Raw genomic sequence first — 72089 nt, 5'->3', positions numbered from 1 at the left:
CGTAGAGACCAGGCGCTGGAAATAATAGGAGGCTATTTGGCCCATTATGTCTGTGTCAACTCTTTGAATGATCATGCAATAGGGCTAACTTCCTGTCATCCTCAGATTTCTCTTTACCAATTTATTCCATTTGCTTTGAGTTGCTTCCTGCCTCTCCAGCCCTACAAACATTTATGCTCTTCCAGGTTTGGCATTTTGGATAACCCTAAACTGAACAGCTCCACCACTGCCAGCCTTGCTTCCAGCTGCCTTAAAGTCTGGAATTCTCTCCCTAAACGTCTCTGTCCCTCTATCTCCCTAAGAGATCTTTTAAGTCTAAGCTTCTGATCATTTGGACCAACATCTTCTTGTGGCTTCAGGCTAAATTTTGAGTGATAATACTCCTGTGAGACAATTGGAACATTTCAGCAGGTTAAAGGTGTTATGTACATAACAGGCTAATTCTGTTCGCTTTATAAATAATAAGCTTGTCACACAGGCACAAAGGGGTTGTGCAGTGTTGACTGAGCTTTGGTTTGACAATGTGTTTGCTATCACCATTCACCTCATGTTTCTCACAGTCCGTGTGCATCAATCATCTCAACGGCATCTGTCTTACTCTTGATCCATTCAAGTCCAATCAGATTTTCCGCATCAGTTTGCACTAGAGCTTTTCAGTCTCGTGCAGATGTCGAGCACATAGCTGGTGATTATCACAGACGCTCCCTCCTTGCTCACAAGCCTAAATTGGTGCAGTTGTAAAGATCCTGCTACCAATCATCCCTGAAAAAAGGTTCCCAAGTCCCACAATCACCTCCGTCTTGAATGGGACACCCCCTTATTTTTAAATTGCTACTTCCTTGTTGGAGATTCTCTCTCTCACACCTGTAATTCTCATATTTGGTTCTCTATGTGTGGAAATCTACATGTGGTGCAGGAGCATGTGTGTGTGTGTGTGTGTGTGTGTGTGTGTGTGTGTGTGTGTGTGTGTGACCACATCAGCTGTCATTGGTGGCTACAAACATATACACATGTGAATTAGGACACGACCAGGCCACTCTGCCCATCGAGTCTGCTCTACCATTTAGTAACTCCAACTCTGCATTCCCCTCTACCCATATTAACCTTTTACTTTCTTCCTTATCAAATATGTATCAACCTTTGCTTTGACAATTTTAAAGATCCTGCTACCAATGGCCCCTGAAAAATGGTTCCCAAGTCCCACAATCGCCTGATAGGTGGCATCACCTTTGCAATGAATGGGACACCTGGTTCTCCATGTGTGGAAATCTATCTGTGACTGTCTGACTTTTCCTCTGGATGCCCGGTTTCCTCCTGCACTCCAGGGATATGCTGGCTGGTATGTTAATTGGCCATTGTAAATTATCTTCTGCATACTTTATTGGGAGGTTTGGTATGTTACCAACGACTCTGGCGAATTTCTAAGATGTAGAGAGCATTCTGGCTGGTTGCATTTGTTGTTCGTCCATTGTTGTTGTCGATGAAGACCTCAACACCATTATGATGATGATGGTGTCGAGACTAGCGCACGATTTGGATTTAAGTGAGGGAGAGTTGTGCAGCGTCAGCCTCACTCTCTCTTCCCAATTCCCATCTGGATCCAGTGGCAAGACAAGAGTCGAGACGACTGCAGATGCGACTAGGCGCAGTGGATGATCAGGATGTCTTCTGTGTCGTGTCCTGCTCTACACGTTCCACAACGCTTGCAGAGACCACCTTCTTGATCGTTGGACCTTCCATTGGTCTCGTTCGCTCAATCCGCCGGAGTCTGTCTTCACATGCTGGGATAGGCAACTCCTTATCTCACCGAGGGTTCGAGACCCGTCGGCTACCCTCGCCTGGTTTAGCCGGCTTGTTGAAGCCGTTGCCCGGGGTGTGGCCGCTGTCGCATGCGAACAGCTACGGGGAGCCACAGGTGAGAGCTGAGTGTCAGGTGGGGACCAAAGGTGGACTAACCGCCTTGAAAAGGACGCGACATGTTCCCCCACCAGAGGTGTTAGCCCTCCCTGATACCCCATACACCCCAAATACACCCCTGGTTGCATTTACACCTGGTATGGAGCATCCACTGCATAGAATCGAACAAAAGATACCGCAGAGAGTTGTAGACCCGCCTATCTCCATCATGGGCACTAGCCTCTTCACCATCGAGGACATCTTCAAAAGGTGGTGCTTCAAGAAGCTGGCATCCATCATTAAAGACCCTCACCACACAGGTCATGCCCTCTGCTCATAAGTACCCTCAGGGAGGAGGTGCAGGAGCCTGTGGAGCTTTAGGAGCAGCTTCTTCCCTTCTGCTATCAGATTTTTGAACAGTCTGTGAACCCATGAACACTGTCCCGCTATTTTGCTCACTTTTTGCACTGTTCATTTATTTTGGTATATTTCTTACTGTAACGTAAAGCAATTTTATGTGTTGCATTGAACTGCTGATGCAAAAAATACAAATTTCAAGACATGCCAGTAGTAATAAAGCTGATTCTGATTCTAATCCTTGTGTAAATGTGTGTGATAGGAGACTCAGGTAATGGACATGTGAAGTAACAAGTGTGTGGGGAATAGGAATGATGGGACTACATTATACTAGCATAAACTGTATACTGTGGGGAATAATGAATGCTTTGGAAAAGGCCCAGTGGGAATGTATTGCAGTTTAATCCTCATTTCTGAAAATGTTTCCTTTTTTAACATTTATTATTTTCTTTTGAAACTATTACTGAATGTTCTCCCATTGCTGTCAGCTGCTGCATTTATATCACAACTCACTGAATGACAAAATGCTATAAATATGCGTCCTATGCCTGCTGCCAATGGAAATAGTTTCTCTTTGTGCATCAACTCTCCCTCCAGCCCCCAGTATTTGAAATCCCTTCACCCTCTGTCCAATGGGATCAAAATCAGTTTTCTCAGACCCTTCAGGGATATGTAATTCGGGAATAGTACCCGAGGAAGAGCCAATACAGCCCAGTCTTAAAGTGATTTCATAAGCTTGTAAAAGGGAGTATTATTTAGATCTTGATTCACAATTGGATGGAGGCTCAATTGTATTTGGCCATGGTTTGTAGAGTATACTTTAATGCATCTACAATCAAGAAACAGGCCATTTGGTCCATCAGAATGTTCTACTATTTCTGCTCCCTGTGTACCTTCTTCTGCATCTTTTTATCACCACATTCCCAAGATGACATGCAAAAAAAGTTTTGCTGGCAAGTGGTTTGCATCGATTCTTTAAAGCACACTCATAATAGAAAGATGCAAAATGATCAGCTTTACGACCAAATGAAGCAGTGTATGAGCTTTTATAGCCGAAGGGCAGTGAGACGTTTTATGCCAGCTTGGTGCCAGGTAGATGATTTCAAGAACATGAGGACGTTGGTTAATACGTTGTGAAGTCTTCACAGACTTGGTGTACACATCGGTATTTGGATGGCAAACAGTTATAATAACAATATTATTTAGAAATGAAGTTAGTTTATGATTTTCCTTTTAAAAGATTAGTATTAATAAATTTTGAACAGGTTTTCGAAAATGTTTCATTTATTTCAGACTGGCTCTGTTATATTTTTATTAATACTAAAACAATGAATACATGGAGATAAGGAACAGGGCCCATCCTTTTTCCATAAGAAAGGTCTATATAATTATTACTACTCATTCACTAATCAATGATAATCTCTGCTCAAGATTACCATGACATTTAAGAGATAGTTTTAGAAGATTATATTCAACTTGGGTATATGCTCACAAAAAGGTTCATCACCCCAGCCCTATTTCTTTGTGTCTCACGTGTTTATCCAGCTTCTCCATATCTACTGCATATCCATGATATTTATCTAAAATACTCCTTGTGGGATTGAGTTCCACACTCTCATAGTCAAGGATGCTTTTCCTGAATTCCATTGGACCTTCTGTTGGTGGCAATTTCATGCATTAGCCCTCTCCTCAGTTCCAATCTCTCATTACCAAAAACAGATGAAACCCCCTAGTCTCCTTGGCTGCGTAAGTCTAGGGAAAACACTCTCCGGTCCCGCCAAACTCATGAGATTGAGATGGCTCTTCTGCCCCAAACCTGGGTTTGAGTGGATGCTGTGAAATTTGCTACCTTGTTACAAGTTAGTGCCACAAAATAACAGACCGCATATGATTAAAAGATTGTATTTATGAATCTTAATTTAAGGGTTAGTAAAGAAAAACAAAAAGAAAAGTGCCCATTCTAATTAAACAGTCAAATATGCACAGGTTGGAGCTCATCAGTGGATAAGCTGTCTCCAGAGACAGAGACAGAAAGATCTAGAAAGGGAGGGAGGTGTCGGAAATGGACCAGGTAAACTTGAGGGCAGGGTGAAAGTTGGAGGCAAAGTTAATAACCACTGATGTCTACTATAAGCCTACTGACTCTCACAGCTATCTGGACTATTCCTCTTCTCACCCTGTCTCTTGCAAAAACGCCATCCCCTTCTCGCATTTCCTCCGTCGCATCTGCTCTCAGGATGAGGCTTTTCATTCTAGGACGAGGGAGATGTCTTCATTTTTTAAAGAAAGGGGCTTCCCTTCCTCCACTATCAACTCTGCTCTTAAACGCATCTCCCCCATTTCACGTACATCTGCTCTCACTCCATCCTCCCGCCACCCCACTAGGAATAGGGTTCCCCTGGTCCTCACCTACCACCCCACCAGCCTCCGGGTCCAACATATTATTGTCCATAACTTCCGCCACCTCCAACGGGATCCCACCACTAAGCACATCTTTCCCTCCCCCCTTCTCTCTGCATTCCGCAGGGATCGCTCCCTACACAACTCCCTTGTCCATTCGTCCTCCCCATCCCTCCCCACTGATCTCCCTCGTGGCACTTATCCGTGTAAGCGGAACAAGTGCTACACATGCCCTTACACTTCCTCCCTTACCACCATTCAGGGCCTCAAACAGTCCTTCCAGGTGAGGCAACACTTCACCTGTGAGTCGACTGGGGTGATATACTGCGTCCGGTGCTCCTGATGTGGCCTTTTATATATTGGCGAGACCCGACGCAGACTGGGAGACCGCTTTGCTGAACATCTACGCTCTGTCCGCCAGAGAAAGCAGGATCTCCCAGTAGCCACACATTTTAATTCCACATCCCATTCCCATTCTGACATGTCTATCCACGGCCTCCTCTACTGTAAAGGTGAAGCCACACTCAGGTTGGAGGAACAACACCTTATATTCCGTCTGGGTAGCCTCCAACCTGATGGCATGAACATCGACTTCTCTAACTTCCACTAGGCCCCACCTCCCCCTCGTAACCCATCTGTTACTTATTTTTATGCACACATTCTTTCTCTCACTCTCCTTTTTCTCCCTCTGTCCCTCTGAATATACCTCTTGTCCATCCTCTGGGTCCCCCCCCCCCCCTTATCTTTCTTCCCGGACCTCCTGTCCCATGATCCTCTCGTATCCCCTTTTGCCAATCACCTGTCCAGCTCTTGGCTCTATCCCTCCCCCTCCTGTCTTCTCCTATCATTTCGGATCTCCCCCTCCCCCTCCAACTTTCAAATCCCTTACTCACTCTTCCTTCAGTTAGTCCTGACGAAGGGTCTCGGCCTGAAACGTCGACTGCACCTCTTCCTAGAGGTGCTGCCTGGCCTGCTGCGTTCACCAGCAACTTTGATGTGTGTTGCTTGAATTTCCAGCGTCTGCAGAATTCCTGTTGTTTGCTTCTTGAGAGGTCAGAAAGCATTCAGATTGGATTTAGCCTGCGTGCAATTACTGTCAGGGTTCCCAGACCTTGTCACTTAGACCATTTTCCTTTGACGATGAAACATCAGCCAAGATTCCAAAAATGGAGTTGGAAGTAGGATAAGATAACAGTGAAGAATTGATGAATGTCTTGGTGCTATCTCCTGCACCCTTGTGGAACTCATTAATTTTATCAACTAGATGACTATATTGGAGTTGCTTCCATCGCCTCGTGCACAACTTGTCAACTTTATCAACTAAGTGCCACTGTATTTGGTGCTGTTGCAGTATCCTTGTGGAGCCCACTAATTTCAATGACTTTGTACTGCCAGGATCCTAAACTCTTGATTTCTTTCCCTTAGGCTTTACGATTTACTTGTCCCCTCGAAACCATATTTCTGCTCATCTGGTCTAAAGTCTGCTTTGGGCAAATGGTGTCGGAAATAAGCCTTACTGCTATGAATGCTTTTCCAGTGCCCTTATCAAGCAGGTATCTAAAGATGTGTAGCTTCCTCACCATTCCCTCTGGTCCCCTTTCCCAATGCAGTTGATCTTCCAAGGAGCCTGTTACGCCCTGACTTCTTCCCACCAAAGATTCCCTCTGTCCACTGACACCCCTCTGCGCTGAAATTCACTTTCACTTAGAGACCCAAGTTGTTTCTAGATTCTAGAAGTTGGAATTCACTCTGTTCACTTCATTCATGTTTTCCTGTACTTAGCTTTAACTATATTCAGCCCAATGGTGTCAACGGCAAAGCCTCCCCTTCGTATAATTGGTGCAGGTTGTGAGCAGTCACGGGCCCATCACTGATCCCTGTGCATTAATCTTCCCCACTATTTGCCAAACCACGATCATGCTCCAAACCCCTCTCCAGCTCAACCCTGAGCGTGGGCTTGTGAATCAAAGCCAGCCCAGCAAAGAAAGATAGGGTGGTGAAAACTGCTGTCATCTGATTGATAAAATTAGCAATAAATCTAAATTTACAAACTCAATAGGTCATACAGTTCCCAGAGGGAAAATTAAAGTAGTGAATGTAAATAGTATTAAATCCCATCTGTGAAGACTTGCTGAGAAGCATTTAGCAATCTTGAATTTCTCAGTGGTATAACATACACTTGATCTTATAGAGTCATTTAGTTTTAGAGCCGTAAAGCACAGAAACAGGCCATTTGGCCCACTGTGCCCAGGCTAGCCATCCGATACTTATCTCCATTTAAACCAATTTTCCAGCACTCAGCGCATAGTTTTTGATGCCACGTTGTTTCTGATGCTCATTTACATCCTTCTTAAATACTGTGAGTGTGTCTGACTTCACCTCAGGCAATGTGTCCATTGCTAAATGTTCACTCTCGTGTAGCCTGATGTGATTTAGTTTTAGACTAATGTCGGGATTTGGTCACTGACACTGGGACTACTTCCTTCTGCTGACAATCTGTCAGTTATCATGACCCTAAACCAAATACCACACAAAAAGCCAAAACCCTGCTGAAAACATTTATCAGGTCAGGCAGCAGACGGGGAAAGAGATTTCGGCTCATCTGATGAAAGGTCATCATCCTGAAATGTTGACGCCGTTTCTCTTTTCACAGATGCTGCCTGAGTTGCTGAGGGTTTTCCAGTATTTCCTGCTTTGTGCTACACAAATGATTGTTGTTGCTATGTTGTCACAGAATCTCTTCTCTTTCCGCATTTGTCTCTAACGTGGTGATCGGAACCGTATACAGCACTCAGAGTGCATTCGAGGCAAAATATGTAAACAACTGTCTTAGGCAGTGCCTGTGCGTGATAGACTCATAAAGCCATAGTGCAATACAGCACAGAAACAGGCCCATGGATCCAACCTGTTCCTGCAGACTAAGATGCTAGACCACTTATACCTGCATTTAGCCCTTATGCCTCCGAATGTTTCCTAAACATATACATATCTAAGTGTTTTTCAATATTACTGTACATGTCTCAAGCACTTCCTCTAGGAGCTTGTTTCATATACACCACCAACTTCTGTGTGAATAATTTGCCTCTCTGGTCATTTCTAATTCTTTCCCCTCTCACCTTCAACCCATGTTTTCTAATATTTGATTCTCTTTGAAAAAGACTGCATTCATCCTATCTATGCCACTCATGATTTTATACACCTCCATAAGCTCATCTCTCCACCTCCTATGCTTCAGCGAATGAAGACCTTCACTGTTCACCTTTTCCCTACAATTCATGTCTTTGAGTACTTGCAAAATTCTTGGAAATCTGCTTTGCACTTTTTCTGGCTTGATGACATCATCCCTGTTTTAGGAATCAAAGCTGTACACAATACTCCAGATGTGACCTCTCCAATGTTTCCTACAACTGCAACATAACATACCATCTCCGACTATAAAAGACCAGGCTGAATCAAAGTCAGCTTGCCAAGCACCTTATTCATCACCCTTTCTGCCGGTGACACTACTTTCGGGGAACTATAGACTTGTACTCACAAGTCCCTCCGTTCCAGCTAACTGGAATGCTGCATGAACAGTGCTTTCCTGAATGCTTTACTAAAAGGGCATGGGAAGAAAGTACAAAGAAAGAGCTGCATTTTGATCAGCTTTTCCCAAAACTTGAGACATCCCAAGCTTTTCACAGCAAATTTTATTATAGTTTTTTAATGATTTTTTTTTAAATTTTAGAGATACAGCATGGCAACAGGCCCAATGAGCCTGCGGCACACAATTACACCCACATGACCAACTAACCTACTAACCTGTAAGCCTTTGGACTGTTGGAGGAAACCAGGGCACCCAGAGGAAACCCACATGGTCAAGGGGAGAATGTACAAAGGCCTTACAGAGAGTGGCGGGACTTGAACCCAGGTCACTGGCTATGTTCCCTCTGAGGTGTGCGTGCACGTGCGCGTGCACACATCTTTTGCTACTGGCGCGCAAAGGAATTTAAACTGCGCACAACAGGTTGTCACCCTCTAAATTGTTCACATGTTAAGTATATTTCGCAATCGTGCACAATTCCATTTCCTTTTCCAGTTTCTGATGCAGATAATGCTGACTACATGGAGTTTGTGATGATTTGTCTGCAGATTTTAGAACTGGCTTCTTTATATTGTTTTTATTGAAAAAATTATTGATTCACTATGTTGAATTCCAAAGGAGCAAAGGGCTTGAAGTGTAAAAGAACTGCTAGTTCATTTAAAGTGGGAGGGTTCAATGAAACAGTAGAAAGTGTTACACCGAAACCTCATGAGGTCAGGAACAAGCAGCTACGAGAAATATTTATGTACAATACAGAAACTGGTGTTTCCTGTGTGTATTGTCGTGATGGAAAAGTGCAAGTGGGACGAAGTGGAGTGATATTTGGAAACTTAACTTCTTAAAGCATCATTTAGCAAGCAAATCGCAGATGGACAGTGTGCAAAAGCTCCAGCAAGAAAATCTTTCATTACCTGCTACAGACCTGCTTTGTATGTTTTGTGAGAGCAAAAGCAATCGAACCCAAAGGAGATCAAAGTGCTTATTGACAGTGTTTCGCCATCTGTTAAAATGAATACCTCTATATATAAAATTCAGTGTGCGTATGTTGTTGTCACGGGGCAAAAAATTGCACTGCACAAGATTTTTGCACACATTGGTCATTACAAGTTTGAGGGAACGTTGGTCACTGGTGCTATAATAATGTTGTTACACTATCAAACAAATCCCAAATGAAGACTATATTGAGATATCATTGCTATTGTATCATTGCAGCTAAATTATACTGTCAATTCCCATTAACAACAGTGGTTAATGATTAGATGCTCAGTTTCAGGGGTGGTTACTAAGGGAAGAATACTCTTCCCTCCCCACCTTGAAAAAAGTGACAGAGCTATTCTGTCAGCACCTGAAAGATAAACTGTAAGATTTGATTTCAGCAGTGCAGCACTCCCTCAGTGATGCTTGCCATTTGTTGTTGGCAGTCCCATCAGTTCTAAGCCCTGAGCTGTTTAGGAGGAAGCTGGAGGTTGGGCAGGTTTAGAACCATCCTCCTGACCACAGTGAACCATTCGGGTAAAGTTACTCCCGCACTGTTATTGGACAGGAAATTCCAGGAAATAGATCCAGCAACAGAGATATATTTCCAAGTTAGATTGTTATTCGACTTGGAGGGAAACCTGTAGATTGTAGCTTTTCCATTTTTCCATTGTCTTTGTTCTCATAGAGCCATAGAGTTATACGGAATGGAAGCAGGCCTCCTTGGCCAAACTCATCCAAACTGACCAAGATGTTAATCTGAGCTAGATATATTTGCCATTGTTTGGCCCCATATCCCTTAAAACTTCTTCTATACATGTACTTATACATGGAAGAGTACAGCATAGGAACAGGACCTTTGGCCCACAATGTTGCACCAAACCAGCTGAAAAGCAAATCAAAAACACCCAAACACCAATCCCTCCTACCTGCACCATGTCCCTATCCCTCCATCTTCCTTACATCCATGTGCCTATCCAAACATCTCTTAAAAGCCATTAATATATGTTGTGTATGTAGCCTGTTTACACAACTATGTTATTAATAAAAACGCTGGAGACGGGACCTAAGTTTCATGGTTCTTTACTGGTAGAGTCCAAACTTGACACACACATACAGAACAATATGCACCGGATCGCACATGCAACGACTTGTTAATAAAACATAAAGTAGTCCCTTATTATAATGTAGACTATATGGTACAATAGATTTACCTTTACCACCACACCAGGCAGTGCATTCTAGGCATCCACCATTCTCTGAGTAAAAAACTTACCTCTCAAATCCCCCTTGAACCTACCACCTCTCACCTTCAATACATGCCCTCTGATATTGGACAATTCAACCCTGGGAAAAAGACACTCTCTGTCCACTCTATCTATGCCCTTCATAATCTTGTAAACCCCTATCAGATCTCCCCTCAGTCTTTGGTGCTTCAGAGGAAACAACCCGTTATCCAGCCTCTCATGATAGGATGCAGGAATACATATGTGGTGTTACTTGACCAAATGTCTCTTAAACATTGTAATTGCATCTGTCTCTACACCTTCTGACAACTTGCTCCACATCCACACGAACTCTCTGTGGGAAAATTTGCCATTGGTCCTGGGAAAGGGTACAAGGAACTATTTACCTGTACCCTTTGGTCTCTCTATTCTACAACTCTCTTCTGGCCTCTACAATTTACTGTGCAAGTCTTGTCCTGGTTCTACTGACAAAAATGCAACACCTCACACTTGTTCTGAGTTCAATTCCAACTGGTGTTCCTTGGCCCAATTCGTCAATATTGTTGTAACTTTCTACAGGGGCACAATTGAGAGCATCCCGACTGGCTGCATCACTGCCTGGTATGGGAACTGCACTTCCCTCAATCGCAGGATCCTGCAGAGTGTGGTGCAGACAGCCCAGCGCATCTGTAGATGTGAACTTCCCATGATTCAGGACATTTACAAAGACAGGTGTGAAAAAGGGGCCCAAAGGATCATTGGAGACCTGAGTCACCCCAACCACAAACTGTTCCGGCTGCTAGCATCTGGGAAGTGGTACCACAACATTAAAGCCAGGACCAACAGGCTCCAGGGCAGTTTCTTCCACCAGGCCATCAGACTGATTAATGCAGGCTGACACAATTGTATTTCTATGTTATATTTCTGTACATACTATTCATTATAAATTACTATAAATTGCACATTGCACATTTAGATGGAGACATAACGTAAAGATTTTTACTCATGTATATGAAGGATGTAAGTACTAAAGTCAATTCAATTCAATTCAGTACATTAGATACTGTGTGTCCGGCAGAGTGATCAGCAGCATTGGGGCCCCACAGGAGACTGCCTTGTCTCCCTTTCTCTTCACCATTTACACCTCGGACTTCAACTACTGCACAGAGTCTTGTCATCTTCAGAAGTTTTCGGATGACTCTTCCACAGTCGGATGCATCAGCAAGGGAGATGAGGCTGAGTACAAGGCTATGGTAGGAAACTTTGTCACATGGTGTGAGCAGAATTATCTGCAGCTTAATGTGAAAAAGACTAAGGAGCTGGTGGTAGACCTGAGGAGAGCTAAGGTACCGGTGACCCCTGTTTCCATCCAGGGGGTCAGTGTGTACATGGTGGAGGATTACAAATACCTGGGGATACAAATTGACAATAAACTGGACTGGTCAAGGAACACTGAGGCTGTCGACAAGAAGGGTCAGAGCCATCCCTATTTCCCGAGGAGACTGAGGTCCTTTAACATCTGCCGGACGATGCTGAGGATGTTCTACGAGTCTGTGGTGGCCAGTGCGATCATGTTTGCTGTTGTGTGCTGGGGCAGCAGGCTGAGGGTAGCAGACACCAACAGAATCAACAAACTCATTCGTAAGGCCAGTGATGTTGTGGGGATGGAACTGGACTCTCTGACGGTGGTGACTGAGAAGAGGATGTTGTCCAAGTTGTATGCCATCTTGGTCAATGTCTCCCATCCACTACATAATGTACTGGGTGGGCACAGGAGTGCATTCAGCCAGAGACTCATTCCACCGAGATGCAACACAGAGCGTCATAGGAAGTCATTCCTGCCTGTGGCCATCAAACTTTACAACTCCTCCCTTGGAGGGTCAGACATCCTGAGCCAATAGGCTGGTCTTGGACTTATTTCATAATTTACTGGCATAATTTACACATTACTATTTAACTATTTATGGTTCTATTACTATTTATTATTTATGGAGCAACTGTAACGAAAATCAATTTCCCCCGGGATCAATAAAGTATGACTACTACTACTGCTACTACTACTACTAGATAACCTTCTTCACAGTCCGTGACACCACCAATTTTGCTGCCAACCACAAACTTAGTAAACTTGTTAACAACATTTTCATTCAAAGCATTCATATAGGTGACAAACAACAGTGGGCTCATAATCCTCCAATCTGAGAAACAACCTTCTGCTGTCACCCTCTGCCTTGCTCCACCGAGCCTTGGTGATGGAGGACAATAATAGGGATGTGGTTTGAGGCTTTCTAAGGTACTGGTGAGGCCTCACCTTGAGTATTACAAACAGCTTTGGGCTCCTCATCTAAGAAAAGATGTGCTGGCATTAGAGAGGTTCACAAAGATGACCCTAGGAATGAAAGGGTTATCACATGAGGAAAGTTTGATGGGTCTGGGTCTGTACTCACTGGAATTTAAAGGGTAAAGGGGAATCTCATTGAAACCTTTTGAATGTTGAAAGGCCTAGACAGAGAAGATGTGGAAACAATGTTTCCCATGGTGGGGGAGTCTAGGACAAGAAGGCACAGCCTCGGGATACAGATGCGTCCAGTTAAAACAGAGATACAGAGAAGTTTCTTTTGGCAGAGGGTGGTGAATTTGTAGAATTTTTTCCGCAAGCAGTAGTAGAGGCCAGGACTTTGCGTGCAATTAAGGTGGCAATTGATGGGTTCTTGATTGGAAGGTTATGTGGAGAAGGCGAGGGAGTGGGGATGAGGAGGGAAAAAAGCATCAGCCATGATTGTATGGTGGAGCAGGCTCGATGGGCCAAATGGCCTCAACCTGCTCCTAAGTCTTATGGTCTTACATGGCAATGATGATGAGAGTGGGAATCTCTCACCCATTAGGTCAGAGGGCCTGAACAGAAATGCCTAAGATAGGCCTATAGGTGGCATGTTGGGAGTTTGGAAGTTGGTGATGAAGTAGCCCAGGCAGCATATTTTTAGCTGTTTTACAACACAACCATAGTGACTAGTAGTGGCAACCGGAATATACGGGAAAATGGACAGATTGCCGATCAGGGAGTGTACTTTGTGCTGGATCACTGCCTTCCTGAAATCCTCCCACTCTCTAACTCCTGGGCAAATGGCCATGATCTGAGAGAAAGCCCTCTGGGCTTTGGGAAATTACGTGCACCATATTTATATAACTATTGAGTATTAATTTTACCATTGAGTTGTTAAAATGTGTGTTCTGTTATTTTTTTTCTTGTGCCCTCTGGCTTATCTCTTTTTCCTGCATGCCAGGACATCTGTACCTAAGCCTGCTTTATCTTTCACCCAGGAAGTTAGATCCTGATGCAGTCTGCTAAACTCGCTGGATCAGGATACAAATCTATTCCCACAGCATGGAATTATAGTAAAAAGAAAATTAACCGCAGACATTTCAGAGTAACCGGACCAGGTAAAAACTGGCAACAAAACTGATGGTAAAGCAGGAGAAAAAGAGATAGACTTCAGGGAATTAAAGGGGTGGAGAGGCAAGGGTATTGGGGAGCCCAGGACTCACAGCCGAAGGCAAAACTGATTAAATTTGGGATGCTGGAATTCAGAGAACTCAGTTATCTCAGCATGTAGGAGAGCTGAAGAAGGCAACAGAGATAGGGAGGAGTGAGATATAGAGACATTAATCAAGATTTACAGGGAATCAAGGAGTTGCATTATTGAAACAAATGATTTGCTTCACTTCTTCCATTTGAAACTGCAGTGCGATTTCATCTGTGCTGCAGAAGTGAAAAACAGGTTGCGTGATCCCTTTTCGGAGCACTCTTCAGTCAACAAAGGTGACCCTGTTATTCCAGTTGCCCGACCCATTCATTCTCCACACCCACCCCGACCTCTCAGTCCCTGCACTGTTTCAACAAAGCTCGACCCGAGTCTGAGGGATAGCAGCTTATCTCACAATCGGACACAATTCAGCAATCGCATTTAAAGTTCAAATTCAAATTCAAAGTAAATTTATTATCAAAGTATGTGTAATGTCTACATCTACTACCTTGAGATTTATTTTCTTGCAGACATTCATAGCAGGACAGAGAATCACTGAAAAACTTCACACAAGCAAAGACTGACAAAGTTCAAAAGTTTGAAGTTCAGAGTAAGTTTACTGTCAGTATTATATATATCACCATATACTGCCTTGAGATTCATTTTCTTGCAGGCATTCACAGTAGAACAAAGGAATATTATACAAAACGAAGATGAACAAGCAATCAATATGCAAAAGAAGACAACCTGTGTAAATACATAATAAAGTAAATAAAAATAAATAAATAATATCAAGAACATGAGTTGTGGAGTCCTTGAAAGCGAGTCTATATCAAAAAAAAACTCAGCACTGAATTTGACAATTTCAGGTAACTTCTGTTTTACAGGAGCACATTGAGAGCATCCTGAGAAGTCGCATCTCCATCTGGTATGGAAGCAGCCGAACATCTGACCTGAAGTCCCTACAAAGGACTGTGAGAATGACTGAGAGGATCATCAGGGTCTCCCTACTATCCATCAGGGACATTTATCAGGAGGGCTGAGTACGCAGTGCCCTGAGTATTGTCAAGGATCCCACCCATCCATCCAGCATCCTCTTTGACCTTCCACCATCAGGCAGGAGACTCCGATGCATAAAAACAAGAGCAGTCAGAATGGGAAGCAGCTTCTTCCCTCAGGCCATTAGTTTCTGAACTCACATGGCATTCAAAGTGTCATCGGTTAATCTGTTCTGTACCTTTCAATATTTATGCACTTTACTTTATTACTTATGCCTAATTCATCTGTACATTTTATCCTTACTTTCCTAAATTATTGTGTGCTATGTGTACTACTGTGCTTTTACACCCCAGTCCGGAGAAAGGTTGTCTTATTTGACGGTATGCGTGTGTATAATTAAATAACAAAAAACTTGACTTGACTTCCAGTCAGCAATCTTTCAGCTCTAGCAACCCCTCTTTACTCCCTCTTCTCTGCTTGTGTTTCAGATTTTAATTGTCTCCTCCTACAGATGTTCCTTCACCACCTTTGTTCAGTTGACACTATCACCACATGTTACTCAATCTTTCCTGTCTTCCACCCTGTGACGGACTTTCCCATTCATGCAGTCACAGGTTCCTACTGCATGGTAACAGGCCTCTCGGCCCTCTGAGTCTATGCAGACCTTCACAGTGCCCAATCCCATTTTATTTACTCTGACCTTCCGCATATTCTCTGCAATTTGTTTTATTTATAATGTTTCCCAAGTCTGATGAAGAGGCACTGGTGTGAAATATTGACTCTTTCCATTAATGCCGCATGACCTGCTAAATTCGATTAGCACTTTCTGTTTTTATATCCGTTTCCTGCAGTTTTCCAATTTTGGATTTATACTTCTGAGTTGTTGGAATGTTTACAATAAAACTTCTCTTTCAGCATCGTTTCAAATTGCTGCTCCCATTAATCCTCCTCTGTTCCATGAGCTGAAGCTGATGGATCTTGGTGTTACGAACTGGGAATTACTTAACAATAAGAAACAGCTAACATTGGCAAGCCACATTCCTATGTTCTCAATAATAATTAAAGCTGGTAATTCAAAACACATGTTGATTTATTTGTCACTTCTAACAATGCCAAGAGCTGTATGAAGATTCGGACACTTCAGACTTATAAGCAAGTCCATTGCTTTTATTTGCATTGTTCCATATTTTCATCCTCAAACTCAGATTCCACGTCCCTTTTGCTTTCTGTTACCTTCTCAAGCTTAATGCCCCTCTCTACCTCCGTAACTTTATCTGGCCTTAAACCCACTAAGATCCCTGTGATCTTTAAACTCTCGTCACGTATCCAGCTCCCAAAACTCGTCATTCCTCTACTGGCAACTGCCTTCAGTTATGAAGGCCTTTAACTCTGGAATTCGTAAACTTTCATCTTTTCCTTGTTTTTGTCCTTTAAGACGCAAAAGTTAACTCTATTCAACTGGAGTCGAGTCAAGTTTTGTTTGGAAACGATCCTGGGAAGTGTTTTGGGATATCTTATGATCCTAAGGACAATACAGTATGTTGCTATTTTAACTTGCACATGGAAAAGGAAGCCTTGGATTTGTAAGACATCTTTCACGATATATAAATGTTTGACCAAGCATTGCAGACTATGAAGTACCTTTAAAGTGGTTGTGATGTCGGAAGTAAAGGACAGGTTATGTTTGCACAGCAAGATTCCACATACAGAACTGTGAGCGTAATCAGATCACTTTCTTCAAAGCTGTTAGTGGAAGGACAAATGTTAGGCCTGGAATCTTTGGGAGAATTTGCCCAGCTCCTTTTTTTTTCAAATCGTGCTGTGGTTAACACAGTGGCCACTTTATTAGGTAGCCCCTGTATGTTCAGGGTTTTTTGCTTCCACTTCAAGGTTCAACATGTTGTGCATTCAGAGATGATCTTTTGCACGCCGGATCGTAATACATGGCTATTTGAGTTGCTGTGACTTCCTGTCAGTTTGAACCAGTCTGGCTAATTCTTCTCTGACCTCTCTCATTAACATGACATTTTCGCCCACAGAGCTGTCGCTCGCAGGATGCTTTTGTTTGTTTTCACACCATTCTCTATAAACTCTAGAGCCTGTTGTGTGTGAAAACCCTAGATGATCAGCAGTTTCTGAGATACTCAAACCACCTCGTCAGGCGCCAACAATCGATCCATGATCAAAGTCACTTAGATCATTTTTCTTCCCCATTTTAACGTTTGGTTTGAACAACAACTGAACCTCTTAACCATGTCTGCATGCTTTGATGCATTGAGTTTGATTAGATATTTCCATTAAAGAGCAGGTATACAGGCTATCTAGTAAAGTGGCTACTGAGTGTATATTTTACCTTCCACTGACAGAACAGAAGGAAGATATTCTTTAATATAACATCTGAAAAGCAGCAATTCCAATAGTACTGGCTCCTGCATGGAGTTTGAAGAGATTTGGTATGTTAACAAAAACACTCAAGAACTTCTAAAGATGTACCGCAGGGAGCATTCTGACAGGCTGCATCACTGTCTGGTATGGGGGGAAGGGCTGCACAGGACCGAAAGAAGCTGCAGAGGGTTGTAAATTTAGTTGGCTCCATTTTGGGTACTAGCCTATAAAGTACTAGGACATTTTCAAGGAACAGTGTCTCAGAAAGGCAGCGTCCATTATTAAGGACCTCCAGCACCCAGGGCATGCCCTTTTCTCACTGATACCATCAGGAGCCTCTCAGGGCTTTGTACTAAGTCCCATCCTTTACTCCCTGTATACCCATGCCTGTGTCGCCACCCACAGCTCTAATCTGCTAATTAAATTCACTACATTGATTGGCCTGATCTCAAACAATAATGAGGTGGCTTACAGGGAAGAAGTCATCTCTCTGACACAGTGGTGTCAAGAAAACAACCTCTCCCTCAATGTCGCAAAAACAAAGGAGCTGGTTGTGGACTACAGGAGGAATGCAGATGGGCTAACCCCTATTGACATCAATGGATCTGGGGTTGAGAGGGTAAACAGTTTTTAAATTCTTCAGCATCCACATCACCAAAGACCTCATGTGGTCTGTACACATCAGCTGTGTGGTGAAAAAGGCACAACAGCACCTCTTTCACCTCAGACGGTTCAGGACATTTGGTATGGGCCCTCAAATCCTAAGAACTTTCTGCAGGACCCGAGTCACCCCAACCACAATCTATTCCAGCTGCTACCATCCGGGAAATGGTACTGCAGCATAAAAGCCAGGACCAGCAGGCTCTGGGACAGCTTCGCCCACCAGGTCATCAGACTGACTAGCTCATGCTGATTTGAGTGTATTCTATGTTACATTGTTCTATTTATTATGAATTATTATAGATTACTGTAAATGCACATTGCACATTTAGATGGAGACATAACGTAAAGAATTTTACTCCTCATGTATGTGAAGGATGTAACAAATAAAGTCAACTCAGTTCAGCTAGGAGGTACAGGAGCCTGAAGGCACACACTCAGTGATTCAGGAACAGTTTCTACCCCTCTGCCTTCCGATTCCTAAATGGACATTGAAACCATGAACACTACCTCACTTTTTAAATATACAATTATTTCTGCGATTTTAACCTATTCAATATACGTATATTGTAAATTTATTTATTTTTTCTTCTTCTGTATTATGTATTGCATTGACCTGCTGCTGCTAAGTTAACATATTTCACGACACCTGCTGTTGATAATAAACCCGATTCCGATTCTGATGGATTAGATAGTCAAGTGTTTGGAGTAGGACTTGAAACCGTCTTCATACCATCGAGATGACAATGTATGTAGAAATTATACATCCTTGAGATTTGCTTGCTCACCGGGAATCACAAGGCAAGAAACCCGAAAGAACTCAATTAAAGAAAATAAAGACCAACATCTGATGCGAAGGGGGAAGAAAAAGAAACACACATGATGCACACAATTGAAGCGAACAACATTCCAAACCGAAAATGAGTCCTCAGATCCGAACCCTGCAGCAGCTCGGAGCAGGCCCAAAGCCTCGCTTATGTTCACTTTACAAGTCTTTCCAAACCCATGTGCCCTCAGATGCCAAAGAAATAGAAGCTCAGATGGCGCACGGTTTTTGCAGTTCGTGGGTGTCCGGTTGGCTCATCTGCTGTGATCAATTCAAGATGGAGGTTCCAAGGTGTTTGTTACCCGAGTGAGGCTCAGCATTAGGAACCCTGCCCCAGCTGCTCCTCCCAGTCCTCGGAGCGGCCCCCACCCTATCTCATGAACCCGGGTTCCCTAAGTTTAGATTTTTCACCTTTGACCAAGCTCTGTTATGCTGCCATTCAACTCCACAGGAGCATACTGTAAAAAGCTGCATAAAGTAGTAGATTCTGCACAATGCGTCACAGGCACATCCTTCCCCACCGTAGGCAATATCTACAAAGAAGTGCTTCCTCAGGAAGAGAACATCCATCATTAAAGATCCTCACCATTAAGAGTTATGTTGTTTTCTTGCAGCAACCACCTAGACACTGAAAGTTCTACACCAGCAGGTTCAAGAACAGCTACTTCCCTTCAACTGTTTGGTTCATGAACCAACTGGCACAACCTTGGTCGCTAGAATTTAGCAACGCCATGACAACGCCGAACTCTTCCAACTAAAGTAATTAATTTACGTTTTCCCTATGAATGCTGCTTATTTGTGATGCTCTTTTCCTGTGATGCTGCCGCAAGCGAGTTTTTCTTTGTATCCATGCATGCATGTGCTTGTGCATATGACAATTAACTTTGCCTTTTGACTTTAAATACCAAGAGTTGTTTCAAAGGCAAGACTGCCAATACCAGTTCCAATGTGACCCAGGTATTGAGACAGTGAATTCTCACAAACTCTATCCAGCATAGACTGTTTCTAGGGCATTGTGTGCAGAAAGTGTACCTCTGCCTGCTCAAACCTCTCATCAATTATAAATTAACTCATCTAACTTATAAAACCCATATATAGTTGATCCCTTCTGCAATATTATTTTCAGCTGTTCCCAGGTCAACAGAGCGAGAGAAAAAGAAACAAAGCATTATGAATCTGCTTTCATTTTTTACTGGAATAATCTTGATACTAAATTTGTAGAATCTTATGAGAAAATTGTTGATGACTAGCTTTGTGAGCATTTGAGCCAAATCAACCACCCTCAGGGCACACTGAGAAGTCCAGTATTCTCCTTAAAGAACATCACTCCCACAATCAGACATTGACTTCACCATTAGGTAGTGGAGCACCTTGTTAGCTGTGATCATAAACTGGGATTGGACAGGCTGGGTTTATCCACACTGGAGAGAAGGAGGTTGAGGGGTGACCTTGCGGAGGTTTATAAAATTATCAGGGACATTGACAGGATAGGCAGTCAGAATCTTTTTTTTCCCCCAGGGCAGGGGGTTAAAGGTGAGAGGGGAGAAATTTAAAGGAGATTTGAGGGCTCTTTTTCACATAGGGAGTGGTGGATTGAGCTGCAGAGGAGGTAGTGGAAGCAGGTAAAATAACAATGTTTAAAAGGAAAAATAATTTGATAGAAAGGGGTAGGGAGATACAGTCTTAGTGCAAGCAAATGGGATTAGTGTAAATAGACATTATGGCTGTCATAGATGAAGTGGGTCAAGAGGCCTGTTTCTCTCCATACAAAGCTAGGATTCTACAATTCCATGATTAATACATTGTGGATTGGTTTCTTAGTGTCAATTTGATATGGTCTCAGTTTGATGTCTCACCTGAGGACAGGGGATCCAACAGTAACACGCACAAAAGGCTGGAGAAACTCAGCAGGTCAGGCATCATCTATTTAGAGGAATAAAGGCTTGATGTTTTGGGCCAAGACCTTTCATCCAACAGTGAAGTGTTTGCCCAGTCCTACACTGAAGGTGATGGTCAAGGTTATGTTCAGAGACAATGGGGTTGAAAGCCACAGCCTTCCAAATCACAGACTAGGGCTTTACTCACTAAGCTAAAGATGCATCTGAGAGATGCATGCAAGGCCTTTCTACCCTCCTAGGGTGAAATTTGTAGATGTTAACAAACTGCTCAGATCAATTAAGATATCTCAGCAAAAACCTGCTCAGATTAAAGATGTTTTAGCACTGAAAGAAACTACAGAAAGTTTTAGAACTAGTCAGCTGCATCATGGGTACTGGCCTCCAGGACATTTTCAAGGAGCAATGCCTCAGAAAGGAGGCGTCCATTATTAAGGATCCCCATCACTCAGGACATGCCCTCTTCTCATTGTTACCTGTAGGAAGTGGGTGTAGAAGCCTAAAGGTACGCACTCAGCAATTCAGGAACACATTTCCAAATGGACATTGAACCAATGAACACAGATTCTCTTTTTTGTTATTTCTGTTTTCGAACTATTTTTAATTTAACTATTTAACATACATCTATATACTTACTGTAATTGATTTTCTTTTGTTTCTGTATTTTTCATGTATCGCATTGTTCTGTTGTTGATGACATATGCTTCTTTCAATATTTTTATTAGTTTCTGCATAGAAGAATACAGAGCACAAGAATATATATATATATAGTAAGTCAAAAGAAAATAGTAAAATAGTACCAAATACATTGCATTAAAAATACACTTACAATCAGAAAACCCTGTATTCATAAAAATTAAGTTAAATTGTAATATTGAAATATAATAATTTTGTCATACAGAAAAAAAATCTAAACCCACTACTAAAGTCAGAGCTGTTAGGCAAAGGAAGAAAAAGGGGGAAAAACCCTTATCATATAGTAAAATATATTATTAGCCACCATCTGTACTTTTACAACAAATCAAAGGTTTTGAAAATAACTCAAAAATGGTCCCCACAATGTATAAAAGCCTTGGCTAGATTCAAAAACTGAACAACGGATCTTCTCTAAATTTAAACATGACATAACATCAAGTAACCATTGAGCATGAGTAGGCAGAACAACATCCTTCCATTTAAGCAAGAGCGCCCTTCTAGCTAAAAGAGAGAGAAAAGCCAAAATATGCAAATCAGGTGTCTCCAAAATAAAGTCTTTTTCTCCAACAATACCAAATAATGCGGTCAACGGGTTAGGCTTAAAATTTACCTTGAAAAATACCGAGGAAGTTTGGAATACTTCCTTCCAATATCTTTCAAGGCTCAGTCATGTCCAAAACATGTGAATTAATGAAGCTTCTCCATTATTACATCTATCACAGAAAAGAGATATATCCAAATAAAAATGAGATAGCTTATCTTTAGACATGTGAGCCCTATGAACCAGTTTAAATTGTAAGAGGGAATGATGGGCACATAACAATGAAGTGTTCACCAATTTAAAAATTTCATTCCAAGTTTCTTCAGAGATTGAAGTCTGTAAATCTTACTCCCAAAGATGCTTAATTTTGTCTATAGGAACATTTCTCATTCCTAGCAACATACCATAAATATTGGATATTGAACCATTATAAAAAGGTTTCAAATGAAAAATTACATCTAATAAGTCCTTATCGGAACTTATAGGAAATGTATATAGTTGAGAACAAAGAAAGTCTCTAATTTGTAAATAACGAAAAAGGTGAGTTTTGGGTAAACTATACTTAGCTGACATTTGCTCAAATGAAAGAAGACTTCCTCCATCAAAAAACTCCTGGAAGCATTTAATATCCAATCTACCCCATTCTTTAAAAACTGATTCAGTCATCGAAGGTTTAACAAAATAGTTAGAACAAATGGGACTAGACAAAAAAAATCTCAATAGACCAAAGAATTTCCTAATTTGTACCCAGATTCTCAAAGTACGTTTAACTACCAAATTTTCAGTCAGCTTGCTAAAGAATAAAGGGAGTGAGGATCCAAGAAGAGAAATATAGAAAATTTATTAACAGAGTTAGCTTCTAAAGAAACTCATATCAGACAGTCGACATATGCCGATGATATTAAGGCTGATTTCCTGAAAAATCTGAGCGCTGTGTCTTTGGATACAAAGGGAGTAATGCACCACCCTTCAGGGAAAGGGTCATCTCATCCTGGACAACTCTTACAGACCTTATTGATCAGCTCTAGTCATGAAGATCAAGCATGGTTCAATTCAGTGTTGTTTACCACTCAGGCGAGGGGGTCATTAAGTACGGAAGGAAGAACAGAAATGAAAGTTTGGTTTCAGGGCTTTGAGAGGAGATCATTGCTAACCAGAACATGGAAGGAAATTTGGAAGGCAATGAAAACAAGTTGACTACTCCAGCTTAGAAATAGAAGAAGGCAGTTTAGACCTTTGAGCTTATTCTGGTACTTAATTAGATTACATGGAATCCAGGGAAAGCCGGATATCTAGATACATAATTGGCTAGGTGGTTGGAAGTAGAGATGGTGGAAATTTGTTTCTCAGGCTGAAGGCTAGTGACTTAGAGGTCAGTGCTGGGCCCATTTTTGTTTGTCATCTATGTCAATGATTTGGATGTCATGGTCAATAAGTTTGCTGATGACACTAAAATTGGTGGTATTCTGGACATTGAAGAAGGTTAACAATGTTTCTAAAAGATTCAGTGTAGGTATTCAGGTTCCTGCATGGTAGTAATGAGATCAGCTGAGCAAGTGGGCTAATAAATGGTAAATGGAGTCTATTTCAGATAAGTGTGAGGAACATTATTTTGGAAAGTCAAATCAAGGGAAGACTTTCACAGTGATCAACAGTGCCCTGGGGAGAGTTGTGGAACAGCGGGATCGTGGACTTCAGGTATATAGTTCCTTAAAATGGAGCCACGGGTGGACAGGGTGGTGAAGAAGGCTTCTGGCATGCCGACCTTCACCAGTCAGGGAACTGAGTATGAAAGTTGGGAAGTTATGCTGCATTTGTACAAGACGCTAGTAAGGCTGCACTTATAACATTGTGTTCTGTTTTGTTTGCTTTGCTATAGGAAAGATATTATTGAGCTGGAAAGAGTGGAGCAAAGATGCATAAGGATTTTGCGGGACTGAGTTATAGGGAGAGGCTGGATGTTTTTCCTTGGAACATAGGAGACCTGAAATGATCTTTATGGAGATGTATAAATTCATGAGGGGCATAAATAAGATGAGTATACTCAGTCTTTTTCCCAGGGTTGGGGATATCAAGAACTATAGGGTACATGTTTAAGATGAGAGTGAAAAGATTTATTTGGAACTTGAGGGGCAGTATTTTTACGCAGTTATGTATGTGTTACCAGAGGAAATGGTTGAGGCAGGTAAAATAACAACTTTTAAAAGACAATTGAACAGATACGTGGCTGCAACTCCACGGCTCTATGATTCTATGACTGACTCTAAACCTGTTTACCCATTATTCTGAGTCAGAATCAAGTTTTTTTATCACTGATGTTAGTTGCAAAATTTGTTGTTTCATAGCAGCTGTACAGTGTCTTCACAACAAACTACGACTGTATACGTCGAAATGTAAATAAATAAATAGTGCAAAAGAGGTATAGTGAGGTAGTGCACAGGACAAATCTGATGTCAAAGAGGAAGAAGCTATTCCTAAAACACTGACAGTGGCTCTCGGATTCCTGCATGGTAGTAATGAAAAGAGGGCATGTCTCAGATAGTGAGGTCCTTAATGATGGATGCCACCTTTTTGAGGCATCACCTCTTAAAGCTGGTGCTTAATAGTGGTGATGCAGTCTCACTATCTCCCTACTCGGTGTTGGATCATCTGGACAATAGCCATACCTACTGTATGTCAGGCTGCAGTTTATTGCTTAGAGATCAGGGTTCAATACTACCATACCATTAGTTCTGATCAACAAGACCTAAAACCTGGGCCTCCGTATCTCCCTCTGCAACTGGTTCCTTGACTTCCTCATTGGGAGGCCACAGTTAGTGCAGATTGGAAATAATATCTCCGTCTCGCTGATATCAACGTGCTTAGCTCTCTGCTCTACACTCTGCACCGCTCAAACGATGTAAATTTGTCAATGACTCAGTTATTGGAAGAATTTCAGATGGTGGTGAGCAACCTTACAGAGGGTGGTGGATCAGCTGGTTGAGTGGTGTTGCAGCCTCAACCTTGTACCCGACATCATGTCCTTGTTCATCAGTCACTGAAAGTAAGCATGCAGGTACAGCAGGCAGTGAAGAAAGCTAATGGCATGTTGGCCTTCATAACAAGGGGAGTTGAGTATAGGAGCAAAGAGATCCTTCTGCAGTTGTACAGGGCCCTGGTGAGACCACACCTGGAGTATTGTGTACAATTTTGGTCTCCAAGTTTGAGGAAGGACATTCTTGCTATCGAGGGAGTGCAGCGGAGGTTCACGAGGTTAATTCCCGGGATGGCGGGGCTGTCATATGTTGAAAGATTGGAGCGACTGGGCTTGTAAACACTGGAATTTAGAAGAATGAGAGGGAACCTGATTGAAACGTATAAGATTATTAAAGGATTGGACACGCTAGAGGCAGGAAACATGTTCCCGATGTTGGGGGAGTCCAGAACCAGAGGCCACAATTTGAGAATAAGGGGTAGGCCATTTAGAACGGAGTTGAGGAAGAACTTTTTCACCCAGAGAGTGGTGGATCTTTGGAATGCTCTGCCTCAGAAGGCAGTGGAGGCCAATTCTCTGGATGCTTTCAAGAAAGAGTTAGATAGCGCTCTTAATGATAGTGGAGTCAAGGGATATGGGGAGAAGGCAGGAACGGGGTACTGATTGTGGATGATCAGCCATGATCACAGTGAATGGCGGTGCTGGCGCGAAGGGCCAAAAGGCCTACTCCTGCACCTACTATTATAAGAACAAGGAATTGACTGTGGACTTCAGAACAGGGAAGTCGAAGGAACACACGCCAGTCCTCATCGAGGGATCAGTAGTGGAAAATGTGAGCAGTTTCAAGTTCATGGGTGTCAGCATCATTGAAGAGCTGTCCTATGGCCAACGTATTGATGAAATTACAAAGAATTACAACAGTGGCTCGATTCTATTAAGAGTTTGAGAAGACATGGTATGTTACCAAAGACTCTTGCAAAATTTTTACAGATGTACCATGGGAGAATTCAAACTGGTTGTGTCACCATCTGGTATGGAGGGGCCACTGCACAGGATTGGGAAAAAAAAAACTGCAGAAAGTTGCAAACTCAGCCAGCTCCAACATGGGCATTAATCTCCCCGGCATCAAGAACACCTTCAAAAGGCGATTCCACAAAAAGGAGACAACCATTGTTAAGGACCCCATTACTTAGGGCATTGCTCTCTCCTCATTTCTACAATCAAGGAGGTGGTACAGGAGCCTGAAGACACATACTCCACCATCAGATTCCTGAATGAACAATGAACAATGAACCCACATACACTATCTCACTACTTTTTTTCTTGTTTTTGCTTATATATAATGTAATTTAGAGTTTACATATGCCACTGATATTAAACCTGATTCTGATTCTACAAACTGTATCCTGGATTACTCCATTAGCAGCAGCTACAATCGCTTCCGCTAGGACAAAGGAGAGCAGGTACATAGCATACAATCACCTGCGGGCTCCTCTGCAAGACACGCTCTACTGTGGCCTAGAATTACACCTTCGTTGTTCATTGGAAGCCTCTACACTCTTTCCCCGTAAGGACTGCAATGGTTCATGGGCAAAAAAAAAAAAGGTCTTGCCACAGATGCCCATGTGCCTTCAAGCAAGTAATAACAACTGTCTCCTTGATGATACAAGATGTGGCATTAAACCAAACTATGCTATGAAGCAACTAGTTCATTTCTGACCAAGGAAAGGATGGAACGTTGTGTCAGGGCACTGGAGCATGGATCCAATCGCAGACCCAGTACTGTGCACACAGGGATTACATGCAACCAAATTCACCCTATGACAAAGAACAATGTCGTCAGGGTGCTGGAGCAGAGGTCCAATCACAGACCCAGTACTGTGTACACAGGGATATTAATTGAGTAACAAATCCCGAGGTGCAAACAAAGTCGGCGTCAAAGTTCAGGCAGCGATCAAAACATCCAGAGAAATCCAAAAACCAGAATCAGGAAATAAGCAGAGTCAATATTCAGACAGACGGACAGCGTACAGATACAAGTGCTGGACAGGCTCAGGAGAATTCACTGGCACAATCTAGCAACAAATAGGTGAAAACACAGGACTCAAACTCACTGAGCAATAAACAGAGAGGCAGATGATAGGTGGAGCACAATGAGACACAAGTGGCAGAAAAACAGATAATAATGAGAAACAGGTGAGAGGTGGAGTACTCAGTAATACAGGGGCCGGAGTAGAGCAGGAGCAGGGACTGGAGCACATGGGGCATGAAAACAAACAAGAGCACATGGCAATACAAAACCACAGACTGACGGCTAGGGGGAAAGCACACAAAAAGACAAAGTTCAACTGGAGGTACTGGCACATTGAGATAGGACTTTGCTGGATTTGTTCCAAAATGCTACAATACTTTCGGCAGAGTACTATGAAGAAGTTTTGGAGGAATTCTGGTATTTTTGTTTAACTGTTGTCATATCAGGGACATCTCTCATGAAAGAGTAGCCTCAGGTTTCTCACAGGAATATCCTGCTTATGGGTGGTACAGAAACATAGCTAGTAGGGCCAGAGACATAGGTTCGATCCTGATCTCAGGAGCTTTTCATGGGGAGTTTGCATGTTCTCCCAGTGACTGTATAGGTTTCAACTCAATGCTCCCTTTGCCTCCCAAATCCCAAAGATATGCATGTTGGTAGGTTAATTGGCCACTGCAAATTGCCCCAGTATGTTGATGAATGGTAGGATCAGGGGTGTAGTTGGTGGGGATGTGGAGAGAATAAAAAAAAGGGACTAAAAGAGGGATGAGTGTCAAATGGGTGATTGACCCAGACCTGATGAGCTGTGGGGCTTGTTTCTCTGCTGTATCTCCCTTTATGACTCCCAGTGCTATAGAAGGTAATAGCTTACACTGGACCCTTGGCTCACAAGAGTAATGCACACAAAACACTTGAGAATCTAAGCAATTTGGGCAGCACCTATGGAGAGAAATGAACTGTTGACATTTCTCGAAGACTCGGCCCAAAACATCGACTGTTTATCCCTCTCCACAGATGCTGCCTGACCTGCTGAGTTCTTCCTGCCTTTGGAGCAGGATAATTCTCGATTTCCAGCATCTGCAGAATCCCTTGTGTTTATGACTCTGGCTCACCAGTGTCAATAGCCTGACAACATCTCTCCATCATGTGGATGTGGGAACAAAACACCAGTTCAGAGACGAAACGTGTCAGCGAAACTGCTGTGTTGCCCAGTTTACTTTCAGCAACGATTCAGCTGACTGCAAGTTACTCTGTGAGCTGCAGCGTTACTGGCAGTTCACTGATCTCCACATAGCTGTGGACTGCAGTAATGAAGGCAAATGACTGGTGATGTAACCAGGCAATTTGATCATCACCCAGTATCGTGGGAGGGCAAACTCAGCCTCATCTAAATTTGTCATCTACAGTGACCAAAGAAAGGACACTATTAGCTTCAAGGGCAGATCTGCACTGGCCAGTACCTAGGCTTCACTCACTCCTCCTTCTGTACCAACAGAAACTTTTGTACTCTTGATCTCTCAATCTACAGTACTGGGCAAAAGCCTCATGCACACACACACACATACATCAACACTATTCATTGCAATGATTCCAACCCGTAGATAGTTCCATGTTTTCACCCTTCTATTGACAAAAAAGCACCTTCTGAGTTCCAATTTGAATATGTCGATGGCCATCTTACATTGACGACTGTTTGGTTATATTTTTGGACACAAGTGGACTTATTTCCTGATTTTGTACCACGGTTCCTTTTAAGCTGCGTGGGTGCATGCCAGCGCAATAACTGAAATGCTCCCACGCATGTAGCTTTTGATGTCATGCTGCTGGAATTTTCTTTTACATAATGTTGATATAATTTTGAAATCTATGTTCATATCATTGTGAAATACTCTGCAATTCTCAGTCTTGTTCCATCGATAGTGATGGAGAGGGTGGTAGCAGCCGATCTAGGAACAGGTTGAAATTGGACTTCTGTTTTGCTTAGGCTGCTGCTAAGTCCAAAGAGATTGTAAGGCTTCAGCAAACTTATTGACAATTAGCTGAAGGTCAGTGTAAACCATTGGAGCACAGTCATTGGTGTAAAGGGCTTCAAGGATGAGTTTCTTGACTATCTTTCTTCTGGCTCTCATATGAAGCAGGTCAAAGAGTGATCCATCAAGTCTGTACTTCAGGTAGACACCACTTTCGAGGTCTTTGACTGCGTGGTTCAGCACATATGTGAAGAAGAGGTTGAACAGCACAGAGGCCAGCATGCACCCTTGCTTCACTCAGTTTGAAATACTGAATGGTTCTGAGGTGTTACGCAGGGCTTATACCAAAACAGCTGGAACAGGGTGTGCAAGACCAGAGTGGCTGGTGAGCCTTGGTTAGAACTGCTCACAACAACCTGCAGGAGAGATGTAGTGTAGTACTAATTAGTGCCCAACAAAGAAGGAAAACAATTGCAGAAGCTCCATTTCCAAATCCAGCACAGTTTTCAAGTCCTTATTGTGGACACCTAGGTCTCTCACAACTTGGACTCAACGGCCACCTATGAGCGCACAACAGAAATGCACAAATCTAACTGTCAGCGTCAGATATGACGGACCTCCACTCACCCTGTAATTATGTGTTGATGAATATAATCCATAAATACTCTACATAACAAACATACCCCAAATTTTACTTTGAAACATTTTAGCGTTTCAATGTATTTACATTTTCCAAGTTACAACACTGTTATAAATTGTAACAATAAACAGTTTTCCTTTGTTGTACTGTGTTTCATTACACCCTTTGATTAATAAATATATTCAAATGTATGTGATTTTAAAATTTTCATTCTAGGTATTCACAAGATACATATTACAAAAAAGACGTTTGAAGTGCTGCTCATTTTTCAGGCTGTGTAAAAATTTCTTGCTCAGAACAATGGGTGGTCGGTGCAGCTGCAAAAATAATTAGAGGGAACATTGGTTTATACCATCAAATTATTCATAATATTAACAATCTCTTGACAGAGTAGTATAAGATGGAGGGAAATAGATATAGTTGGTCAGCACCTTTTCCCAGGGCAGCAATGTCTAATTCAAGAGGACATATTTATAAGGGAAGTATTGGGGCGTGGGGGTTGTCAGAGGTAGATTTTTTATGCAGAGATTGTAACTGCATGAAACATGCTGCCAGGGGTGGTGGTAGAGGCATATCCATTAGGGGCATTTAAGCTAGACACATGAATAGAGGGAAAACGGAGGGCGATTTTTAAGGGAAGGGTTAGATTGATCCTGGAGCAGGTTAAAAGGTCAACACAACATTGTGAGTCGAAAGGCCTGTAGCGTGCTGTATTGTTGTATGTTCTATATTCTATTGTAAAATAAGCAGATGTTTTTCCTCCTCCTCTCAAAACTTCCCTTTCTCTCCCCCAGCACCTACGTACACTACACAAGGCAGACACACACGCACACAATTACGCCTGCTTTGATCCCTTCCATAAACTGACTGCATCGCTGTCTTCATGCGCCCTGCTCCCCTCTCACTCTGTCAGCCTCTCACCCCCATACAATCATGTGGCAGATCCTGGATAAACTGATAGATTTTATGGAACCCAGTAACGTGGCTCAGAGTTCAAGGCTGGTGACTGGGAGACTAACAGTAATAACCTTTTAGTAGTACATTTACTAGGCACAAAGCAGAGTATGGGGTGTGGTGATCTGTCCACATTTATACTGGCCAACAATGCAACGCGGTGCTTGTAAATGAGCTGGATGGACACTGCTCCTCAGGGGGAGAGAGGAGGGATTTACTCACCTGCAGATAAAGATGGATCAAGATCCAGGTGAACTTTGGACCTACTGAGATCAGCAGTGGGATCTGTTATCTGCCTCTTCACGTTGACCTGGGTTATCAGGAGCCTGACTGCCAGAGCTGGAAATGCCTCAAATATTTCTTGCTGTGCTTATCAGGGCCGTCACTGATCAGCATCAGTAAATCAAGACTTCATTCAACAGCGTTTTATAAAGATAGTGGCCACGGCTCAGGACGAAGTGATTCAAAGGATCAGTGAATTGACCAAAGGGTTCAAATGATGACCCAAAGTGCTCTTGTTGTTAATGAGTCCCCTTCTATCAGCCAGAATATTCACTCACCCTCCACTGGTGCACGGTGACTTGTGATGGAGTCTTACCTGTCTCTGAAATGGAGCAGGGGCATTTAGGAAAGAGCAAGAAAACTTGTCAGTTATGTCTCCACTCTCAAACAAGTAAATAAATTGCAATGTGTGCCATCTACAAAATGCACTGATGTTACTTGTGTAGATAGCTCTGGCAGAATCTGTTGAACTCCTTGACTCTGTGACCAGTTAAGGCAAGAGCAGTGGGCAGGTGGGATTAACACCATCTACAGGACCCGTCTGGGTAACCCCATCGCAATTTGAAAAAGCATCACTGTTCCTTTGTTTTCAGTGGGCCTAATTCTTCAAACTTCCAATCGCAATATAGAGGTACATTCAGACCAGAACGACGGCTGCATTTCAGGAAGGCGGCAGGCTACCATTTTCTCTGGAGAAGTGGGACTGTGAAATAAATATCGGCTTTGTCAGAGGTGACCACAATCTCGACATGAATAAAAAATACTGCTCAGAAAGCATTCAGTATTTGCCCTGCTCTCACTGAGAGTCCAGAAACTCGGCCTGCAGACTGGCTGAAGCCTGTTTTGATTTTGAGGACCCTTTGCCTGGATTGCTGTTTTCTCCAGAGACCCTCCTACAATGCTCCGTGCTCACTCTGCATTCCATCAATTCACACACTGTCTGGAGGCTGGATTCCTGTCCATGCAATGTTGGTACAAATGTCAACAATGCATAATCATATTAGCTGGGAAGCTTCCATGAATCTGTATCTTCTGGCAATCTCAATTAATTTATTCAGGACTGACCGATTTTTCTGGCCTGTCATTACATAGCTGGAAAGGAAACAGCTGCAGATAACTCCTGAGTTTTGAAGTTTTCTTTCCAATTTCTAGTTTTTGGGTACTATTTCATTCTGGTGTCCTGTATGTGTAATGCACACTGTCAGAAGATCGATGCAGTTCTATATGCATCCTAAGACATCTCTGCATAACAAACAAAGAGGCTGTGCAACTCATCCAGAGGTTTTGTGTAATCCATTTACCCTGTATTTATTTATTCAGAGTGTGGGGGGGGGGGCGGTCACTGGCAATGCCAGCATTTAATGCATGTCCCTAAATGTCCAAGGGCAATTTCAGAGTCAGCCAAGAGTCATTCATATTGTTGGTTCTGTGATCGCTTATGCCTAAAACTCCTTCCCTGAAGGCCATCAGTAAGTCAGAAGAAGCAACAAAGAATCTGCTTGGGGATCTGAGCTGGGTGTGATCCAGAGTTTTGACCCTAAACATTGACAATTTCTTTCTGCCGACAGACACTTCCTTCAGAATATTGTTGCTCCAGATTCCAGTAACTGCAGTCCCTTGTGCTTCCAATGAACCAGAGGGATTTTTACAATACATAAATACATTATCTGCTGCTTTAAAATCATGATTATTGATAGCGCAGAGAGGCCAAATGCAAGTTGGAAGACAATGTCTTATATTTTGTTTGGGCTGGTTCCAAACCAACGATATAAATAAACGCTGCCTTTTCCAACTTCAGGTATCCAACGCTCCCAGTGATCTCCCCACACATTCAACTATACTTGGTTTCTTCTCCATTTGTTCACCTTTCCAATTCACTTTGTTCCACCTGCCCGTTATCCCCTTCCTATCTGTTCCCAGTACCCCCTACCAGCCTCTATTTCCCACTGCCATCACCCCCACTCCTCCACTTTATACTGCTATATAGCTGTAAGTTTCCCCCTTAGTCCTCACCAGAAGGACTGACAGAAGCTGACTGAGTTTGTTTAGCGTTCTGTCCGTTGCTTCAGGTTACAGTATCTGCACACACCAAGTGGGGTCTCTTGACAATTTCCTATATAAATCACTCAGTTACTGGAGGGTGGGTCATTAGTTGCTTGAGCCTTAAACTCTGGAGCTCCCTTCCTGAACCTCTCAGTCCCTTAACTTCTCTTTCCTTTGAAAAAACATAACAATCTTCTGTCTATCTTTTTATGTGATAGGTCTCAGCAGATATGTCTTGGGCAGTTTTACTGCATTGAAGGTACTGTCTACACACACGTTACTGTGTGATTTGCAGTCAAGTGCTGTTTGTGAAGGGGTTCAAGTCTTTGTATTATTGAAGCAGTACATCATTATATGTTTGGCTTGATCTGCATTCCATAGTTTACACTGACAATGTCCTCAAGTTAAGACAGGTTCATATTTTCACCAGCTGAAAATTCTGGCATGACTGGAGATGACACTAGAGGAATTTTTCACTTGAGGAAATCCAGATTCCAGATTCTATGCTGTGTGAGTGTGTCTGTGTGTGTGTGAACATCATCCTCAAATTTATGTGCATAACAGACAATGAAGCAATGAACAATGCCTCACTGTCTTTGTTCTCTTTTCGCTTTTATAAATAAATATATATTTCTAATTGTAATTTCTAATATATATTTTTGTATTGCACTGTATTACTGCTGTAGAACAACAAATTTCATGACATACTGTATGTCAGTGGTAATAGACCTGATTTTGATGTGCAGGCAGATGTGTATGCGCTTGTGTGCATAATGCATGCACCCATATGTGTATAGACATCCATATACTTGTGTGCGTGCACATGCAACAATGTGTGTATATGTACGTATTTGTGTGCCTATCTACTTATGAACATACATTGGGTATGCCTCTTCTCATTGTTACCACCAGGAAGGAGATACAGGAGCCTGAAGGCACATGCCCAGCGATTCAGGTTTTTCCCCTCCGCCATCCCATTCCTAAATGGACATTGAACCCATGAACACTACCTCAATATTTCTTTCTAACTTTCTGTTTGTGCAAAACTTATTTTAAATTAACCATTTAATATACATATATAATTACTGTAATTCAGATTTTTTTTCTATATTTATCATGTATTACATTGTATTGATGTTGCAAAGTTAACAAATGTCAGCTATAGTAAATCTGATTCTGATGTAGGTGTGCAGTTTTGCTTATGCATTTCTGTCTCTGTTCCACTGCCAGATGATGCACATAATTAAAGGAGGAAGACAAGAGGTCTGGCATGCACATAAAATTATTTATACAAAGAAACAATTGTATCAACCTTTACATGTGTTCTGTGTTAAATCAAATTTAACAAAAAAAACTATTTTAAATTACATTTGCATTTGTACCAGACTATTGAAATTGTGTAATGTTTACAAGTTCATGTGGAGATTGAGATTCAAACATTGATCAGAAAAGTTCAACAGTTGGTAGAGGAGACTGACTTTGATTTTGTTGCTAATATCCTATATGCAACACACACCAACTGCTAGAGGATCTCAGCAGGTCAGACAGCATCTATGGAAATGAATAAACAGTTGACATTTTGGGCCAAGACCATTCTTCAGGACTGGAAATGAAGGGAGGAGTAGCCAGAATATAATATTGTTTATGGGGCCAATTTTTTTTATGATGATACACTTTTAAAATCAAATGACAGGTTCGGCGTCAAAGCATCAAGCTGCTCATAGAGGTTTTGGATAAAATGACCAGGCCTTTGAATGTCATGCTCTAAATTCAGAAATCTGTGTTTTACAATTTAACGCAAGCAAATTGAGTATAAATTCCAATAAAACCATGAGAAGCAATGCAAATTTTCTGCCCTATAGCTTCAAACTGACATAGTTGCCAAAAAGCAATAAAATTTCCAGAGAAGTTATAGTTCTACAAAATAGACTGGAAGTTCTCAGTAGATCCAGCAGCATGCTCAGAGAAAGAGAGAGAGAGAAGCAAAGTTAAAGTTCAAAGTTCAAAGATCAAAGTGTATATACAACACCATATACAACACTCAGATTCATTTCCTTGCAGTTATACTCAATAAATGCGCAATAGATTAATAACCATAACAGAATCAATGTAAGACTGCACCAACTTTGGCATTCAACCAGTGTGCAAAAGACAACATATTGTGCAAATACAATAAGAAAGAACTAACAATAGTAAGTAAATAAGCAGTAAATATCGAGAGCATGAGATGATGGTGCTTGAAAGTGAGTCCATAGATTGTGGGAACATTTCAATGATGGAGCAAGTGAAACTGAATGAAGATATCCCCTTTGGTTCAAGAGCCTGATGAGGGGTAGTAATACTTCAGGTTGATGACCTTTCCTCAGAACAAGATAGAAAGTGAAAGAATTGATTCCAGCTGGGCAGAAAGAAGTTCCGTGTGGCAGGAACAGGCTGAAGCAATGGGTGTGCCATTGTTTTAAGGGAGGTAGATGGTGGCTCTGTGTGGTGCCCTGAGGTCTTAGTCTGTGGAGGGAGGTTCTTCGAAAGAAATAAGATCAGAGATTGAGAACCAATGGCCTGATGTTGAGTGGGACAAAGATCAAGAGATATTGGGAGGTGTCCAAGAGCTGGCATTCAGCCTTCATTGAGCAGAGGTTAGGCTGTTAAACAACAACTATGACAGTCATGCCAGCATGTCAGATGGCAGTGCTGGGACTGTAGAGTTCAGGGATAAATTAGGTTGGTTTAAGTGGAGAGAAGAAGTTGTGATGGTCAATGCTACACAACAGTTTACCACTAGATCTAGAGAGGATGAGGGGGAGAAGTCAGGAAGGATCAGGAATTCTGAAGGTGAGTTCACTGTGTGGGCTGAAATTTGCAGTCAGTGAAACGATAGTGCTGAAATATCAACACTGTTTCTCTCTCCACAGATGCTGCCAGACATGCTGAGTGTTTCCAATATTTTCTGCTTTTATTTCAATTTCCAGCCACTGAGGTATCTGACTTTTGCATCGTAATGTCTGGTCTTTGTTGTCTCGAGAATCCTGTGTTAAAACAACTTCTCCCCAATAGTCGACACCAGGCAGAGTACCAATTGTCAGGAATGTGTTCCAAGTCATAAGGATGCTGGAGGATCAATATCCTTGACTCTCTTATTCCCTGAGGACCACTCCAGAGAGCTGAGCACAATTGTTTAGGCTGACATTCCTGTATGTTGCAGGGTGGGTTCAGCAATCTCAGAGGCGTTAGACTGAGGCCTCAGCTGCACTCTCAGCTGGGTATAAGCAATTCCATGACTTGAATTTGAAGAGTGAGAGAGTGTTTCCTGGTGTTCTGGACAACACTTCCCCCTCTCAGCATCACAGGAACAGGGCTTTTGACTATCAGCACACTGCTGTTTGTGGGATCTTGCTGTGCACACAGTTCCGCTGTTTTGCTTTGCAACACGTGGGACTGCATTGGGACATCTCAAAAGGGCTCTTAAAGGAAAGAGTTTATTTTCCTTAATATAAGAGAACAGAGCTGGGGGCAAAGATCGAGAGATATTGGGAGGTGTCTAAGGACTGGCATTCAGCCTTCACTGAGCAGAGGTTAGGCTGTTAAACAACAACTATAACAGTCATGTCAGCATGTTAGGTGGCAGTATTGGGAGTGTGGGGATTGTGGAGTCCAGAGATAAATTAGGTTGGACTAAGTGGACAGAAGGAGTTGCGACAGTCATTGTTACAGAACAGTTTACTAACATGGTGGCTCAAGCTACTCAGAAAACTGAATAAGACTTTTGAAACAGACACAGTGTTTACCAGGAAGCAGTGCAGGAGACCGGGCTTGGAGCAGGTCAAGATGGAGTCAGCAGAGGCTTGGATACACTCAGGCTTACGGGCAGGTGCAACAGACAAGGTCGAGAAAGCATTGATATAATGACATATCAAGGTATTGAGCTATCTTTGCATTTCTTGCCATCATTTGCTCTGACATTCACTTTCGTGTTATATATTTGCATTCTTATAATACTGGGGGGCAGACAGCCCTGTTATCCACCTACCCACAGCATTTGCAATTGAAGTTGAAAGGTATATTTAGTATAAGGAAGTGCATAACAATAAATGGATAGCTGGAGCATGTGGTTGATTATGATTTGTAATCAGAGAGCTCACAAAGAGGCTGCTTTACTCATCATACACAACCTGTGCATTGGATTTCATGGAGATTAGAACAGAATGGGTTGTAGATGTCACAGTTCATCCGATCCTGTCAGGTTCTGATGAACAATCAAGGTTAGGATTGATCCATGCACAGAATGAGGCCATTTGGTGGCACAGAGACACAGTTGTGTACCAGGAAATTCTGCAGCTCAAACAAGACGGATTTGATCCTGATCAGTGCTGCCTTGGTTGAGTTCACACATTAATCTGTGACTGCTCAGGATTCCCCAGCTAGTTTGGTTTTTCACCACACCCTATAGATGTGCTGTTTGCTCAGGGTAGTTGTAAATTGCCAGTGATGTTGATGGATTACAGGATATTCATTGGGCAATGTGGGAAGGAGTAGGTCACAGGGAAATGAATAGGTGAACAGGATTAATGGGATTGCTCTGAGCCAGCATGGGCAAGATGGATCGAATGGCTTCCTTCTATGTCACTGGGGAATAAGGGGGATCATGTGTGAGGTCTCCAAATGGTCATCTCCCTTACAAACAGAATTCCTTTGGGACTCGACAGGGTAGGTTCAAGGTTAATTTTTCTCTCAGCTGGGGAGTCCAGAAACGGGAGTCAGCTCTCAGAATAAGGGTTGAGTATTAAAGACTAAGTTAAAAGGAACTTGTTCACCGAGAAGATGGTAAATCCTTAGAATTGTTCATCAGTTATTGACTATCAGGAGTTACTGCAGGGAAAATTGTTCTGTGGTAAGAGGTCAGCCATGATCATATTAAATAGCATGGCAGATAGAAAGGCTAAATGGCTTTCACCTGAGGTTCTCCATAAATATTTACCCTTCCAATTCCCTTTGAAAGTTCCTTTGAATTTGCTTTGACAGCTTTATTGAGTAAGAGTGCTCCAGATTGCAACCACTTGCTGCGTTAAATAAATTCTCCCCGTCTCCTGACACATCTTGTGCTGCATGCTGTGCTTGAGGAGAACATCTTAATGACTGGTTATGCTGACTGCAGAAAATATCTACAGTTCATGGAGAGTTCAGGGATATTTCTTAGAGTTCTTTCACATTGCATTCTAGAGCTTCTGCAAAAGTGTTTCCTCTGCCTTCAGACAACACTGAGACTTATGGAGAAGAGGAGTTCGGTGGGTAATAAAATGGACGCGTTCACGGCGCTAGCCAGGCGTCAGAGAAAATTTCGGGAGTGCAGTGTTATGTGTTTTACTGGAACGGGGCTGAACGAGGACATACCCGATCAAATCTTTTCCATGGACGGCTTCCAGCCCCTTCAGGCTGACCGAAAGTGCACTGAGAGCGGTAAGCGTAAAGGAGTTGGGTGCTTACTGTTCTGGTTAACAACGGATGGTGCAATCCGGGTCATATCATGATCGAGGAACGTGTTTGTAGACCGGATATTGAACTTTTTACTGTTGGACCCTGGCCATATTCCACCGAGATACAACACTGGGCATCACTGGAGGTTGTTCCTGCCTCTGGCCATTGAACTTTGCAGCTCCTCCCGTGAAGGGTCAGACACCCTGCGCCAATAGGCTGGTCCTGGACTTATTTCCATCTGGCATAGTTTGCATTTTGTTGTTTGATTGTTTGTGGTTTTTGTATTGCTATATTTATGCTCTATTCTTGGTTGGTGCGGCTGTAACGAAACCCAATTTCCCTCGGTATCAATAAAGTATATCTATCTATCTATCTATCTTATTCTCCCTATACAAATGTCGCCCCTCCATGACTTTCCTGTCCTTACCTTTACCTCTGCAAACTCCATCTAAACACTCCTTCCAATCTGCCATCTCGAAGCATCTCTCTGACCACTGGGGTTGTCAACAGCTTTCATTTGTCATTGAGAAACATAGCATGGTAGCAGACCCTTTGGCACAATGAGCTTGTCCTGCCCAATCATACCTATGTGACCAATTGACTTACTAAGTCACATGCCATTGGAATGTGGGAGGAAACCAGAGCCGGAGGAAACCCACTTGATCACAGGGATAACATCTTACAGATGGCAGTGGGGATTGAACTCAGGTTTACTGGTGCTGTAATATTGTTTTTCTAACCACTACCATACGATGTATTAGCCCCAATGCTTAGTAGCTCCCACTCTAAATCTCTTCCTCTCTCTTTAGGATGCACTATAAAATGCATTACTTTGACCGAGTTCTTAGTCACCTGTCTGAGTTTCTGCTTTGGTTCACTGTCATGTTCTGTCTGAATAATGTGAGGTGAGATGCTGTTACCAGCCCTCACTGACTGAGATCTGCCAAAGGGGACGTCAAGAATACAAGTGCAGAGAGAGGTATATGTTATATTTTGTAACTCCAGAAACTAATCAGACGAAAGACATGGGAGCCCAGAAACAGGTCCACTAAGTTTTACTTTTTTTAGTGTGGCATGCATATATGATCTGGTAGCATAATGATGTACATATGCCATTCATGGACTTCTTATATATAACCCATAATGAATTATGTAAACAAAGAATGTTTAATCAAACAGTATGTTTACAATATTACTCAAATATTAAATACACAACACTTCACCCTGCTTAGCTTTGAACTCCAACTCAATATAGAAGGCATTTCAACTCAAATATGCAATGTATTATTTCTCTCGAGACATCACACGTGTGTGTGTGTGTATATATATACATACATACATACACACACACCACATATTCTATATTATACAACTACTATATAGACAGCCACAGCAAAGTAAATTTTAAGTTGTCCCATTCATGCCTAAAGATTTAATCGCTGTGGAGGATTTCTTACACTTGTGCCATACTCCCTTTTCTGACAAAAGGGGTCACTCTGTTTGGCAAGTGAGACGTGTGGCTGTCAAACGATCTCAGGTTCTGGGTCCTCCTCCATGGTGGCTGTAGGAGTTGACTTTTGGACTACAGGAAGTGGTTCTGACAGCTCTCAAAACCTTTCTTCTCTAACAATTGACTCTGCTCTTCTCATCTGACCGATGTGTCCTCTCCAGATGACTTTGGGTGCTTTCTCCCCTCCATAGGAAAATGGTAGAGTTTTTGTCTGTAGTCTTTCCAAGCATGCACTTTTGATCTCCTCTGTAGTCCCTTGCCAGGACTGCTTGACCAGGAGCAAAATTCAGACCTTGTTTGAGGAGCCCTCAATTTGTCTCGCCTGTTTTTCCTGCATATTCCTTCCTCGATTGGGCTTGAGGAGATCCAAGCATGAGTACAATGGACAACCCAGGAACAGCATATCTGATGAGTTGTTGGTTGTGGAGTGTGCTGCATTGCGATATGCAAGGAGGAAATAAATGTGCTTCTGATTCAGTGCCTATGTAGTATGTTCTGCTGACATTACTCGTAGTGCTTTCTTTAAACTATGGACAAACATTTCCGCCAAGCCATTTGTAGCTGGGTGGTATGGTGCAGTTGGAATATGTCTTATTCCATTTATTTTCAGGAGTGACTGAAATTGTTCTGCACCGAACTGTGGTCCATTGTCACTGACTGCATGTTCTGGGACACCTGTCCTTGAGAGGAGGCTTCTGAACACATCAACAATGTGCAAGTTTGCAGTGGAGGTTATTGGGAATTTTGTAGCTGCTTCCACTACTACTAAGAAATTTGTGCCAGTGAATGGTCTGACAAAATCCCCATGAATCCTCTGCCAGGGCAATGCAGGCCATTACCAGGGATGGAGAGATGCTGCTGCTGGTATCTTCTGGACATGTTGGCATCCTGAACTTGTCTTCTGGGCATGCACAACATCTTCTGGTCATGCATGGCAAGCTGCTCGATCTGCTGATCTGTCCCAGGCCACCAGACAAAGCTTCAAGCCAAGGCTTTCATTTCCACCACACCTACAGTAGATGACTGGCGTGTAGATCCTCCAACACTTTAGCTATTGGCTTGGTTGGTACAATAGCTCTCAATTCCCACATAAGGCAACACCCCCCTCCACCCCTATCAAGAACAAGTTACTCCTGGTGCTGACAAATGTAGGTCCCCTGCAGACAGAAACAGGTGAATTGATTATGGGGAGCAAGGACATGGCAGACCAATTGAATAATTACTTTGGTTCTGTCTTCACTAAGGAGGACATAAATAATCTTCCAGAAATACTAGGGGACAGAGGGTCCAGTGAGATGGAGGAACTGAGCGAAATACATGTTAGTAGGGAAGTGGTGTTAGGTAAATTGAAGGGATTGAAGGCAGATAAATCCCCAGGGCCAGATGGTCTGCATCCCACAGTGCTTAAGGAAGTAGCCCAAGAAATAGTGGATGCATTAGTGATAATTTTTCAAAACTCGTTAGATTCTGGACTAGTTCCTGAGGATTGGAGGGTGGCTAATGTAACTCCACTTTTTAAAAAAGGAGGGAGAGAGAAACCGGGGAATTATAGACCGGTTAGCCTAACGTCGGTGGTGGGGAAACTGCTGGAGTCAGTTATCAAGGATGTGATAACAGCACATTTGGAAAGCGGTGAAATGATCGGACAAAGTCAGCATGGATTTGTGAAAGGAAAATCATGTCTGACGAATCTCATAGAATTTTTTGAGGATGTAACTAGTAGAGTGGATAGGGGAGAACCAGTGGATGTGGTATATTTGGATTTTCAAAAGGCTTTTGACAAGGTCCCACACAGGAGATTAGTGTGCAAACTTAAAGCACACGGTATTGGGGGTAAGGTATTGGTGTGGGTGCAGAATTGGTTAGCAGACAGGAAGCAAAGAGTGGGAATTAATGGGACCTTTTCAGAATGGCAGGCGGTGACTAGTGGGGTACCGCAAGGCTCAGTGCTGGGACCCCAGTTGTTTACAATATATATAAATGACTTGGATGAGGGAATTAAATGCAGCATCTCCAAGTTTGCGGATGACACGAAGCTGGGTGGCAGTGTTAGCTGTGAGGAGGATGCTAAGAGGATGCAGGGTGACTTGGATAGGTTGGGTGAGTGGGCAAATTCATGGCAGATGCAATTTAATGTGGATAAATGTGAAGTTATCCACTTTGGTGGAAAAAATAGGAAAACAGATTATTATCTGAATGGTGGCCGATTAGGAAAAGGGGAGGTGCAACGAGACCTGGGTGTCATTATACACCAGTCATTGAAAGTGGGCATGCAGGTACAGCAGGCGGTGAAAAAGGCGAATGGTATGCTGGCATTTATAGCGAGAGGATTCGAGTACAGGAGTAGGGAGGTACTACTGCAGTTGTACAAGGCCTTGGTGAGACCACACCTGGAGTATTGTGTGCAGTTTTGGTCCCCTAATCTGAGGAAAGACAACTTACCATAGAGGGAGTACAAAGAAGGTTCACCAGATTGATTCCTGGGATGGCAGGCCTTTCATATGAAGAAAGACTGGATGAACTGGGCTTGTACTCGTTGGAATTTAGAAGATTGAGGGGGGATCTGATTGAAACGTATAAGATCCTAAAGGGATTGGACAGGCTAGATGCAGGAAGATTGTTCCCGATGTTGGGGAAGTCCAGAACGTGGGGCCACAGTTTGAGGATAGAGGGGAAGCCTTTTAGGACCGAGATTAGGAAAAACTTCTTCACACAGAGAGTGGTGAATCTGTGGAATTCTCTGCCACAGGAAACAGTTGAGGCCAGTTCATTGGCTATATTTAAGAGGGAGTTAGATATGGCCCTTGTGGCTACGGGGATCAGGGGGTATGGAGGGAAGGCTGGGGCGGGGTTCTGAGTTGGATGATCAGCCATGATCATAATAAATGGCGATGCAGGCTCGAAGGGCCGAATGGCCTACTCCTGCACCTATTTTCTATGTTTCTATGTGTCTATATTGGGAAACTGGAATTTTGACTGCACACTTCAGCTACTTTGGGTTGCCATGTAGATCTGAGACAGTGGGGGGTCCTTTCTGGTTTGCCTTTGGATCATCTCTGTCGCAATAGGGAGGCTTTCGATTTGCATCAGGGAAATAACATCAAGAGGTATGTCCACTTTTGTAAATTTTTCATGTAATTTTTCCAAGGGTAATTGGAACAATCCATCAGCATTTCCATGATTAGTTCCCTCTTGAATTTGATCTTGTAATTGTGTCCTCCAAGAAATAGAGCCCATCTCTGCAGTCGTGCTGTTGCTGTTAGTGGAACACCCTTTTGTGGATTGAAAGTAGACACCAAGGGTTGATAATCAGTAACGAGGGAAACTCTCTACCATACAAGTACTGGTTGAAACGTTTTACACCCTAAATCAGCCTCAGGGCCTCTCTGTCAATCTCTGCGTAATTTTTCTCAGCAGTGGTAAGGGAATTTGATGCAAAGGTTGTGGGGCATTCACTTCCATCACTGATACCATGTGATATAACTGCACCCACACCATAAGGCGAAGTGTCACAGGCAGATTGACTGGAGAATGTGGATCATAATGTGTGCGTACAGTGTCTGACATCACCATTTCCTTTGTCTTTTGGAAAGCCACCTCACACTGCTTTGACCATTGGCATTTCTCCCCGATCTGCAGTAATGAGTTCAAAGGCTGGAGAACAGTAGCCAGATTTGGCAGGAACCTGTTGTAGTAACTGACAGATTCTAAAAAGTGCAACTACTGTGATATGCCCTTTACCTTGGGGCATCCACCACTGTGTGAATTTTCTCAGCACAGTTGTGTAATGGTTATGCATCAATGGTGTGTCCATAGTAAGCGATGCTTGGTTTAAATAATGCACACTTGTTGCATCATGCTCTGTGCCCATTATCTTATAAACTTTGTAACACTGTCTTGAGATTTTGGAGATACTCCTTTCCATCCTTTAACAATAATGTCATCCTTGCCATTAACAATAATGTCATCCTGGTAACATTGCCTGGGCAACCTTGCCGCACCTGGTCCTCAGCTTTCTGCCAGAGTGCAGATGCAGATGCTACTCCAAAAATAAACCTATTATAGCGATAAAACTCTTTGTGAGTGTTCATGGTGAGAAACACTTTGGATACTACTTCCATCTCCTTCAGCAAGGTCCACTTTCTGAAGTGCTTCCCTCCAGAAAGGTTTGCAAGTATCCTGGGCAAAGGGTATTGATGTACTTTAAATACTGGGCTGATCGTGACCTTAAATTCTCCACAGATCCTGAAAGATCCATTCTTCTTGGCAACTGGTACCTCTGGCATTGCCCAGGGGCTTCACTCAAGCTTGGAAAGAACTCCTCCAGCCTCCGTGCGATCTAGCTCACTGGCTACTTTATCATGGATGGTATAAGCAATTGCACAGACTTTGTAAAGCTTGGGTGTGGCATTATCAGTTAACACCATTTTACCTTTGATATGTTTGAGTTTTCCAATGCCATCCTTGAGCACTGCTGTGGCAGCATCCAGTACCTTTCTTAATCCACTTACAGTTGATTCTATCGCAGGGGCTGTAGCATACAAATTATGGATGGATCTCCAATTAAGTTGTAGTTGTCTCAACCAGTCATGGCCCCAGAATGCTGACACTCCTGTATTTAATATATGCAAGGCAAATCTGGCTTGCTGCTTCTTGTATTTTATTGTTACAAATGATATTCTCACAGGAGTTTATGAATCCATTGCCATTCTTGATGCTTGTTAATTCCGTCCATTTTCTGCCTTTCCTGTAATTCGAAAGTCTTTCTCTCCTTCTGAAGGAAAAACATGCAGTACTTCAACAGGTAGATAGCTGTCTTAGATTTGTTTTAGAACTTCCTTGTTGCCACTGTTTGTAACTTAGTTCTAATATTCTTTTCTTTCTTGAGGCACCTACATGTGATGTGGTGATGTAATGATGTATGCCATTCATGTACTTCTTACAGGTAACCTGTTACTGTAAATGAACAAAGAATGCTAATCAAATTACAGTACAGATGCCCGGGTCAGGAAGCTTGGATGAGTATGGATGGAACGATTGTGTGGAAGTGGAAGTACAATTTGAATTGCACTACAACCAACCTCCTGAATTAACCAATTTCCCCCGGGATCAATAAAGTATGACTATGACTATGACTATGGCTATGACTGAAGCACTTCATTATGGTTGATGTAAGCACTTCAGATAGGTAGTCTTAAAGGAAAGCCTCATGAGCAGTACTACAATAGGTGCCTTTTTTAACTACACGTGGACCCCAAGGTTCACGATTCAACATTTGAGTTTATTTCCATGTGTACATCAAATCATATAGTGAAATGCATCATTTGTGTTCATAACCAACATGGCTGAGGGTGTGCTGAGAGCAGCTGCAAGTGTCGCCAGACATTTCAGTGACAACTTAGCATACCCACCATGCTTAGCAGAACAAGAGATCACAACGAGCAACTACGACAGCAAAGCAAGGCCCTTTCCTCCTTCCCATCCACGCACATACACAGCCCTTAAATCTCAGGACAGGCCTCCAGCAGACACCAGGTTTCAACCCTGACCCCCAGCAGACTCACAGAAATTCACAGTCTCGACTCTGGCCGTGGACATCGACCTGGACCTTGACATGTCCATCCCTGGACACTAGGCCTCTAACTTATGGTCTAATGGATTCGCAAACCCTGGGGATCATCGGAACTTGTTCATCTTACTTGCATGGAGCACCAACTCTGGAACTCGCTGATAACTTGCTGACCCTAGGGGAGCCATCAGCTCTTGTATGCGCTGGTCTGCCAGTTGAACATCAAGCTGGACATCCTGGCCCAGTCTGCAATGCTGTTCCCTAAAAGTGGAATGGAGGCTTAGAGTCAGGCCTGTCTTCTAATTCCTCCAAGTTTCCCACATCTGTGTTCCTAAACCCTAAACTGACCCCTACTCCCCTCTCCATCCCTCAAACCATTCCCAAGAAACAAAAATTACTAAAAGAAACAAATAAATCTTGTCGGTGGAGCAAAAGATGGCAACTGAGGGTGATTTCTCTTAGCTTATCGTGAAACAGTTAAATTCTTCCTATTCTAATGTCCCTAGTTTCCTTTTCAGGGTTGCTAGCTCCTATCAGCACTCGAAGGCTATGGGTGTGCACAATGGCATGTTGCCGTTCTTGGAGCTCGCCAATCGGCCGCATTTCGGCATGTCATTTGGCCTGAAGTCGGGCACCTTTAGGGTGTGTACGGCCCTATGGACGCGAATTCTCAGCAGTGTTGCGTACTGAAGTATAGTGGGAGCCAGAACATTGAAGATGGTGAGAGTGGCTCTCAGAGGGCTCTGCACTCGGTAATCGATCTGCCGATTCTCGAGTTGGGAAACTCAAAATAAGAAAGCAATGCTTCAGACTGACTGTAACATTGAAATAGCGACTGCTATCTCCCCTGTCACTGTGGAAGGAGCGATATCCGTTTCTCCCTTGTTAGTGACAGAGAGAGAGCCTCCTGTGGGATATCGTAACGTTGGAGTGAACAGCTAGTTTTTGATGGACTGTAGACCACAATCCCTCTTTGGGGGCTTGCTTTTGCTTGCATGGTGGGTGGTGGGAATGCTGCTGCTTTATGCAAGAATAAGTGGGGGGAGGGAGGGGGGCAGGGTTGATGCTGCTTGTGTACGGAACGGGACAAGAGGCTTTGAGGTTCTTAAGTTTTTTATGTCATTTGTTCTTGGGGGTTTTTCTTCTGTTTCAAAGATGTCTGCAGAGAGTAAAAATCTCAGGTTGTATTTAGTACTCAGTCAGATATGCCCTCTTGGCCAGATGCCTTTCATGGGTTCATCATTTTATTTTTCGTATTCTTTTTATTTTTCTTTATTACAAACAAAAAAACAACAAAAAAAGCGCATCTACAAAAGCCACGACCTTAACAAAATCTATTTTGATGGATACTCAGACATCGGTCTTAGAGACTAGCATTAGAAGGTCATGCAGAGGTGTGGGGCTTGTGTGGATGTGCCATGCTTCTCCCTATCAAAGTTCAAAGATTCAGAAATACATTTATTATCAAAGTATGCTTGCAGTATACAACCCTGAGATTTGTCTTCCCCACAGAAAACCAGGAAACAAAGAAAACCGAGGAACCTGTTCAAAGATAAACATCAAACCACCAGCATGCACAAAAAAACCTAATTGCATAAACAGCAGCCAAAAAAGAGTGAAAAACACAGAACGTAAAACATAAAATTGGAAAGTCCAGGCATATTCAGTTTAGCTCAGTGCTCAATATCTACGGGCTGCCCAGAGCAGCAACAAAAAATGGAGCAACCAGAAACCAAAAGCACATCATAATGTGAACTACAGAGACCAACCCACAAGCCATGTCGATTAAACCTTGCCAAGACCCAGCACAATCCTGCGACAGCATTGAGGGAGAGAGAAAGACCAGCACATGCAGTCACCCTTCTCCGGCGAGTGAGAGGCTACTAGATGACATTGAATACCTGCCTGCCTTCTGCTGTTGCCTTGATTTGAATCTTCCTCAGTGCTTTAACTGGCAAGATCAGTGAGAAATGGGGTCGATCATGGGCTCGTGCCCCGTTGCCACAATTCCTGGCTTCAAGGCCGCACCCTTCTCTTGAAGCCTCAGCAACCACCCTCGGAGATGGCAAAGTGCCAGACTGTTCGACTGGCCCAAAAACACACCGCCAAAATGTAGATCACAGGCTCCAACAGTAGCAGAAGTACATTTGAAAGAAGAAGAAGATGTAAAAGAAGTGAAGGAAGTAGCTTTGTGAACCAGCTGGAGGATGTTGCCCTTGGTCGTGTTATTTGCTGGCACCATCTTCTTCCAGAAATGTGGGCATAAAAGGCATTATACTCTTCCAGGAGCAACGTGTTGTTGCTTCTTATGCTTGCTTATACAGTTTATACCTCCTCACCAGGCTAGAGGGGTGTGGGGAAGAGGGTGTGTGGGGAGGCGGTGTGGATTGGTGTTACAGTAGATATACATAACTTTAACTGAAGAGGGTGTCGGTAAGACCTCACTTGAAGTGCTGCACATAGCTTTGGATTTGTTCCTTCAGGAAATACACACTTGCCTTGGAAGCAGTTTGGAGGAGGTTGACAGGTCGTTCCCTAAGAGGGAAGGGCTACGTAACAAGAAATGAAGTTTGGCCTTTACTCGTTGGAGGTTAGAATAATTACAGATGATATTATTGAAGCAAATGATTTTGAGTGGTTCATACCAGGGATGATGTTATCGACATAATTTGCTTTGTGGCTTAACTTACAACCCTGGGGCTCTGGTTTCGCTAAGTGTGGTCTTCCATTTAAAATGGAGATGAGGAGGAATTTCTTCTCTCAGGGGATTGTGATTCTTGAGAATTCTCCATGCCAGAGAGCAGTGATGCAAAATCATTCACGATATTCAACAAGCATTTTGACCAGAAGAGAGTCTGGGGGTGTGGGGAGAGAGCAGGCAAGTGGCATTGAGTCCAAAATTGGGTCAGTTGCAGTGACATTGGGCAAGAGAACAGGTCTGAGGGAAGGAATCACCTACTCCTGTTCCTGTTTCTTCTCTTCTCATTTTCAGCTGTAATTGCCTCCTCTTTGGTTGAATACGAACTCCGTCCGAAGCTCAGGATTAGCAGAAGCAGCAATCTTGATGACCTTTGATTGGGAAACTCGGACACCGCCTCGGTAATTCCCAGCCGATGGGTGTGTTCACTTCTGATGCACTCTGTTATCAGAAATTTGAAAGTCAAATATTTGAACTCATCCACCTTGGCTATTAGCAAAATATGCAGCTGATGGAGCATCACCTTTTCAGTTCAATAGACTGGCAGATATTTCAAGTGTAACATCCTTAAGCAGCCATGTCTTGAATGAAGCGTACGGGAGGCACAAATCTTCATTACAGTCACGTACACTCAAAAAAGGGATACCCTCACAACACACAGAAGAGAAAGCTAAGGTTACTCTACAATCAAACAAGAGGTGGCACAGATTTACAGTTAGCAGACCAGCAGACCAAATTCATTCATGATCTGCAGTGCTGCTTGAGTGGAGTTTGAACATTCTCCCTGTGATTGGAAGGACTTTCACTGATGTGCTCTTGATTGGTCACTCTAGTGTGCAAGTGAGAGGTAGAAGCTGGGGAGAGAATAGTTTGTAGGAAATATTAGTGGGTGAAAGGCATCGTTCCATGAGAAGGCATAGACTCAATGGGCAAGACTAGCCTCTTTCAATGTTGTATGGAAAGATGGAACAAGATCAGAACATGTCAAACAAGTAAGGGTGTATGCCACAGTTCACTAGCTCGCCCTCTCACCTTTGAGTTGATGGAGGCAGATGTAAGTTGCACAGAGGTTCTCTCCACCCTCATCTTTGCTGGTGAACGCAGCAGGCTAGGCAGCATCTCTAGGAAGAGCTACAGTCGATGTTTCAGGCTGAGACCCTTCGTCAGAACTAACTGAAGGATAAGTTAGTAAGAGATTTGAAAGTGGGAGGGGGAGGGGGAGATCCAAAACGATAGGAGAAGACAAGAGGGGGAGGGATGGAGCCAAGAGCTGGACTGGTGATTGGCAAAAGGGGATATGAGAGGATCAGGAACGTCGACTGTACCTCTTCCTAGAGATGCTGTGCTCACCAGCAACTTTGATGTGTGTTGCTTGAATTTCCAGAGTCTGCAGAATTCCTGTTGTTCCACCTTCATCTGTTTGTCATAATGTTGTCCAGCCACACTATTCCTGACATGTAGAAGATGTTTACAATTGGTCTTTCTGTGTCATTAGTTTGATGGAGAGGTGATAGTCTAAGATAATTAAATGTCAGATAAAAGAATCCAGGAATGTATATTAGTGCAGGAAAGTGGTGCTGAGGTAAAAGATCTACTATGTTGAATGTTGCAGCGCAAGCCAGAGCTGAATTATCTGCTTCTAATTTCATAACTAGTAGATTGGTCTTCATTAGTCAGGGGATTGAGTTCAAGAGCTACAAGAAGCTCTATAAAACTCTGTTTACACCACGCTTGGTATGTTGTATTCAGTTGTGGTCACCTCGTTATAGGAGGGATGTGGAGCTTTAGAGATGCTGCAAAGAATATTTGCCAGGATGCAGCCTGGACTAGAGGGCATGATTGTGAAGACAGGTTGAGTGAGCTAAGGATTTTCTGATTGGAGTAAAGGAGGATGAGAGGTGTCGATAGAGATGTACAAGATGATAACAGGCATAGATCTCATGCCTCTTAAGGCATATATCCATATATATGCAGTGGATATGAGATAGCCAGAGACATTTTCCCAGGGTAGAATTTGACTAGTACAAGACAGCATAATTTTTAGATGAACGGAGGAAATTTTAAGGTGATGTTAGAGGTAAGTTCTACACACTATTCACAGAAAATGGTGGGTGTGCAGATTGCTCTTCCAGGGGCACTTAAGAAACCCTTAGATAGGCACATAGATCATAGTCCCGAGGAAGGGTCTTGGCCCGAAACATCGACTGTACTCTTTTCCATAGATGCTGCCAGGCCTGCTGAGTTCCGCCAGCATTTTATGTGTGTTGCTTGGATTTCCAGTATCTGCATGTTTTCTCTTGTTTGTGAGAAAACTGGAGGGATATGTAGGAGGGAAAGGTTAGATTGATCTCAGAGTAAGTTAAAAGATCAACACAACATCGTGGGCCAAAGGGCCTGCACTGTTCTGTAATGTTTCTATGTTCTATGTTTTATTAATTAATAATCTTTCACTGTACTAGTTATCCAGGTTTATCAGTGGTGTTAAAGATCAAAATTCAAAGTTCAAAGCACATTTATTATCAAAGTATGTATACATTATACAGCCATGAGGTTCAACTCCTTAGAGGCAGCCACAAAACAAAGAAACCCAAAAGAATCAATAAAAAAAGAAGACTGTCCAACAGCCACATGTGGAGAGAGTAAAACAAAACAACAAAGTGCCAACAATAGAAGTAAGCAAATAGCATTCAGAACGAAAGTGAGATCATAGGCATGAAGCCCAGGGTAGCCGGAGGAGGTCATAGCCTCATTCTTAGGTCAGCACAGAGCCGAGTAAACATTGTGGATCCATGAGTAGAATCGGCCCAACTCTTGCCCCTTGTCCAGACACCCTTCCTTTTCAATCCATCTGGCCTGGAGCTTAAATTGTCCAGATAGGGTTGTTCCTCACACTAGGACCCAGGGCCTGATACATCAATATGCTCTGGGCCTGGACCCTGCTGCCATGTATTGGCCTGGGCCCGACCTTTCCAAATTGGCCTAGCACTTAGAGCCAGCAAACCTCGCTCTCGATTTGGGTGGATGGGCCTCGGATCTGCCTCTCCTGTGCTCCAACTTTGTTCTGCTCTGCTCGCTCCGCTTTTGCCTTGAACATGCTTTGACCTCAACTTAACTTTGCATCACTTACCATAAATTCTACAAGAAAAAGTATTATCAATAAAGTATTTAGTTGTATTCTTTGTTTAGTTCACTGCCAGTAAGTAGTCACTAGGCTTCACCAGTGCCATCTTAAACCAGAAGATCTGTCTCCAAGCTTTAGGCCTTTCCTCACTCCATCAGTGATTCACTAGCACGTGTCTTCAACTTCTACTCCTGCCTCTTAAGGAGATACAACCTATCACTGGGCCACTCAGAGAAACAGAAAAGATACATCTGATCTTTAACCACATTGATCAAATAAATCTTGAGTTTGCTGATGATTTGTTGCCAGCAGGTTCAGCAAGTACTGGTAAAAGATCTAAAATAATCTTTACCGCTATAATCTAAGCTCTATCCTCTAGTGTTGTCCAAAATCTATATTAAGACATTAACTTCATTTAACAATTGCTAAATTGACTGTAAAGCATTAATGGAGGTATAGAAATTGTAAAGTAAGCTTCAGTGCAGCACTTTGTATACAGGCTAGAGATTATATACAAACCAGAGTTCTGTACACAGACCAGCCATCACTTCATAGTTCATATATTCATATGCACACAGACGAGCAGCTCGTATTTAAGACCACAAGATGTGGGAGCAGAATTAGGCCATCCGGCCCATCGAGTCTGCTCTGCTATTTCATCGTGGCCCTCTCAGCCTTTTCCCTGTAACCCTTCATGCCCTGACTAATCAAGAATCTATCAACTTGTGCCTTAAATATATCCAATGAATTGGCCTCCACAGCTGCCTGTGGCAACGAATTCCACAGATTCACCCTGGCGAAGGAAATTCCTCATCATCTCCATTCCATATGGATGTCCCTCCATTCTGAGGCTATGTCCTCTGTGTCTGACTCCCCTACCATAGGAAACGTTCCCTCTACACCCACTCTGAGGTCTTTTAGCATTCGATAGGTTTCAATAAGATCCCCCCTCATTCTTCTGAATTCCAGTGAGTGCAGGCCCAGAGCCATCAAACACTCCTCATATGACAAGCCTTTCAACCCCAAAATCATTTTCCTGAACCTCATTTGAACCTTCTCCAATATCAGCATTTAGACAATATTTAGGGGAGGGGAACTAAAAATTTGATGGCATAACTTTAAGATGAGAGGGGAATGATTTAGAAGGGGCCTGAGAGGCAACTCCTTCATGCAGAGGGTGGTGTGCGTGGAATGAGCTGCCAGAGAAAGTGGTTAAGGCAGGTAAAGTAACAACATGGAAAGGAAAGGTTTAGAGGGATCTGGGTCAAATGTGCGCAATGGGACTAGATTGGTGGGCGCCATCGTCAACATAGTTGAGTTGGGCTGAAGGGCCTGTTTCCTTGCATATTCCTCTGTGATCTATTCGCAGGGTAACACTCCACACACAGATCAATAATCTGTACACACAGTTCAACACCCACTGCACTGATCATTCATCTCACAAAACAATGATCTATGTAAAGGCCAATGTCCCATGTGCTAACTAATGTTCACCACAGCGACCAATGTTCCATACGCAGACCAGCACTCTGTACAAAGAGTATACATTTGTATACAGGTGAATAATCTAAATACACAGTAGCTTTCCATACACAAATGAATATTCTGTCCACATACCAATGCACTGTGCATAGACCAATTCCATAGACAACATTAATTGGACACCAATTTTTCATGTAGGATCCATGTTCTGTAAACTAAAAAATTGTGCACAAACCAACACCCTTTATAAACCCTTAACAAAAAGCACAGCAGCTTCTGACCAACACAGAGTCATGAGTCAGACTCTCCATTCTTCTGGCTCATAAGACAATTATGAGAAATCCTCTTCGTGATTTCTTGCCTGTGAATGGCTGATCACAAAGGTTGCATTTCCAGTGAAGTTCTGCTCATGAGGTGAACAACAGAAGAAGCTTTGTGTAGCAATAGATGGATTTTTGCTTGCTCTGAGCTGGGTGCCATAATGCCTGAAAAGGCTCTGTAACATTGGGTATAGATATGAAATAAGTTCCAGATGGGAGCAATTTGAAAATATCTTAAGGTTCTCTCCTAGGAATTCCATCAAGCTCTTTGAGCAGCACACAAAAAATGCTGGAGAAACTCTGCAAATTGGGTACCATCTATGGAAATGAAGAAACAGTTGACATTCTGACCCGAGACCCTTCTTTGGGGCTCTTGATCTCTTTGAGCTGACAGATGAACAAAATGGATATGAGGCAGTTAAAGAGATCTTCACTGTCAGATTATCCCCTAGAGCTCAAACCCAGTGGCCCCAAACTCTACAGCTATGCAATGCAATTGATTGAAAGATAATACAAGCAAGAAATCCACTGAGGCCATTGACATCAGCTTGCTGGAATATGATATGTTTTTTTCCAAAAATTGCATCAAAGACAATTTCACCCACAAAGACAATTGGGTATGAGAGTGCCAAGATTAGACAGCAAATTATTCCAAGGTAAATATAATAGGAGCTGTGCACTATTTACCCATCAGCTGTGGCAAAATATTCTCGATTTAAGAAGTAAATGAGAAAGGGTGGTTGAGTTTTATGCATTGGAGGTGCTGGAATAGGACTGGGTGCAGTAAACCGCTCAAATATTGAAATAATAGGACTGAAACTAGAGTATTCAATAATGGAAAACAGTGTGCATGTGTAATATCTCTGGAAGTTGTTCAGTAGGAGGATGAAAATTTTACCAAGCCACCTGTGGAAACCAGTCAAGATAACATCTGCATGAATTACACAGTGGGCTTACCAATATCACTTTATCATGAACATCATCAGTATCAGTAATCACTGTCAGGAACGGGAATTAACTTAATGTTATACACAGTAACACTTCATTTTATTCTGCATTCATTTATTGTTTTCTCTTGTATTACCTGAATGCACTATTGTAATGAAATTATTCGTATGGATGACAGACAAGAAAACCTCGGGACAGTAGAAAAACCAATTCACCAAATTATCATGAATAAATGAGAACATTATCATTTACCCATTAAACAGTGCTTTGGGAAGTAAAGGGGACTGGTTTAGAAGATTTTCTGAAAATATCACTTGAGATAAGTAAAGATTGAATGAAATTTGTAAAGGATGGAAGTTAAAATGTTTTATTATCAGGAGAATTATGGCAAATGACTGAGGTAGAGATAGATCTTACGATCCACCAGTTGTGGGCAACGTTCCCTCTAAGGTAGTTGTGTGTGTGTGTGTGTGTGTGTGTGTGTGTGTGTGTGTGTGTGTGCGTGTGTGTGTATACGCACACATATCTTTTGCTACTAGTGCACAAGAGAATTTAAACTGCGCTCAAAAGGTTGTCATCTTCTACCTCGTTAGCATGTTAAATATACTTCATGATCATACACAATCACATTCCTTTTCTGGTTTCTGATGCAGACGGTGTTGACCACATGGAGTTTGTAATGATTTATCCGCAGATTTTAGAAGTGGTTTATTTTTACTGTCTTTTTAAAAGAAATTATTCAGTGCTCACATGTGCAAAAAATTGCACAGCACAAGGTCTTTGTGCACACAGGTCATTACAAATTAAAGAAAACATTGCTGGTGAGAGATTTTCAGGATATTAAGTACTTTATAATAATAATTGATCCTGAGTGGGAAATTATTTCATTACAGCAGCATTTAAGAATACACTTAGCAATAATAATAGTAAATAATAATGAATATAAAAATAATAACTAATAATAAAGTACAGAATAACAATAATAATTTACCAGTATGCAATAACATGCAATGATAATGTACAAAATAATGTGTGTTCTCCTGTCACACAGAGATGAACTGTTGTATGTGCTTATTGCATTTGATCGGAAAGATTTTCTGTAATGACCCTTGCAACAACTGTTATAATGGTCACTGTACATGAGAGTCAGAGGCACTGACATGGATAAAGGGACTAAGAGAGAAACACACATTTCATGTTCACTGTCCAAATGTATAGAATGATTGGGCTTGTCAGGTGGTGGCTGGACAGATCCAACATTGCACAAAGGAATAGCATACCTGCATTAATTGCACTTGTGGTACGTGAGGTGTAATGAAATATGTGAAACTTGGGCTCGTTGGAGAGATCGGAAGAAAGTGAGCAAGCTTGGACGTGTCTGCTTCTTTGCACCCATCTGTTTGACTGTATAAATGGCCAAAATCTCTCCGAGACTGAAGATGAGAGCTTCAATCAATAGCATCATGTACACTTCATTGGAAACCTGTGAGGACTGGCCATTAAATTTGGATGATATCTATAACTTCAAAGTAATCGGGGATTGTAACAATAAATTAGTTTGATATGCTTTTGATCTCTTAATTTTTTAAAAATCAACATTTATTTTGTGACTTTTCATTGCAATTAATGAAAAGTTATGAGGCATTAAATTAGACGTTATTAATGAGGGTATCACTGGGCTGGTTCAGAGATACTAATAATATGATTGAATCTAATTGTGGGTTATAACGCTGTAACTTAAGTTTCTTTTGTTTTAACGTAAAACAATATAAGAAGCAAAGAACTCCTGATATCATTCCAGCAGGGAGAAGGTGAGAGAAGGTGATTACTCGCAGAAGTGGTAATGGATGGTGTTATTTAATATAGCTCCCATGGTTGTGGCCAAGGGCCAGCCAGAGGGAAATGAAGAAGGAATCCCCAAGTATCATAAGAATATTGGGAAAGTTTGTAATATGATCAATTTAAATGTCGCACAAACTGGAGAGAGGCAATGAGAAAATAGGTCCATAGTGGAAGTGGCTTTAAGTTTCATGTTAGGAGAGCAAAACTAAGATGAGTAAATTTTCATATTGCAAGGCATAGCTAGCTGGAACAGAGATAGTCAATTGCTACATCTGCCATGAACAGAATTTCCTGGTGGCCAACCATATTAATCCTATCCCCATTCCCATTCCAACATGTCGGTCAATGACCTTGTCTTTTGTCATGTTGAGGCCACACTCAGATTGGAAGAGCAACACCTCATATTCTGTCTGTGTAGCCTCCAACCTGATGGCATGAACATCAATTTCTCCTTCTGGTTAAAAGAAGTTCCCTCCCCCTTCCCTCTTCTTCTATTTCCCACCCTGGCCTCTTATCTCTTCTCCTCACTCACCTATCACCTCCCCCGACGCCCTTCCTTGCTTTTCTTCCATGTTCCACTCTCCTCCCCTATCGGATTCCTTCTTCTCCAGCCCTATACCTTTCCCACCCACCTGGCTTCACTTGTCATCTTCTAGCTCGTCTTCCTCCCCCTCCACCCTCCACCTGCCTTTTTATTCTGGTGCCTTTCTTCTTCCTTTCCAAGCCTGAAGGAGGGTCTCAGTCCGAAACATCAATTCTTTATTCATTTCTGTAGATGCTGCCTGAGCTGCTGAGTTCCTCCAGCTTTTTATGTGTGTTACGTTGGAAGAATTTCCAGCATCTGCAGAATCTCTTATGTTTCCAATCAATTGGAGTTTGACATGTAGGACAAGTTCAGGAGAGCTGATTATAAGATCAGCCGTGATAACAGAAGGACCAAACCACAGATTAGAACACCCAAAGTCAAAGAGACTTGGGAAGATAACTGTATGCTAACAGAAAGCAAAATCCTACCTGTCTAGCCAGATTGGGGTAATTCCTGCAGAGCAAGAACAAGGATTAAATACTACAAAGGGAAGTGGGTTATGGATGAATTATAATGAAATTATAAAGTCTGAATGAATTTCTCTCTAGTGTACACTGTAACAGGGCCAGACGTTTTCATAAATTCACCACCACTCAATGGAAGATTTTCTACGTATCCTAACCAGAACCATAAATAGGAAGGTAAATGGGTCCTATGAAAAAGCCAGGTTTTTAATGTAGATTAAACACACAGATCCCTCCAACAGGATAGCCTACAGGCACCAGCCTACCTGCCATCAGGGACATATATACAGAAAGGGCCAGCAATATCATGAGAGATCCCACCCACCCTGCTCATGGACTGTTTGTTCCACTCCCATCAGGGAGGAGGTTACATAGCATCCATGCCAGGATCACTAGACTCAAAAACAGCTACTTTTCCCCAAGCGGTAAGGCTGATCAACACCTCCACCCACATGTCCACCCCTCCACACTTCAATCCTCCCAGGTGAGGCAACATTTCACCTGCAAATCTGCTGGGGTCATCTATTGTGTCTGGTGCCTCCTATACCTGGTGAGACCCATCGTAAAATGGGGTCCGCTTTGTTGGGCAGCTCTGCTCCAGCTGTCAAAAGAGGAACTTCCCAGTTGCCAAGTATTTAAATTCCTATTCCCATTCCCATTCTGACATGTTGTTCCACGGCCTTTTCTTGTCCCACAGTAAGGCCACTCTCAGGGTGAAGGAGGAACACATTACATTCTGTTTGAGTAGCCTCCATCATGATGGTGATTTCTCCTTCTAATAAAAAATAATCCCTTCCCCTCTTGCTCTACTCCTCATTCTGGGCTCTTACCTCTTCTCATCTCCCCCTAGGTCCTCCTCCTCCTTCCCTTTCTCCTATGGTCCACTCTCTGCTATCAGAATCCTTCCTCTCCTCCCCTTTGCCTTTCCTACCCAACTGGCTTCACTTAAGCAACACACACAAAACGGTGGAGGAACTCAGCATCTATGGAAATGAATACACGGTCGACGTTTCAGGCCAAGACACTCCTTCAGGACCTATCACCTTCTAGTGATCCTCCTTCTCCTCCTCCCACGTTTTTTATGGGGCATATTCCCCATTCCTTTGCAGTCCTGAAGAAGGATCTCAGCCTGAAACTTCGACGTCATTTCCATGGCTGCTGCCTGACCTGATGAGATCCTGCAGCATTCGGTGCACGTTGCTTTGGATTCCCAGAATCTGAAGAACTCTCATGCTTAGGAACAGACAAGAACCAGTTATTCTATTCCTACTGTTTAAATCACTGAAATCTGAAGCAACGCTGAGATTTTGACCAAACGAGGATTCATTACAGGGAGGGCCCTTTAACTGGACATCTGGTGACATCACAGAACCAGCCTGACCCTCATAGTGACCACTATGCACATCATCGTAGCTTTGTAAATGGGATCAGTTAGTGGTAGGAACTTGTACAATCAATTACACTGAAGGAAAGCAGACTGCACTGACAGAGACCCCTGTGGCTTCTTCCTGTCCCAGGTGCTACCCCAGCATTGGGATTGTACTCTTTGACAGTGACTCCAGAATCTGACTGAGTGTGGCACATAGATAACTTAAGAGATATTTCACTGAATCGGCAAAATCTGGATGCGATGAATGGCTTCATCGGAACTTGTAGAGTTCCAAGTTTCCAAATGGGATTTTGCTGCAGACTTGAACAGTATTTCTATGTTCTCCTTATTGGAAAACCTGGTCCAAGTAATGTGATTGGGACAGACTGTGCCAGCAGATGGTGTGAAACGGTGGAGTCTGAAGACAAAAAGGAGACACTGAGTGGGGATATTTGAAGAAGTGAGACAGTAGAGAGATGATGGGAAGCCTTCAGAGTATGAAACAAAATGTCTCTGAATCAGAGATTTCCTCTTTTGCACTGGTCCAGAAGGAGTTGGGGAGAAACGTTTGATGCAGATGTTCCTGGTGCCATGGACTTTGCTAATTTTTGTGTCTACTAGGTCAGGTTTTGCTGCCAAGAGCAGGGTCCACAGCTCTCTAATGATGATAGTACCAGTCATCTTCGGCTCATATGCGAGAGTGAAGAGGTGATAGGTAGGAGCTACAGGGAGCTAGTCACCCCTGAGTGGAAGAAGGCAGGTGGCTGGGTGACTATTAGGAAAGGGAAAGGGAATAGGCAGCCAGTGCAGAATGTGGTCATCCCTTCATTAATAAGTAACTGCTTTGGGTACTGTTGAGGGATCTATGACCTATTGGAGGAAGCAACAGTGACCAGGCCTCTAACAATAAATCTGGCTTTGTAGCTCAGAAGGGATGGGGCTGACAGGCAGGAGGCAGTGAGCAGGAATAAAAGGGGCTTTTCTGGTTGGGTGCCAGTGACTAGTGGTGTTCCTCAAGGGTCAGTATTGGGACCGCTGCTTTTCACGTTGTTTGTCAATGATTTAGATAATGAAATTGGTAGCTTTGTGGCAATGTTTGTGGATGATATAAAGATAGGTGGAGGGGTAGGTAGTGCTGAGGAAGCAAAGGGACTGCAGCTGGATTTAGACAAATTGGAAGAATGGGCAAAAAAGTGGCAGATGGTATACAGTGTTGGGAAAAGTGTGATGATGCATTTTGGTAAAAAGAACAATAGTGAAGACTATTATCTAAATGGGGAGAAGGTTCAAACATCAGAGGTGCAGAGAGACTTAGGAGTCATCATGCAAGACTCCCAGAAGGTTAAAACTTAGGTTGAGTCTGCTTTAAAGAAGGCAAATGCAATGTTGGCATTTATTTCAAGGGAAATATAATATAAAAGCAAAGAGATAATGCTGAGCCTCTATAAGACTCTAGGCAGACTGCACTTGGCATATGGTCAACAGTTTTGGTCCCCATATCTCAGAAAGGGTGTGTTTTCATTGGAGAGAGTCCACAGAAGGTTCACCAGGATGATTCCAGGAATGAAGGGGTTAACAAATGAGAAGCATTTGGTAGCTTTGGGCCTGTACTCACTGGAATTTAGAGAACGCATGGGAATCTCATTAAATATCAAATGCTGAAAGGACTAGATGGGTGGACGTGCAGAGGATGTTTCCTATGGTTGGGGTACTTAGAACTAGAGGGCACAGTCTCAAAATAGAGGGGCGACCCTTTAGAACAGAGGTAAGAAGGAATTTTTTTTTAGCCAGAGAATAGTAAATCTGTGGAATGCTCTGCCACAGACTATGGTGGAGGCCAAGTCTGTGTGTTTATTTAAGGTGGAGGTTGATCATTTCCTGATCGGTCAGAGCATCAAAGGATATGGCGAGAAGGCAGGTGTATGGGGTTGAGTGTGATCCAGGGTCAGCCATGATGGAATGGCGGAGCAGACGTGAAGGGCCGAATGGCCTAATTCTACTCCTATGTCTTATGGCCTTATGGGGGAGAAGAGAAATACAGCAGAGATAGGGGATCCCATTTAGAGGAACAGACAGGCGATTCCGTGGACCTGAAAAAGACACACCGATGGCACGTTGTCTCCCAGATGCCAGATTCAGGAGTATCTTGGATCAGGTCCACAGCTGTTACAGGGATGCATGTCCATAGTTTGGTAAGTGAGGCAGAAGACACTGTTTGTGAATAAACGCATTAATTTACAGACAAACAGTAAAACATCTGACCAAATATCTAGGCCACCCTAAGTTATAAAAACTGTGACACTAATCACTTAGTAACACTTCAAATGCAACAGGTACTTCATTAAGTCTCCCAAATTACACGACAAATTTAAACCTTCAACATATACTTAACTAAATGTACATGTGGGCCCTCCTATATGTGTGGCATACTTTCCTGGTGGCTCTTCACTGCTGCCAATAACTTCAGTGTGAAGATGAGTGGCTGGAGACAAAGGAAAGCCATCCAGTCTCTAGCATGTGCTCAAACATGAGGAAATCTGCAGATGCTGGAATTTCAAGCAACACACACACAAAACGCCGGTGGAAAGCAGCAGGCCAGGCAGCATCTATAGGAAGAGGTACAGTTGACGTTTCGGGCCGAGACCCTTCCTATAACCATATAACTATATAGCAATTACAGCAAGGAAACAGGCCATCTCGGCCCTTCTAGTCCGTGCTGAACTCTTACCCTATCCTATTCCCACCGACCTGCACTCAGCCCATAACCCTCCATTCCTTTCCTGTCCATATATCTATCCAATTTAACTTTAAACGACAACATAGAACCTGCCTCAACCACTTCTGCTGGAAGCTTATTCCACACAGCTACCACTCTCTGAGTAAAGAAGTTCCCCCTCATGTTACACCTAAACTTTTGTCCTCTAATTCTCAACCCATGACCTCGTTTGAATCTTCCCCACTCTCAGTGGAAAAAGTCTAACCACGTCAACTTTATCAATCCCCCACATAATTTTAAACACCTCTATCAAGTCTCTCCTCAACTTTCTACTCTCCAAAGAATAAAGGCCTAACTTGTTCAACCTTTCTCTGTAACTTAGGAGATGAAACCCAGGCAACATTTTAGTAAACCTCCTCTGTACCCTCACAATTTTATTGACATCCTTCCCATAATTCAGTGACGAGAACTGTACACAATACTCCAGATTTGGCCTTACCAATGCCTTATACAAATTCAACATTACATCCCAATTCCTACACACAATGCTCTGATGAATAAAGGCCAGCAAACCAAAGGCTGTCTTCACCACCCTATCCACATGAGATTCCATCTTCAGGGAACCATGCACCATTATTCCTAGATCCCTCTGTTCTACTGCATTCTTCAATGCCCTACCATTTATCATGTATGTCCTATTTTGATTAGGTCTACCAAAATGTAGCACCTCACATTTTTCAGCATTAAACTCCATCTGCCATCTTTCAGCCTACTCTTCTAACTGTCCTAAATCTCTCTGCAAGTTTTGAAAACCTACCTCATCATCCACAGCACCACCTACCTTAGTATCATCTGCATACTTACTAATCCAATTTACCACCCCATCATCCAGATCATTAATATATATGACAAACAACATTGGACCCAGTACAGATCCCTGAGGCACACCGATACACACCGTCCTCCAATCTGACACACAGTTATCCACCACTACTCTCTGGCGTCTCCCATCTAACCACTGCTGAATCCATTTTACTACTTCCATATTAATGCCTAATGACTGAGCCTTCCTAACTAACCTTCTGTGTGGAACCTTGTCAAAGGCCTTACTGAAGTCCATATAGACAACATCCACCGCTTTACCCTCGTCAACTTTCTTAATAACCTCAGAAAAAATTCAATAAGATTTGTCAAACATGACCTTCCACGCACAAATCCACGTTGACTGTTTCTAATCAGACCCTGTCTATCCAGAAAATTATATATACTATCTCTAAGAATACTTTCCATCAATTTACCCAGCACTGACGTCAAACTCACAGGCCGATAATTGCCAGGTTTACTCATAGAGCCCTTTTTAAACAATGGAACCACATGAGCAATACGCCAATCCTCCAGCACCATTCCCGTTTCTAATGACATTTGAAATATTTCTGTCAGAGCCCCCGTTATTTCTACACTAACTTCCCTCAAAGTCCTAGGGAATATCTTGTCCGGACCTGGAGACTTATCCACTTTTATATTCCTTAAAAGTGTCAGTACTTCCTCTTCTTTAATTGTCATACTTTCCATAACTACCCTACTTGTTTCCTTTACCTTACACAATTCAATATCTTTCTCCTTAGTGAATACCGAAGAAAAGAAATTGTTCAAAATCTCCCCCATCTTTTTTGGCTCCGCACATAGCCGTCCACTCTGATTCTCCAAGGGACCAATTTTATCCCTCACTATCCTTTTGCCACTAACATAACTGTAGAAACCCTTTGGATTTATTTTCACCTTACTTGCCAAAGCAGTCTCACATCTTCTTTTAGCTTTTCTAATTTCTTTCTTAAGATTCTTTTTACATTCTTTATATTCCTTGAGTACCTCATTAACTCCAAGCTGTCTATATTTATTGAAGATCTCTCTCTTTTTCTGAACCAAGTTTCTAATATCTCTTGAAAACCATCGCTCTCTCAAACTTTTAACCTTTCCTTTCGACCTGACAGGATCATATAGATGCTGCCTGGCCTGCTGCGCTCCACCAGCGTTTTGTGTGTGTTTCTAGCATGTGCTAATCTTATCCCCCAAGGCACCTGGAACTGGACACCTGTGCCGTGGTACACAAGGCAACCAATGGGAAAGAGCTGTTGCATCCTTCAAAGTGGTCAATCAACAACGAGCAAGTGATTTACGACCTCAAGGAAACTAACCCTTCACATTATATTCCACCCCTCAGACTGGTATGAGCCCCATGACTAAACTATATATATATATATATATAGCCACAGAAGTACAATATCTAGTACTGTAAACTGAATAGTCACCACTCCCCATGTAGCACAGTAGCCCACTAGCCTCATAGCACCCAGAAAGGCCACCAGTCTCCCCCCCCCCCACCCCTAGTGAGTAATAGCTACAGAGCTGGTTCCTCCACTTAATCTTATCCACTGACTCTCAGATGTGGTCAGCCAGTTGAGTGATATTCCCCAACTCGTCAGGACTGTAGGTGCAGTACGCTTGACACTGGTTGTCACTTTCTACTGGTTAAATCAATGAAACCTGAACTAGCACTGTGAATTTGACCAAATGTGGAGTCATTAACTGGACAGCTTGTGACATCACAGAACCAGCCTGACCCTCACAGTGACCAGTATGTGCATCACAATAGGTTTGTAAATGGGATCAGTCAGTGGTAGAAACCTGTACAACCAATTACACTGAAAGAAAGCAGATTGCATGGACAGAGGCCCCTGTGGCTTCTTCCTGCCCAGGTGCCGAGTGTCTTCTACTTGGTCAGGTTTTGCTGCCAAGAGCACCTTGGTGGGGTCCACAGTCCGCTAATGCTCATGGTTACCGGTTATCTTTGGCTCATATGCCAGAATGAGGAGGTGATAGACAGGAGCTACAGAGAGGTAATCATCCCCGAGTTTCAGCAAGCAGGTAGCTGGGTGACTGTTAGGAAAGGGAAAGGGAATAGTCAGTCAGTGCAGACTATGCACTATGCACCTCAATAACAAGTATACTGCTTTGGATACTGTTGACGAATCTTCGACCTGCCGGGAGAAGCAACAGCAACCAGGTCTCTAACACTATGTCTGGCTTTGCAGCTGAGAAGGGAAGGGAGGAGAAGAGAGGTACAGATAGGGGATCCCATAGTTAGAGGAGCAGGCTTGAACAAGACATACCAATGGCATGTTGCCTCCCAGATGCCAGCCTCAGGAATGTCATGGATTAGGTCCACAGCTGTTATGAGGAAGCACGTCCATAGTTTGGTGAGTGAGTCAGAAGACACCATAAGACCATAAGAAATAAGAGCTGAACTTGGCCATTCAGTCCATTGAGTCTGCTCCACCAGTCCATCATGACTGATCCCAGGTCCCACTCAACCTCATACACTTGCCTTCTCACCATATCCTCTGACGCCCGACCGATCTGGAAACAATCTACTTCCGCCTTAAATATACTCCTGGACTTGGCTTCCACCGCAGTCTGTGGTAGAGCATTCCACGGATTCACTACCCTCTGGCTAAAGAAACTCCTCCTTACCTCCTCTGTTCTGAAAATTCACCTTCTATTCTGAGGCTGTGCCATCTGGTGCTAGATAACCCTACCATAGAAAACATCCTCTCCATATCCACCCTATCTAGTCCTTTCAACATTTGGTAGGTTTCAGTGAGATCCCCCCACATTCTTCTAAATTCCGAAGCTGCCAAACGCTCATCATATGTTATCGCTTTCATTCCCGGAATCATCCTCATGAACCTCCTCTGGACTGTCTCTAATGACAACATATCCTTTCTGAGATGACGAGATGTGATCAGCCAGGTGAGTGATATATACGGATTACGAAAAGTACATTAACCGCTTATTTACAGACAAACAGTAAAATGTTCGACCAAACATCTAAGTCACCCTAACTTACAAAAACTGCAATACTAAACATTCAGTAACCTTTCAAACCCAACAGTACCTCATTAAGACTCCCCAAGTTACACAACGACAAAACTAAACATTCCACAGATAGTCATAGTCATACTTTAATGATCCCGGGGGAAATTGGTTTTTGTTACAGTTGCACTATAAATAATAAATAGTAATAAAACCATAAATAGTTAAATAGTAATATGTAAATTATGCCCGTAAATTATGAAATAAGTCCAGGACTAGCCTTTTGGCTCAGTGTGTCTGACCCTCCAAGGGAGGAGTTGTAAAGTTTGATGGCTGTAGGCAGGAATGACTTCCTATGACGCTCTGTGTTGCATCTCGGTGGAATGAGTCTCTGGCTGAATGTACTCCTGTGCCCAACCGGTACATTACGTAGTGGATGGGAGACATTGACCAAGATGGCATGCAACTTAGACAGCATCCTCTTTTCAGATACCACCGTGGGAGAGTCCAGTTCCATCCCCACAACGTCACTGGCTTTACGAATGAGTTTGTTGACTCTGTTGGTGTCTGCCACCCTCAGCCTGCTGCCCCAGCACACAACAGCAAACATGATGCACTGGCCACCACAGACTCGTAGAACATCCTCTGCATCGTCCAGCAGATGTTAAAGGACCTCAGTCTCCTCAGGAAATAGAGATGGCTCTGACCCTTCTTGTAGACAGCCTCAGTGTTCTTTGACCACTGTTTATTTTCCAGTTTATTGTCAATTCGTATCCCCAGGTATTTGTAATCCTCCACCATGTCCACACTGACCCCCTGGATGGAAACAGGGGTCACCAGTACCTTAGCTCTCCTCAGGTCTACTACCAACTCCTTAGTCTTTTTCAGATTAAGCTGCAGATAATTCTGCTCACACCATGTGACAAAGTTTCCTACCGTAGCCCCTGTACTCAGCCTCATCTCCCTTGCTGATGCATCCAACTATGGCAGAGTCATCCGAAAACTTCTGAAGATGACAAGACTCTGTGCAGTAGTTGAAGTCCGAGGTGTAAATGGTGAAGAGAAAGGGAGACAAGACAGTCCCCTGTGGAACCCCAGTGTTGCTGATCACTCTATCGGACACACAGTGATACTTAACTAAACGTGTGTGTGGACCATTCTATGTCTGCAGCATACTTTCCAAATGGTTCTTCAGTGCTGGTGGCAACCTCAGTATGAAGATGAGCCCCTAGAGACTAAGGAAAGCCAACCAGTCTCTAGCACAGGGATGGGCAACCTGTGGTGCATTGGATAATTAGAAGTGGTGCATTGCACCCCAGTGGTAATAATAAAAAAGTAAGCTTACTCATGCAAAAAGTATTAACCAAAAACTGATTTGTAGAACAAAAAATCTATAACAGGACTTCAAGTAGCTTAGAGCTAGAAATAGGTTTTACTGAGAATAAACCTAAAACTTAGCAATGATTTTTAGCGATTTTAGTATTTCGTGCACATCTTTTGGCGAATGTTATCTTCTTTCACATTAATCTGTTTTCAATTAAAAAAGATGTTCAATGAGTCAAACTAGGAAAGGAGGACTTTTGTTCTGCAGTCGTTCCATAACTGTTCAACACACGTTTGATACTTGTTTGATCCTGAGGCGCCAGGCGTCTGCACCAGCAGTGCGTCGCAGGTTTTTCCCAGTCAGTTTACGATTGACACTCGTGCGCTACAGCGTTGTGCTTTGTTCATCCTTTGTGAACATTTGCAGTTTTGTACTTCTTCGAAAATTAAGCCTTGTTTTTACATTCAGTTACCCATCACAGAGGAAAAAGAAAATGAGCAAAAGAAAAGCAGAAAGTGATAGTAAGCATGAAACCAATGAACAGTAGGAAAATGATTTCTTATTTATAGCAGATCCGTCAGGAAAACCATTGTGCATTGTTTGTGAAAACACTTTCTCACATAATAGAAGGCATGATCTTAGTAGACACTATAAAACACAACATCAGACTTTGAAGAATTTGAAGAATTCTCTGCTGCTCTCAGTAACTAATTTAACTGCAAACATTAAAAGCTTGGTGAAATCAAAACAGACTCAAAAGTCTCATTAAGGTAAGTAATGTTTATCTTGTTTTTATATTAAATCAATATATCATGTAAAAATTCTAAATATGTTTACAATAACATATTTTTACAAGAATTGAATGGGAGTACAAGAGTTGTATAGCACATCTGAACTCGTGCATGAAAAAATTGACGCATGGAATGTAAAAGGTTGGCTACCCCTGCTCTAGCATGTGCTAATCTTATCCCCCTGAGGCACCTGGAACTGGACACCTGTGCTGTGGCACACAAGGCAACCAATGGGAAAGAGCTGCTGCAACCCTTGAATGGGCCAATCAACGACTGGCATGGCAGAAGTGGCTTTCAACTGCATGTAAACTGCAAGGGCAAAAAGACCCTGATGGGAGTTATGCATATCCTCTAAACAGTAGCTGGGATGTGGAGTACAAATTACAAGGGGAAATAGAAAAGACATATGAAAAGAGCATGTTACAATAATAATGGGGGATTTCAACATGCAGGTAGATTGGGAAAATTAGGTTGGTGCTGGATCCCAATAGGGAAATCTGTAGAATGCCTACAACATGGCTTTTTAGAGCAGCTTTTTGTTGAGCCCACTAAGGAAAAGAGAATTCTGTACGTGGTGTTGTGTAATGAACCAATTTGATCAGGGAATTTAAAGTAAAGGAACAATTAGGAGGCAGTGATCGTAATATAATAGAATTCACAGTGCACTTTGAGAGGAAGAATGTAAAATCAGATGAATCAGTATTAAAGTGGAGTAAAAGGAATTACAGAGACACGAGAGAGGAGATGGCCTAAGTTGATTAGAAGGGGACACTAGCAGGGATGATGGCAAAACAGCAATGGCTGGAGTTTATGGGAGCATTTGGGAAAGCACAGGATAGATATATCCCAAAGAATCTGTATTCTTATGGAGAGTGAGGCAACTATGGCTGACAAGGGAAGTCAAAGACAGCATAAAAGCAAAAGAGTGTGCATATAATATAGCAAAATTTAGTGGGAAGATCAATAATTTTAAAAACTAACAGAAGGCAGCTGAAAAGCAATAAGGAGAGAAGCGATGAAATGTGAAGGTAAGCTTGCCAATAATGTAAAATAGTACACCAAAATCTTTTTTTCAGGTATATAAAGAGTAAAAGAGAAGTGAGATTGGATATCAAACCATTCTATAATTAGGTTGGAGAGGTAGAAATAGGGAAACAAGGAAATGGTAGATGAATTTAATAAGTATTTTACGTCAAGCTTCTCTGTGGAAGACATCAGCAGTATGCCAGATATTTGTGTGTGTCAGGGGGCAGAAGTGAGTGTAGTTGCTCTTACTAAGGAGAAGGTGTCTGGGAAGCTGAAAGTCTGAAGGTAGATAGGTCACCTGGACATGATGGACTACACACCAGGGCACTGAAAGAGGTAGAAGAAGAGATTATGGAGGTATAAATAATGATCTTCAAAAAATCACTAGATTCAGGAATGGTTCTGGAGAACTGGAAAATTGCCAATATCACTCCATATTCTACGAAGGGAAAGAGACAGAAGAAAGGAAATTATAGGCCAGATAGTCTGACGTCAGTGGTTGGGAAGATGTCGGATGATTAAGGATGAGTCTTCGGGATACTTGGAGGCACATGATAAAACAGGCCAAAGTCAACATGGTTTCCTAGCTGACAAATCTGTTGCAGTCGTTTGAAGAAATAACAGGCAGGATTGACAAAGGAGAATATGTGGATGTTGTTTACTTGATTTTCCAGAAGACCTTTGTCGCACATGAGGCTACAAATACCATAAAACTTAGGAGCAGAATTAGGCCATTCAGCCCATTGAGTCTGCTCTGTCATTCTGTCATGGCTTATACATTGTTTCTCTCAACCCTATTCTCCTGCTTCTCACCAAAACCTCTGACACCCTTACTAATCAAGAAGCTATCAACTTCTGCTTTAAATGTATCCAATGACTTGTCCTCCACAGCCGCCTGTGGTAACGAATTCCACAGATTTACCACCCATTGGCTAAAGATACTCTCATCTCTGATGTAAAGGCACATCCTTTTATTTTGAGGCTGCGGCATCTGGTCCTATACTCCTCCAATGTATGAAACAAACAAGACAGGTGTTCATGGTATCAAAGGAAAGATACTAGATGGATAGAAGATTGGCTGATTGCCAGGATGCATGGAGAGGGAAGTAAGGGGGCCTTTTCTTTGGCTGCCGGTGACTAGTGGTGTTTAGTAGGGGGTCAGGACTGGGATGCCTTTGTTCATGCTATATGTCAAAGGTTTGGACGATGGAGTTGGTTACTTTGTGGCCAGGTTTACAGACAATATGAAGATAGTTGAAGGGTCAGGTAGTGTTGAGAGAGCAGGGAATTTGCAGTAGGACTTAGACATATTGGGAGAATAGGCAAAGAAGTGGCAGATGGCATATATTGTTGGGAAGTGTATGGTCATGCACTTTACTGGAAGGAATAATATCTTGGATTATTTTCTAAACAGTGAGAAAATGCAGAAATCGGAAGTGCAAAGGGACTTGTGAGTCCTCATGCAGGATTCCCTGAATGTTAGCTTACAAATTGAACAGACTTCAATTTCTAAGGAAACTTGCAATCAAATTTTTAAATTGGTCAACGCTTCATCATTATGTGCCTGTCACTCTCTCCTTCCATTTAAAGTGGTCCATAGGACTAAGGATAAGTTGTCTTGTTTTTATTTAGATGTATCTCTGTCATTGTGTGTAACGCTCAGTTATATTGGCTCGTATATGTCTAGGGGAAATCCCACCCAGCACCTGCCTCGACACTTCCCACGGAGTCGGTGTCCACCTGAATCAATCCCAAACATCAATCATCAGCCAGCACACCCAATACGTTTTACCAAGTACACATTATAGATATTAATAATTCTATGACGTTAATATAAATTCGATACAGAAAAGGAAGTAATGAAAAAAAGGCGCCAAGATTTATCAAAGTCCAAGTTCTTTGCGCGCAACCGTTGGAGCTCAATTGATTCCGGACGACCACCCGGATCCTGTCGACTCACGGCTCGGGACCACCTAAAGTGATCGACCGGAGCCTTTCCACACGTCCGCCGTCCTCCCTGTCTCTCCTCCGACTCCCCGCCAAAACCCCGTCCCCAGTCATATGAGACAGCATTATCATCCAAAAACAAAACGATACATGACCACCCATTGGCTAATAGTACTCTGCTATCTGTATTAACCCAAGCAACTGTCTAGCGAGAGACTTTCTCAGCATTTAACATAACAAAGGAGCATTCCCCAATATAACATAACAAAGAAGCCGTTTTAATTTTAACATAACAAAAAAGAAAGACCCTGTACACTCTCCCCCCACCAATAAAGTCATGTCCTCATGACGTTAACAGGGTCCACCAGTGCTCCTTGTAAAACACAAAACCCAACCCAGGTGCATAAACAGGTGACATAACTTTCCAGGGCAGTAGAGATCACACCCTGTTCTCCCGGCGCTGTATAAGTCAATCTCTCCGGGGGGGGGGGGTTGCCTACTCCTCTGAGACCTCTGTACTTCCTCTGCTGACTCTTCCTGTTCAGACACCCCAGGTGACACCCCAGGCCTACCTGTCGGACCCTCACTGAGCCTGTCCTAAGTTTCCCGACACCTCTCCCTTCTTAGTGGCCTGGAGGCCCTCCCCCCTCGGAGCATCTCATCTCTCAAAATCCCTCCGCAAGTGACCCGCTTCCCCACAGCTGTAGCACACCCCCGGCCACTCACATTCCCGCTGGAAATGCCCCTCCCTCCCACAGATATAGCACCCACTACCCGCCGCCTCCCTCCTCCTGGTACGCCCCCCCGGGGACCCCTTGGGTTTCTCTGATCTCACCCCGGCTACCACCTCCTGAACCGCTGAAGACCGTCCCCATGGGTCCGAGCCCCCTGTTCAACACGAAGCACTCTCCTCCACCTGCACCTCTCTAATCAGCAGCCCGAATGATGGAGGGGGGCTCCTCTCATATGACTGCCGGATACTCCAAGCCACCCTGTCATTCTCCAGGGAACCTCTACAAATCTGGCTCATCCTCAACTTCGCCGCTTCGTCCGCCTTCACTACCCCTCGGCGCTGCAGCCCTGTAAGCTTCCCTTCCAGCCGGAAAATGTATTCTGAGAGCTTTTTCCTTCTTCCCTGCCCCATTTGTTGAAACTCCGCTAAATGTTGCCAGGGATCTCCTGACGGTCCAAACACTTCCTCCAAAGTGTCCAAACACTCCGACAGGGAAGCCGAAAGGCGTTCTGCTCTCAGCTCGCGGACTACACTGGTTGCCCCGCTCTTTAAGCTTTCCACCAATCGCTGTCTCTTTTCCTCATCCGAAACTGACCACACCTCTAACAACTGGGACGTATTCTCAATCCATGCCTCATATTTGTCCTCCCCTGCCGGGGTGGGCCTGGCTCCTGAGAAAATTCTCAGCTTCGGGCAGGGCCCCTCAACCCTTCTCACCAGGGAGGTAATGGCAGCCGGTAACTCGGAGGTCTCATCCCTAATTGGGGGACGGGGCCTGGCCAAGCCTTCCCACTCCGCGCCTCCACCCCTGGATACTGGCACCACCCCTGAGGCCTCATCTAGCTCCTCCTCTGGCACCTCCTCATTTTTGTCCTCCGGGAGGGTGTGGAGACTCCACGGTCCCGCCTCCCCCTGGACGTGAACTGTCGCTGGTAGTTCCAACATCATGACGTCGGCACTCGTCGGAACCAACATCCAGCTGGACTCCAGTTCTTTCCCACACCTTCTAGCTATGAGTTCTACCTGCCCGATACCTTTAATCAAACTCAACCCTCGCACCAGTACATCTGCTGAAATGCGGAAATTGACCCCACTTAGCACGCACGCATGATTCACCAGTACATCCTCTAATTCACACCAACTTACAATCATATCTCGATCCATCTTCGCACTACTTAACGCGACGACTATACAGCTTTACCAAAAATCCAGATCCCGGACGAGCCCCCATTGTAACGCTCAGTTATATTGGCTTGTATATGTCTAGGGGAAATCCCACCCAGCACCTGCCTCAACGCTTCCCACAGAGTCGGTGGCCACCCGAATCAATCCCAAACATCAATCATCAGCCAGCACACCCGTCACGTTTTACCAAGTACTTTATAGATATTACTAATTCTATGACATTAATATAAATTTATACAGAAAAGGAAGTAATGA

This window comes from Mobula birostris, chromosome 8, assembly GCF_030028105.1.
Source record: "Mobula birostris isolate sMobBir1 chromosome 8, sMobBir1.hap1, whole genome shotgun sequence".
In the NCBI taxonomy this organism is placed as follows: domain Eukaryota; kingdom Metazoa; phylum Chordata; class Chondrichthyes; order Myliobatiformes; family Myliobatidae; genus Mobula; species Mobula birostris.
This window is presented reverse-complemented; position numbering follows the sequence as displayed.